Raw genomic sequence first — 72,089 nt, forward strand, 5'->3', positions numbered from 1 at the left:
ATGATGTCATTTCAAAAACTTAACCTTAGGTTAAGATTTGATGTTGACGCCGCCGCCGCCGCCGTCGCCGTCGCCGTCGGAAAAGCGGCGCCTATAGTCTCACTCTGCTATGCAGGCGAGACAAAAATCAGTGACAAAATTAGATTTTCATTTTTGTTCTTACTTGTGGCTATTTAGAAGAAAAAAGGCCCCTGTAAGCCCTGATCCACTTCCTCCAAATTCTTGACTCTAAAACCACTGCTCACATACACAAAATAAGATAGAAAAAACAAGAGAAATTGAAATTGTTCAGTACTCACTCTCGTATTACCACAATAGCGGCCATGGTACTTTACTACATTAGTAAATCAATATACATGTAGAAAAAAAAATTATCATTTTTTTTACAAAATATTGGAATCATTTTCAATCAAGGTTAATTTATATACTAAACTAATATGAAAAATAATAAACGATAAGATAAAATTTCATAAATACATCATACAAGCTTAAAAATAAATCTTTTCATTTCCTCTCTCTCTATTAAATGACATAAATTTCACATAAATCATTGTAGACTATTAATCTATTTTGTTGCAATTGCATGTAAGCACTGGTTAGTTCTAAAGCACCGGTTGATATTTCATACGCTATAATAAGCACCAATTAGTTCCCAATTAACACATAAACTAAATAAAGATAAGACACTTGTTTGATCTACAAAACGTACATAATATATATTAATTCATCAAAATCCCTAACATAGATTGGAATAAATAATTGAGGGGAAAAAATGGGGGTATAAACTTCCAATCAACACCTGAGACCCTTTTTCACAAACTGTCAGAAGTCTAAAATTGCTATATATCAACACAAGTATGTCTTCGGGTAGTCTGAGAAGTAACACTTTGGAAAGTTTCAAGAAATCGGGCCTCTGGTCTCACCGGCCCCGGAAAAACAACACTCAGACCTCTAAGCCTTCCATCGGAAAAGGAATGACTTTGCAAAGTAATAAAAAAAGAAAAATGGAAAGGATAAAGCTTTCGTCATAGGAGTGTCTGGTGAAAGTATAAACAAAAATGAAATCATATCATCAGAGTTGAGAATGGTAAAACTTCATTAAAAGTACTGAAGTGATGATGTCACATAAAACTTTAATCATCATATTCTATACATCTCAGCCAAGCATGCTAAAAAATCAACACAAATTGGGTGGAAAAACCAGTTCATGGGGGCTACCATGGTTTCCATGACATTTGCTCTGGCGACAATTGCTCCGGCGACAATTGCTATGACAGAAAATCTGCACATTAAGCGAAACATAAAACCTAACCTCCATAAGTAAACTAGAGATGCTCGGCGGGTCGCGCGGCCGAGCACATGTATCCCCCGAACACACTGACTCATCTGTCATTGCGATATATAGAGCTCACACAGAAATTTGACAAATAAATACAATTATCATGGCGACAATGACAGTGCCGACATTTTGCCTGTGGGTACCAAATTTGATGACAATAATATGACGTAGCAGCGTGACTCTGCAGAACCTAAAGTATTGTCCAGTATCTCCTGTTAGGGAATACAATTATAGAGTAATCTGGATAAACCCTAATCCAAATCTTTACATTATTCTGAACCAAAAACTATATTACAATCTTTACTCTAATCCTATGCCATCTGAGATATTAAGACCGAAGCAAATGTCGCAGGAGCATGTGTCCTGTCAACCTATTAATATATGACCGCTTTGAATACCTACTTAGCTCCATGAAAATCATTGTAAATTGGTCTGGTTCAAAAGAGTTATGAACCAGATGGTGGTTTCATAAAGCTGTTCGAAAGTTACAAGTGACTTTAAGAACGACTGGTGAATCTTTCTTACGTGCTTAACCATCGCCAATGAATATACCATTTACCACAAGAAAGGATCACCAATCTTTCTTAAAGTTGCTCTTAACTTAAGAACAGCTTTATGAAACACCCACCAGATGGTGGTTTCATAAAGCTGTTCGTAAGTTACAAGTGACTTTATGAACGACTACATGTAGTAATCCTTTCTCCTGGTAAGTGATATCCATCAAACTTTTCATTGTTGTTGATTTAGTGCCTAAAGGCCACCGCACCCCATACGATTGGTCTGCGACCCAATTGTTATAAATTGTAGTAGAATTTGATGTTAATATATTGAGACATGGAATATCTTACTGTATAATGTTCTAAATCATGGTACGAATACTAGGTTCAAATCTATGACTATGCCATCATCCTTATCAGAATAAAATCAAATTTAATATGTAGTCATAAATGACGTCATATTGTTCAATTGGCTATGACTTGAAACTAATTTGGCCTTTACTCCAAAATAAAGTCTTGCAATCATCCAAAATTGTTGTATTAGTATTCTTACAGTTGATTTGAGCCTCAAATGAATAATTTTTTCCAATTACCATACCTTGGGCCGCCATTACCAAATTCATGTCAAATTTGGTGTGTACAAGTTTTTCATCATGCTCTACTGAAATGATATGGTCCATGATGAATTCCCCCCCCAAAAAAAAAAAAAAAAAAAAAAAAAAAGAATAATGACATCATACTTTTTGGTTCTCTCATGTCTTTCCTCAAAGATCGGAATGGTCAGAAATGTCCAATATTCTACAGATTATGTTCAATATACTAAAAAGCAATTGAGTGGGTAAAACATCAAATTTTGTTTTTTCTTACTGGAAATTACCTAATTATCTGTACTTGTTTCCAAAATACAACAATCCATATCAGATAACACAGATAAAATAGCATGAGAGTAACTTCCAAACCCAACTTTGGAGTCAAAGAGGTTGTACACGTAATAAAAGTAGAAAATGAGATGGAATGATTTCTACTTTTTTTCTTACTCACAAATATAATTTTTCTACTTTTACATGTATTATATTAAATTTTGGCTCATAACGCTATGATTTCTATGCATGTACTACATGCACATGCTTCAGAAATCAAAGTCTTGGGATTATTTCAATCAAAAATTACAAAAATGCATTCAACGCTATTAGAAATATTTGTAGTTCAATTATCAGAAAAGGAAATAATTGCATTGAGTTGTCAATAGTTTGTGATGAATTTTGATAGAGCGCTGACTTCAAGGTTTCATATTAAGCTTTTTGTGGTATACCTAATTAATCTATTGCCTATGTTATGTACAAAGGGAGAACGTCTTCCTCAAAAGAAACAAAATTATAAGAATATATATATATTTTTCTAACATTTTTTTTTCTCAAACCTCCATGATTCTTTAAATGAGAGCAATGTAATAATTTTCTACTACCGGTACTATGAATAACTATACTTCAGGACCAAAAACGGTAACAAAAAATTTGACACTGATCACAGGACTTATATTAATAACTGATTGCATTGTTTACAATATACAGTGCGTCCCACAAAAAACGAAACCAAGATCTATCGATGATTTATCATAACTTAATCATACATACAATAGACAAATGACCTACCATTGTAAAGCTTAGAATCTCTTCTTTCATCAGAAATTACTTAGATTATTTTTCATTGACGCATGAGTGAGCAAAATCAATCCGAAGAGGGGATACCAAAACGTCACTTGGTGAGCTGTATCTGGGTTTCAAAAATAAAACCTCATAAAAAAAAAATCAATATCTGCTCTTTAATTTGATACCTCAATTACAGAAAATGGTCCAGATAATAATCAATCATACAAATCAAATTGAATCATTACCTACAGTTGTAAGTTCTCAGAGTATAAACCTTTGTTGATGCTAATTTTCACATTAGCATATAACCTCTGTCCACTTTTGAATATATGAAATTTGTGATTGATGATGAAGCTGTATCAGAAAATGTTGTTTATTGATTTTGTTTAATAGCATCACAATTCCTCTGCACCCTAGCTTTTAAATCTGATTTTTAGTTTTGGTAAATCCCTCCAAAGTGAATTTCACTACAATAATATTTCTTTGTTCCTTGTGATATAAAGCCACTTCTCAGGCATAGAATGATCTTAACAAAACTTGCTCAAATGGCTATTTATTAAAGAAAAAAAAACCATTACCAAGAGACAGGGAAAAGATTACATAGGGGCTAGGGGCAATTTAGTACCCGAAATGCACAAGAGTCCTGGAAATAAAAAAAATTAAAAAAAAGGAACCCTGGAAATTCCCATTCATCACATTTGTTAAAGCTTATCTAATGTTGCAGATATTGGCAGTAATTTGTGAAAAGTAGCCCCCGAAAATGAAAAAAAAATTAAAATATTTTTTTGCCTGCCAAGAGAAGACATGTACTGAATAATTCACGATTCACATTTTCATGAAGAATGGTTGAAAAATAGATTTAGTGGCCACGACATTGTTCACAATGGAATGTTGGATCATACTCACATACATGTATCTAATTCACATTATTGGCGGTCTAGCGTCCTTTGGCAAGGCGTTAATCCACACTTTGCCACTCTCGACCCAGGTGCTAAATGGGTACCCGGTAGGATGCGAAAGATATTGTATGTTTGATTTTGCCAGCGCCATAATGAGGCTGCGATGAATGCAAGGAATGCTCCCCAGGGAGTGGAAATCGTGCACTTTTCGTGCGGGATTGAAATGAATCCAATGACCGGGGTAATAATATGCTGTAACGCGCTTTGAGCCATTCTGGGAAAAGCGCTTTATAAAAATTTGCTATTATTATTATTATTATTATTATTGGCCCTTTCTTGACAGGCTTTAAAGATAAATACGGGGGGGGGGGGCATTTCATAAAGCTGTTCGTAAATAAAGAGTGACTTTAAGAACAACTGGTGATCCTTTCTTGTGGTAAATGATATTCAACATTAAATGTTCATTGGTGATTATTTAGCGCATAAGAAAGTCACTCTTAACTTACAAACAGCTTTATGAAACACCCTCCAGCTGTGGTAACGATCTGAAAATGAGTTCGAACAGAATCCAATGAAATTACCACCAAATTGTTTGTACCGTACACATGTATGTGTAAATAAAAAATATGTGCCACATAGCTCCGGAAGAAAATGGGTAATTGCCGAGAAATTAGCAAAATAAACAGGAAATTCTATTAGATGGCAGGTGTATTTCGAAGCAATATTAACACACTGTCCCACATATGCTTTTCAGTGTTGGTGATCATCAGAATTATCGATTTTGGGCTAAGATTTCATAATTTTACATAGATAAGTTTACATTAATGTACCAGATCTAGATGTATGATAATATTTTGACAATTAACCTTGATTTTATAAGACTTTCTCATGAAATAATTGTTCGCTGCAACTACTGTCTTTTACCTTTAATTTCATAATCACAGATTAATCTGGTTTTCAAATTGACATCTGACGTGTGATTGGGAATTCGGACATAAAACATGTTGAACCTACCCTGTAATGTAATTGTCCCCAGCTTATGTAAGCAGACAACAAAGAGTATTTAGACCTTCACAAACATGTTTCTTTGCCCTGCATCCACATCTGGGGCCCATCTTACAAAGATTTATGATTGATCAGATCAATCACAGCTATGGAAAGCCAGCAAAGTCAACATCCAAAATGCATGTTTGTTCAAAAGATTTTCAAGATATGAATGTTTATCAATGAATCCATTGATTTCTTGACAATTAGGTGTGCTCTCCTTTGTTTACAAAGGACATTTTGCAAATTTCCTGCAAAAAAATTATGGCACCGAAGGATTTCCATAGAGTTATGATTGACTGGATCAATCGTAACTCTTTGTAAGACGGGGCCCAAATGAGTTTTTGTGAGCTTTGTTGCCGAGTTTTGCCATTGCCGTTTCTGAGGAAGCCACCATTGTCATCGAACACAGAGCTAAATGGTGAAAGTTTCATATCATATAATTCTATCAAGAATAAGAATATAAGAATCTTGAGTTGAAATGATTTTCTACACATGATAAAACTCATGTACTCGTACACAACTGCAGTCTGTAGGCCTACCTTTAAAAAATATATAAGAATCTAAAATTCTATAACTTTATCTAACCCTGAGAAATAGAAGTATAACCTAATTTATTAATCTATAATTCATAGCACATATAGTAAAAAATATTATTAGAAAAAAGAATGCTTTTTACATGGCCCACACTCAAAAATATTATTTGGTAACTAAAATAATGTCCAAGATAATACATTTGATTCTCTGTAGTACATTAACACTGTCTAAATCTCAGTCTGTGGACTAACAGGGGACAGGCTTTCAGAAACAGTTTCAATGAATAAGTGGGACCCATAAGTACATCCTACGTGTAAACTGGTGTGGTATTACTAGGGCCTGGGACTTTCGGGTACCAGTGGTAATTTTCGGGCGGGTACCCCGGGTCTCATGAAATATGACTGGTGGGAAAACACCATAGGTGACATCATCCAGCTACTACCGCAAGCCAATTTATAAATTTATGAAAATATGGTAAGCATGTGCAGTGCAAGCCTCCCAGTGCCCCACGCAGTATTCCATCGAAACAAGTCTGCAATACTTTGTCACCTTGTACCAAAATCGACCTAGAATTCCACTTTCCTATATGAATTATGAAAGGTATTCTCGGAGGATCTGTTTTCTCACCAACACCACACAGGTAAGCAAATTTTGATTACTTCTTGCTTTTCTGTCAAAATCTTACGAAGTAGCGTCGATGTTGCATCACGTTCGTGACTGAGTTTGTAGAATCTATCGCAACGTGCACAAAGTCAATCGATTTCCTGGTTTTGGAGCGTCGAATGCGCCAACCAATCACGATCATGCTACCATTCTCGGTTTATGATGAACTGAAAATGGTAACACGAACGTGACTGGCTGGCGCGTCGTATGCTCAAGCTGCAAAAGAAACATGGCGACGATTGAACAATCTCAGTCACATCATCACTTGAGAAACTTGTAGATTTATAGATATTTCGAGGGTAATTTGTGAGATTCAAAATGAGACTTGTGTACTTTTGTGATGAGTTACAATCATGTCTTACACTAAGCAATACAAATAAATACATGGATGTTATACTGGTAAGCAACTTTCGGGTATTGATTTTTCAACCCAGTTACCTGAGGCTTCTGGGCGGGACCCGGGTTTAGTCCCAGCCCTGGGTATTACACATAACCCAACAGTCGGTTGACGCTCAAGAGGCATGAACTAGTGTACGTCTCTTACGCAAGACCATAAATTACACTTAACTTTTTAGTGAAATATTCCCTTGGCCTTAGATTTATGCTTCGCTTCATGCTAATCAACACATCGTCTTGTATCTATTATTAGAGTTGCTACACACACTTATCGTTAGCAGATTACTTCATAAAATCAAGCACTGCTCCATGTACAATACATGTACATGTATAAACACTGGGAATTTATCAACTTCATGGAGAATTGAGTTCATGCCCTAGCATTCATAAATCTTAAAATAAATTAATTACAATTAATTAATTAATTAGATTAGAAGTGGGACACCATAAAATTTACATTCAAGGTGATTTCCAATATATCCTGGAAAAATTTGTTGCTTTGGTAAATAGAACATCCACATTTATCATGTGGATACATGCTGGTATATCATCATTATCAGCGAAGGAAATACATGACCGCGTTTTCCCCTCATCACAGGCTAAATTGCCCCTAAAATAAAGAATATTGACCTTATACCAACTAAAAATGTTCATAATTACTTGTCTTTGATTTGGGGGAATTTCTTTAAGTGCAAACTGTTTCCACTTTCAGAAATATGGTAACTACATTCAAAGGCAATTATTCAAGCAATTCAAGTCCTACTTTTTTCTTTCTTTAATGTTTCTTTTTTTCTGGAAAATAGGATGACTGTGTTGGGATTAAAGATTCAACTGATGGAGTGCATACATAAAAGTAACAATATACACCTGTAGAAACTTGGAATGAATAGAAGAATTCCTGTCACATTTCTCAAAGCCATTAATGGAAAAAGATTAATCTCAATCAAGACAAATCCCTAGATAAAAATCAAAGTAAACATGGGCGAAGAACGCTCAACTTTTCGTATCCCTTTCATGTATCTTACTATGCCTCTTCAACTTTGACTTTTCACGGAACCCCTTTCCGCATGTAGCACACTTGTGAGGTTTGAGCATGGCGTTGGGTATAAGGTGTGTCTTAATGTGACGTTTCAACTTGGACTTTTCACGGAAACCCTTCCCGCATTGCTTGCATGAGTGCGGCTTGGTTCCAGTGTGTATCATTTCGTGCCTATTCAAGTCGTTCTTTCCTGTGAAAGACTTCCCACACTGTGTGCAGGAGTAGGGTTTCTCACCGGTGTGGACACGAGCGTGAATGAACAGATTGGATCTGTCGTTGAATCCCCGGCCACAGATGTCGCAGCGGAACGGCCGCTCACCCGTGTGGACACGCATGTGCCTTAGAAGCTTCGACTTTGCCACGAAAGCCTTCCCACACTCCTCACACTTGTGCCGCTTCTCCGCCTGGATGCCACTATGTACCTCGTAATGGACCATCAACCGCTTCTTGTTCTCAAAGTTCTTTCCGCACTCCTCGCAGGTCCATAATTCAACGTGGTGCATCTGGATGTGGTTGTCCAGGAGATGTTTCTGCTGGTAGCACCTGCCACACTCTGGGCACGTGTGTAGCTCCTGGATCTGATGCTCTACGGCATGATCTTCAAGGTCGGACAAGCAGTCAAAGGCCTTCCTGCAGTGAAGACATCTGAACAAAGCGGCATCCCCACCATCTTCATCCGTCCTAATCGACCCAAGAGTACTTCCCTTACTATCACAGAGTCTTCCACCTTTGGTCTCTCCTGCAGAGTGTGCCATCATATGCTTCTTCAAGGAATGTTTGCTGCTGAAGGGAGTCAGGCACACCGAGCACTCGTAGAGACTTCCATTAAAGTGGCTCCGGAAGTGATGCACAAGGTCCGAGATGCTCTCAAAGGCATCACCACATTCCTCGCAGACGAAGGGCACGATGACGACTCGCCTCGAGGTGAAGTACTGACCAGAGTTCTTAATGAGGTAGTTGAATGAGGGGAGATATTTGCTGCTCTTAGAAACTGCGTTTTCCTCCATCTGGAAATGTGAAAAGAAAGCATCAATGAACAATACATCTGCATTCGTACATGATTTCATTCACTGCAACTCCTACAAAAGATTCACCAGATTATACCAACCTATTCATTATTTGTATCACAGAGAGCTAACACAGGACAACAAACAGTTAACTGTGAAGTTGCCTAACATTTTATCTTCGTGCAAATCAGATTTTGAAATTTTTGTTAATATTTTCAAGAAAAGAAATACAATAGTAAACAACAAAGCTGCCAATCCACAAATTTATCACATGAAGCTGTTTGTATGTTTAGAAAAAAAAATCAAGTATTTCAATTACCCATATTGTGACTTAAATAATTCAACATGTTTAAAGGAAGATAATCATTTGAAGAAAATTAGTCGATAACAGAGAACTCATATGAATTTAGCAATATTATGATACATATGATGTAGGCCTATTGCTTTAGACACTCATTTGAGAATCAATGAGAAAAATTACTATACTATTCATTCCCTTTTAATAAAGCATGTAGAGTTGAAGGCAGATTTGAACTTTTTTAAGGTTAATGCTATGACTCTTTGGCATGATCTTTGGTTCACACATGGGCAAAATTGATTGTGCCAATTTGGGACAACACAGGCAATGCAGGGCATGAAGCGTGTCTATGGTTATCTTTATAATTCTGACTAGTTACATTATATCAATGGCAATCTTATGCATATGTTATTATTATTATTTGTTTGGCGTCACTTGTGCCTGGAGGCGAAAAAGCAAACTGAATCATTGTGAAATGCGGTCTCTCCTCCGGATATACATGTAACTGATTGGGGGGAGTGCAGGTGGACCACTACACCGGGGTTTCCCCCTACTCTTATACAAATTGTGCAGTGGGTTCTTAACATGCGAAGGTGGTGACTCTCCTCTACACAGGGCCTCCATTTAACATCCTATCTGAGGGACGGTGTGTTTTCCACCGTAAAAGTAACAAAGTCTGCATCTATGGAACAGAGGAGAGACGTTTACACACAACACACTGGCTTCAGTCATCTGCCCGGGGTGGACTCTAACCCACCATCTTTGCTTCGACAGGCAGACGCTTTACCGACTGAGCCAACTTCGCTCTACACTTTCGTAAACGACACAGTTTACAAGAAACAAGAAACATTTGGTGAGGTGTTCGGCTGCTTTCTTACCTTTTCTGCACATTTAGATTTCAATGGCTTTGACTTGTTGGCATCATCCTGCGGTTGCCTCTCCGTTTTTAGGTTACCCTTCTGTTCCTCTTTCATCATTGTATTCTTAGACAGACCAAGATCCATCGTGCCAGAAAGAAACATCTACAGAGAAAATGCAATTTTTAAGAATTTGGCAAGGGCCCCGTTGCATATCATGGTAGCTTTGCCGTCCAATGGTAACTACTGTACCATGGTAACAATGATCAGCAGCCAATCATAATCAAGGATTCCATGCAAGCTACCATTGGATGGCAAAGTTATTATAATTTTATGCAACGGGCCTCAGATGTGAAAATGAGATGAGAATGCACTGTTGCCCCCTCCTTTAAAAAAATTGCCTTGTTCATAGATGCTAGATGTGACTAAACTTAAGTGAACAATTAATTTATTATTGTCTAACATTAATTGGAAAGTGAATTTTATAGACAGAATCCTTCAGGAGCTGAATTTAGTTTGCTATTAAAATATGGGAGGCAAAAATCAGATTTTGAAATTGAGTCTTTTGGGGCAGCTACTACAAAACAATAATCGACTTCACTTAACTTAGCAACCATTCAAAACTAGGCATAAGCGATGCTGTGTCTCGCCCACTTGTGAAAATGACAAGAAATATCGCGATTTGCAAGGGCACGCAACAAAATTGTATCAAAAGTTCATTGTGCGCAGCTAAAATAAAATATTTTGTCAACAATTAAGCAATTATTTTGGGGTCTAGAGCGCGATTTAAATCGTCGAAATTGATTGCGGTGCACAATTCCACGCGTAGGATATTTGGAAACTGCATCCGATTTTTGGCAAAAAACTACCCATGGGTGCATTACTGCCGCCGTGTACAGGAAAATTGAAGGCACGGCACATGCAAAATTGCAACAAACTCCCGTGAATTTCAGAGGAAATTTTATAAAAGAAAGTACTTCTACAGTATGTAACTTACCAAATGATGTGAAGTCAATTCCCCCTAATATGATGAATATCCCTCAAATAGCATAATTTAAGCTTTGTTTTTTCTTCTTGTTGACAAAATACGGAGCTTGCATCTATTTCCCAAATTTTTTGTCTAATTAGCTAAAGAGGGCGCACGATTTACCTTCATATCAAAGACACTACAAGGCCAGACTAGGCACAAAAACTATTTTACACGTAAATCGATGCAAAGCGTTACGCGAAGTCAGCAAAGTGTCCAATCTTTTTACTGTAAAGACTTTGGTGGAACGTGTATTGACACGCGAACGGTAGCACTGCGGGCTTCGTTCAAGGTACGTAGAATTTTCTAATTTTTTTTGTTTAATTTGTCATCGCTTTGAATATTTTCCAAAAAGTATTATCGTCAGCAAAATTAATATAAAAGGTACGTTTTTTAAGTTATTGCATTTATTGGTGTCTATATTTTATCAATCATGGGAATTGCGCATACAATGAATCAAGAATCTAATTTTTTTAAATACAGACAAGCTGAGGTTGTGAATTGTATTAGCGCTACCAACGATCTTCCTTTTATTTCCGTAGAAGAGACATGCGAAGCAACTTTCCAGGCCGAGGTAAGCGATTTTCCTTTTTTTTATGTGCTTTTTATATAAAAATATTTGTAAAATTGAAAATGGAGCGCTTTTCACCAGAAAAAGCCCTGATGTGATGAGTAGCAGAATGAGTTTCGGCTAACATTATTTGCGTTATGAAGCAATGACTGTATTTTTGTTTTGGTCCAATTATGCTTAAGTGTCGGATATATTTGGGCACTTTAGTCTTTACTCCAAATCCTCCAATTCTAATTCATTATATTTTGTCATATTTGTTCGCATATCACATTTTTAATCTTTATAGTTGTTCCATAATCATTTTCTACGGTATTTACATTGTTTTATTTTCCAACTGTTAAACATGTCTTTTAATCAGTTGATACTCATACTCACTCACACGTATTGCGAGGTTAGTATTAGTATATAACCTCGCATCATGAACCGCATTTGGCAGTGGATTTCAAACTAGTGCGTGGGTCGCGCGTGCTGGGATCTCACTTCTGGTGTCCACAACACACGACTTCTATGGCTTGATTTTTCTGCGCGCGGCGGCATGTAATGAACCCTTGGGTGGTTGATACTTGGACCTTCTTGGGATTCAAACTTAATGTTGTACTACTACTGAGTACTAGTACTACTCTAGCTAACATTAGTTGTGGTTGCACAGCTTTTTTAGTTTGCTTTGAGTTTGGCCTCAACATGAAACTTTTACTTTTGTATGTTTTAGTGACTTTTACTTTTACTTTTAGTTTTTACTTTTACTTGTCTAAATTAAGTGAATACAAATAAAATGAAATACAAATTTGAATTTTCAGTGGGGGTGCATATAGCCATATGGAACTCTCGCCGAAAAGGAAGCCAACAATGGGGCACAACATGAATATGAAAGAGGAACCCCGGCCCTGTCCATGAGCTTATAATATAGTGTCTTTACTTTAGTGAGGCCGAGTTGAATAAGGCATGAAAAGAACCAACAGCAATCGCATCGTATGGGACTGAATTAACAAATTGTTTTTATTCCGACGTGGCACGAAAGGAAACCGGCACTATAATTACAAAGTAAACTAGCAATGACATTTCTTTAAATTATCTTCATAAGCAAAAAATATAAATTGAATTCATTATTGCAAAACATGTCCTGTCTTACCCAGAGAGTTAGTGGCTTTTTGACGCCATTTCTCCACTTCCGGACTCAAGACGTGTTTTCAAAGAGCGCCCTCAATGTTCGATAGTGCCACGGACCAGCGCCACGGAAAGTTCTGGGAGTCACCGACGAATTGTGTATTGTATTTTCTGTGGGAGTCATTCCGACGAAAAATTATAGACCCCAGGGGCGGATCCAGCCTCCGCCATTATAGGGGGGCCCGATTTTATTTTCACCGATATTTTCCCCGATCTGCTGCTCAAAGTTATTTTTTGTTTGTTTCTTTGAAGGGGTTGTCCCAGTGGCGTAATGAGCCAAAAATTTGAGGGGGCTTGAAATGGCGTATCGCATAAAATTAATAAGAAGTTACGAGCGAGCGAAGCGAGCGAGCGAGCAAAAATTTTGACATTTTTATTACAAAAATCCAAGTTTGTGATAGATTTTAACATAATATTGGGAAAATAATATTATAGTTCAGCCTTTTCCCTTTCCTTTTCTCTTTTTTTTCGTGATCGAAAAAAAAAAAAAAGGTAATTTCTTAGCTTTATTTTTGTAACAACATAAATGTGTAATAATTCAATAAGCACTATTAAAATAGTGTGAGCGCGAAGTGCGAGCTAAACAATTTTGAAATTTCATGTATTTTGTCCCCATTCAGTTGAACATTCTGGGCAATGTTTGTAAACCTGAAGAAGATGCGTATGTAACTAGATAATTACTGCGAGCGCGAAGCGCGAGCAGAAATTTTTATAATGCGTTCTGGCCTCGTCGAAAAGGGACCTGTTAAGGACGATCTGCAGTTAGCCATTAAGACGATACATATTTTTATAATGCGTTCTGGCCTTGTCGAAAAGGGACCTGTTAAGGACGATCTGCAGTTAGCCATTAAGATGATACATATTTCAATGATAAAATAATGCGAGCGCGAAGCGCGAGCTGAAAACATTTTGACGTTCCGGCCTAAAAAATTAACGTTCTATGCATTTTTTGTAATCATGAACGGTATAAGTATATAACCAAACAATTGATGCGAGCGCAAAGAGCGAGCGGAAAAAAATAGATTTCAAACCTAAAAACGGGACACTCTCTTCATGTTTTGTTAATCATGTAAACAAATTGAGTATAACTTGGAATCTTCCTACATTAATAATGCGAGCGCAAAGGGTGAGCAGAACAATTTTGATATTCTGATCTGAAAAAAGGGTCACTTTAAGCTCTGTATTTCAAGCACTTTGTAGGAAAATTATGAGGTGGATATGAATTACAGTTAAAAAAGATCTGATATGTTTCTTCCACAGCACTGTACATACTCCTGCATAATTCTACGAGTACGATGATACACCAACCTGGTGGACTGTACTTTAACGGATGATGATGATGATGATTATTATTATTACTTTGAGTTTTGACATACGACAGGGACGTTCTAAGAAATCATGTCATCATATGAAAATGCTGACTATCTTCCTATTTCTCTTCCTAAGCGGGAGATGAAACTTGTCGATATTCCATTCTGAAAAAAGGGGTAATTTTCTTTATTAAATTAATATCTTATTTATTAATTTAATAAGCCTAATGAGAGCGCGAAATCTGTTAATTTATTATGGCCTGAAAACTGGACATTTGAAGCACTTTTGTAATTATAAAATAAGATGCATGGGTTAATATATTTTCAACAATCAATGCGAGCGCAAATCGCGAGCCGAAATTTTTGATAAACTGTCATGAAATTGGGATTTTTAGTAGTTTGTTATAAAATTAATATTGAGATATAAATATCAAATCACCAATCAAAATGCGAGCGTGCAGCACTAGCTATTACGTTTTGACAATTTGACCTGAATAGGAATATGTAATTTATAGAATACAGGAAAAATAAAAGGTACCTGACAAATCAAATTTTGCGAGCGCGCAGCGCTAGCAGAAAATGTTAATATTCAGAAAATAAATTATAAATTCTTACAGAGCACTTTTTAAAATTCAATCTGTAAATGAAACAAAATAATGAAAGTTCGAATATCCGAGCTGAAATATGTTTTGTATGTATTGAAAATTAAATTTGATATTTAAGCTCCATACTGAGCAAGATATATAAATCACCTTAAAGGCAATGCGAGCGCGAAGCGCGAGCGAAATTTTTATACTGTACAGTGGCATGAAAGATTTTTTAAATTATTTTCCAAGTCTTCCCCTCATCTTATTTTATCCACTCGCCTTCCTCCTTTTATGTTTCCCCTTTTTTTTCTCCTCTCTTTTCCCTTCGTTTTCTCTTTTTTCTTTCTTTCCCCCTTTTTTCGATTTTTTGCTCCGGCAAAAGGGGGGCCCGGGCCGCTCGGGCCCCCCCCCCCCTGGATCCGCCTATGGACCCTATAACATTTTATAGGCCCATGACGTCACAATTACTTTAAAAAAAAACATTGAAAAATGAATTAATGCATGGATAGCCCCTATTATAGACCATATAACATTCTATAGGCCCATGACGTCACAATTACTTAAAAAAAAACATTGAAAAAATGAATTAATGCATGGATAGCCCCTATTATAGACCCTATAACATTCTATAGGCCCATGACGTCACAATTACTTTAAAAAAACAGAACTCTCTTATATTCTTTTGATGGATGTTCGTCTAACTTTTTCACCAATCTTTTTGATAACCAACTATATTCGTCAGGGTGGAACCCCGTCCAGAAATATATTTTGCCCACCCTATATGTAAATATAGGATATCACGAGACCTCCCTTGGAGTAATTCACTGCAGTTTTTTTCTCTCTTTCTTGTCTGGCGATCAAAAGAAAGTTTGATCACCATCATCGAAGATTAGCAAGAAAACGTTCTTTTATTTTTATTTTTTATGATTTTATTATTATTTATTATTCATTCAAATTCTTTATTCTTTATGAACTCTGGCTATCCATCAAAATAAGCTAAAAGCCAAATTAATTTAGCAGGGCCCGCAGCTGGAAGAATAGTTTTCGGAACCAAATGGCTACATACCCTGGGTAAATATACCTTTATTATTATTAATATTCTTTTTATCATCAACATTATTATTGGTATCATTATTATCAATATTATTTTTAAGTGTATTTTGTATTCGGCAATTTATTTCATAATTTTTCGAATAAAGGTACCTCAGAGAAAGGTTTTAGTGCATCAGTAGCTTTATGCACAGAATGCATCCTGAACATTATCACATTCCGTTTGTGGGATTATTTCATATTGAAAAGAAATGAAAAATACCAAAGTCCAATAAAAATATATAAGGAGACCATGCAGACTTTTTTTTTTCATTTATTCTATGTAAAGTTTTGTCCACTTCGATTCACTGCCCTATTTCAAACCTTTTTGTTGGTTCAAAGACAGTAATATTTTCCATCACTTGTTTTATCTTGCCTAATCTCAACACTCACATTTAATTCTGTCCTATCCCGAATGAGAGATGATTCTTGGCTACCTATACACAAAAAAACTCTGAAGTAGTAGTTAATCCTCAACGTATATAAGTAGAATTTATTATTTGTAATTATTTCTCGACGTTTTTCAGTAGATTTAATTTGTCTTCTAATTTACTTGATTTACTTGATTTATTTGGGTTCAATATACATTTACGATAAATTCACGTATTGCTAGCTTGCTTCGATAAAGAAAATCTAACTCCAATTAGGCAAAGATAATTATTACTTATAAAATCATGTTCAATGTTCTTATATTTTTCAATTAACACCTTGTTTAAATAATACCTGAATATTCATTGAGAGCAAGTAAATGTTTTTTTTAATAATTGTCATATCTGTGTTTGACATTGTTTTGGATTATACATTGTTATATAGGATTTGCAAATTGTTATTTTTTTATCAAAGAAAGAGCGACATTAAATGGTCACTCATCAGAAAATTTCAGATTTCTTTTTAGGTTTTCGGAAAATGTTAACATAATTCTCATTGTTATTCTCACTCTCATTAGTTAGGATGAACCGATCGCGTGTAATGTCAGCATCTATCATGTTGTTAGTGACATTGCATAAAGTATTTGGATGAAAGATGTCTACGGTGAAAATGATGCCACTGCAAGTCCACTCCCCCATTCTTTTTTTAGTGATTGTTTTACTTAATTGAATTAAGTTCAGTAAAATGGATACAAAGAAAATAAGCAAATTTTACTTAAAACTGCCAAACTGATAAATACCTGAAAAAAATTAAGGCAATTTTTTTGCTTCAATTTTATTGAGTAATTTCAAATATTTTTTTTTACAATGTATGCTACTTCCCACCCTTGGTCCAGCCAGATATCCTGTTTTATGCACGAATGTGAATATATATTTCAATCCCTCGACCCGATCGGATGCTTCGCTGCAATACCTCAGCCCCCTCCCTTTGAAAATGACTGCTGCCTGCATCAGTTTTTTAAAATACAATCCCAAGAAAGAAAGGACGTGACAAACAATGGTATGAGGAGAATTATTGATTCCGACAGAGATAGCCGATTAGCTCAACAGGATGTCAATACAATGAATATGAAAAATTGCACGTTCCTTCCAAGAAAAAAATGTACAAAATATTGCTTGGTGTGAAAATAAATATGATATGCCCTTTGATCATCAAACACGGATATACGCCCTATATGTTTCAAGTGAACACTTAACCTGTCAGTAGGTAAAGTTCACTGTGCTAGTAATTAGACCGGCTAACTAGGCCGACTGTATACAAAAGCTTCTGAAACTGACCTTGCAATTTGACCACGAAAAAAACCCCACAGATTTCCTTTTTTTCAATTTCTACATTTATTCAGCCTACAAGTTCCCTGGTAAAATGGTAAATCAGGGATTCCCATTTGGTAAAGTGGAAGAATGGTTCATAAAATGATTTCCACACAATAAAAACGCTGTTTAAAATTTTTATACAACGCTGTTTACTATATAAACCTTACAGTAATTGTTTAAACAGTTTAAACAAGTGTTTAAAATCTAAACAACAAAGTTTAATTTTCAATATCTAATCTTCAATAAATTAAACATGAATGTGTTTAACTGTTAAACAACTACTGTAAGGTTCATATTGTAAACAGCGTTGTATAAAATCTTAAACAGCGTTTCTACTGTGCATTATAAAACCGGTAACCTTATTCGAGGCTTTTCGGATAAATTAGTGAATGGTTAACCATATGGACTTACTGGTTAACCAAGGTTTCTGAGGTGAATTTGTAAAATAATTGGCCTAGCCGCCTATAGTACTCATCACATCACATCACATCACATCAGGTACGGAAATGAAGGACTTCTCCTGTATATAGGTTTTCCGATCTTAACTTCTGGTAATTGACGATTATCTAGACAGTTTAAACTTGTGAGACTTTACGTGCGTTGAGAAACGGGTTTTAAATCTTTCCCCCCACCAAAATTTATCCAACAGATGTTACTCGTAGTAATCTCACTGGGCAAATCCGTATCCACGATTACAATGGTAGGCTACATGTATGTGATAAAATGCTTTGAATGTCAAATTTCCCTGGTAAAAAAGGAATAATAATAATGAACACATTGAAAACCAAGTTACAGTGGTAAAATTGTAAATTAAGGTTTCCATGGTAACTTACTAAAGAGGCTCATGAGGCAAAATTTTAGAAGTAAAATGATGACATGGTAGATCAAGCTAAAATTTTAAAATGTTAAACTTGTAGGCTAAATCAATGCAAATATAAGTGGATCTACGCGAAAACGATAGCCTAACTGAAACTTAGTCGGACACGTCTGGCCAAGACCTAATGGTAAATGTGCAACATGTGCAATGGGTGGCGCCTAATAAGCCCCAAATTATGCGGGGGCTAGATATGGCGTACCAGGCAAAATTTTCGACATTTTTATTTCACATATACCAGTTGTGATAGATTTTTACATAATATTTAGACAATGATATCGTATTTCACCCTTCTTCTTCTCCTTTTTCTTCTGGAAACAGTACAGGCCACCGTCTGGTGTATTGTCGTACTGGTGAAGTGCACAGCGTGCGAGTGTATATGTACATTATCCGATAAAAATTTGCTTACAGCGTGCAAGTATAAAAACAAACAGCGTGCAAGTAAAAACAACTTTCTCTCTTTCCTTTTTTCTTTTTTTTTCTTGGTCGTGATTTTTTTTGGGGGGAGACAAGCGCCCCCAATCCCCCATCTACGCCACTGGACAAAATGGTTAGTAGACGAACTGGCTGTAGACGATAAGGCCATTACCAAACAGAAAATAGGCCAAGTGGGAGTAGACCAAGTGGCAATTTTTTAATACCAAAATGTCTGCCTGGCCGCCTCATTCGGGACTACGTGACGATGATGAGAAATCCGGGGAGAAATCAGTTCGTTTTCTATTAACAATTAAAATTTTGTCAAAAATACGTATTTTGATTAGGATTGAGTTCAGAGGTAAAGAAAAAGGATGCTTATATTTTCATCGAGCTTCTCCGTACCTAGTAGCCACCTGAACGGAAATCCCCGAGGAAACTCTATATCATAACGCAGTCATAACGAAAACGTGTGGCTTTCCGTATTTCTAAGATGAGCGGATATGTATCTAGAAAGCACTGCACACTCAACTCAAATTCACATTAAAAAAATATTTAAATTTTACATGATAAGTGAAACTAAATAGAATTAAAATATATGAATCACGGGAAATTGATTTAGGGCCTGCTTGACCGGAGATAGATCGCCCCATCCTGTTTATACTGTACACTCCTTGTATCTTGCAGTCCGTTTTCTCCGATGTCCTCAGCCAAGAAGTGTTGGCTCCACTCTCAGTGGATAAACCCTACAGTACTTCTATGTAGTTTGTTATAAGTTTGGAGTGGAGGGCAAAAGAAAATGACCCTTTTGTTAAGGGCAAGTACAAATTACTCTACATTTTTTTTTCTTATTTCTTTAAGGCTACATCCTCCCCGCCCCGCCCCTTAGTGTCTTTCTGCGCATTTTTGTCATTCTTTGTCATTTCGTTTGCCGCTTAAGGGGCACGTGTACATGTACAGTGAAGAGAATATATAATTTGGTGAATTGCATTCAACAAGCATTTTATGCCTAATCCCGGGGGCAGCGGGACCGTGAGGCAGAGTTGAAGGGGGCACTTACCCCTAAATAAATTCCAACGATGATTAATAAATTGTCCCTTTTTTCTGAAATAAATGCGCCCTATTTTGATTGTGCCCATGATGAATAAAATATCCCTGTAGTCTGTTCACATGTAAGTGTTCTGTCACTTTTTCCATCTCACATGTAGGTTATATTAGGTTATAGGCCTATTATTAGGTATCAAGTGGGTTTTAGCCAAGGGGCATTTCATGACTAAATAGGAAGCCCCCAATTGAAAGTCCTGGGTGGAACTCCGACTTTCCCAGCTAAAATGCCCCACTCACGTGGCCCTATATGCCCTACTGAGCTCAAAGAACAACTTCAGCGTTTCTAATCTCTTCAACAGGGGCGGCGATCCTGGGGGCGGGGGCACAATACCCCCCTAACCCCCCCCCCCCCACAATCACACTTTTAAAGTACCTTTTTACGCAAGAAAAATGCCCTCTCAAGAACGGTGTATACTGTGCCCCTTTCACCTGTCTGAGGAAGATCCGTTTTAATTGTTACTAAGTGTCCTTTCTCGTCTAAGTGCCAATTTTTACCAAAGAATGCCCCTCTCGAACGTGTTCTGTGCCCCCTTTTTTTCCTGAGGAGGACTCGTTTTAGGTGTTGCCAATTGCCCTTTCGTGAATCATTGCCCATTTGTACCAAAGAAAAGTGCCCCTCACGAACGTGTTTTGTGACCGTACCTGAGAAGGACCTGTTTTATGTCGTTAGCAAATGCCCCTTTGCCTTCTTTTAGGTGCCCTTTCTCGTATCAGTGCCCTTTTTTTACCCAAGAAAAGTGCCATTCACGAACGTGTTTTTGGGCTCCTTTCACCTGAGAAGGACCCGTTTTATGTGTTAACGAGTGCCCCCTTTGAAACAAGAAAACAATATTTTCTTTGTTATTGACTTTGTTACTTCTCATGAAGGGAAAAAAAATTGTAAGAATAATCCTAAGTACCTTAAGTTTTATGAGTCATGTGAGTAATTGGAGGGGGCGCTTGGGTGGATCTCCCCCCCCCCCCCCCAATTTTTCACGACCAAGAAAAAAAAAGAGAAAAGGAAAGAGAAAAGAATGAAATGTGATATAATTTTCTGAATAGTGTGTCAAAATATATCACAATTTTCGTTATAAATATGTCAAAACTTGTGCTCGCTCGCTCGCAACTTCTTACAAATTTTACATGATTTAACAAAGCTAGCCCTCTCAAAATATTTGGCTCATTACACCAATTTGTATTAGTCATTTTATCTTTGTTTTAAGTTAGTGCCCTTTTCGAAAGAAAAGGTTCCCTTTTTCCCCTGTGCTCCCCCCCCCCCCCTTTTCAACTTCGCTCCGCCGCCCCAGCTCTTAAAAGAAACAAAATTTACTAGTCATCCTTGCGGTGAAGTTGGAATAACCTCTTCTACTGTCATTATCCAGTTATACCACATTCAAAGAGAGTACACCTGACATGAAATGAAAATTAAAAAAAATACCCGCATTTTGGGGTATGCGGTATTTTAAGAGCATTGTTTCAGATCGAGTTTCGAGAACAGAGAGACTATCAGTTTCAGATACACCCGTATCCTTTTGTATGTTTATCACACTTTCACATTCTCTGTATTACATACAATATAGGAGAAGGTTGAGCTTGCTGAGGGGTGACGAAAATGCTATGCCCCCCCCCCCCCCGGGGGGGGGGAAGTTAAATGTATTAATGTACACACGCGTGGCTAAATTATTTCCAAACACCCTCAATTATAAACGAGTTTTTCTCTGTGGGCAAAATAACCCCCTACACAAGTTTTTCGCGGGCTTTATTTACACATTTAATTTGGCCCCTAAACAAGTTGTCGCCAGAAGCAAAAGTTTGGGGAAAAAAGACATACAATAAATACGTCTGGCTAGTCTTAAAAAAAAAGCTTTGGAAAAAAAACATACCCTGTACGTTTGACCCTGCGATTGACAATTGACCAGTCATTCAAAACTACCTTTTTTTTGAAAATCGGTGTTTTTTATACCCCTAACGAGTGCACGCGCGGCCCGTGTCGAAAACTGAAAAAATACCCCTTTAAACGCATTTTTTTTTGGTCACGCGTGTGTACAGCAATATATTTGACTGCCCCCCCCCCCCGGGACCGTGACGAAATATGTAATGAATAGTATCTGATGTAGAGGTGGGAAAGACAGGAGACTGTTTTCCTCGGGAGGGTGGGGGCGCGTTAGCCGACTAAAGTCTTTGCTTAACTCTTGGAATTGTAAAAGTAGTGAAAAGTCAGATCGAGTGGTCCTTTCCAGGTAGTTCCTCGAAGTTAGCAAAGATGGCGGTTTTTGCATCCTCTTGGTCTAATAGCAGATGGTCTAATTATCAATCCGTCTAACACCATCATGGCCAACCCTACCTTGCCTTCAAATGATAGTGCTAAAAAGTTCAAGGCTGGGTTTCATATCCCGGTCAATCCAAAAATATTGCTACCCCCACCCATTAAACCATGGATGCCGAAATAGTCCCCCCACCCTCGCCGCCTTTGGCCGTGCTTGATTGATTGGGTATGAAATAAAATGGTATGGCAAACTTCAAATACCCTATTAAGCGAGTAATTTCTAATATATGATATGCACATTTTCGTTTCACATTTTAAATTTTAAAATGTATTATCTCCCTCATTTCAAAATGTATTGTGTCGATATATGTATATATATATATATATTCTGCTATTTTATTTAATGATTAAAAAAAGGAAATTTATCAGGTATGAATATATTTCAATCAGATTGTTAGAATGTAAGTATGCATATGTTATTCATTATGTCATTTGCTTATTGTAATGTTATGCTGAGAAAAAAAAATATGGCACTTGTGTATACTTTTGTTATTGGAATGTGGAAATAAATAAATCAAATCAAATATTCAGATGGAAATACTTCACTCTTCGTAATCGAATCTAGCTTGTGATTGAGCATGCGCAGATAAGCTGGCTTCTAAGCACAGTAACCTCCCCTGCGTTGTTCTGTGGAGCAGGACGTAAATTCAGGAGATTGAGATCGACCTATCTTCAATAAAAACGAGAAACGTATGCCCTAATTCATTCATTCGATTTGTTTAAACATTTATCGAACGAATTCTCATCACACCTCTGGTCGTTGGTAGACACATATTCCCTAACACTTGTTGGGTGTTTACAAGGAATTAGTGAGATATATAGACTTTTGATTACTTGGAGGAATAATTCCATGCTATAATGAACTTCAAGAGCGCTATTTGTACCATTGCCTGGATGATGGCGTTTTGCGTGCTTACCAAAGCACAGAGTAAGTACTATCAATTCCCTTTCACTATTTAATATGTCACTATTTATTTATCATCACGTGTATATTCATCTTGTTCTTATCTAGATAAAATTCGTCTCATTTCACTTTTTTTTACATTTTCAATTGATAATTGTTCTTATACTGGGATAAAGTTTTGATATTATGTGGAATGGATATCATTTTAAGAGAAGTCTAAGTATAGGTATTATTTTGTAACATAAACGAAAATGTCCAAACAGAGTTGACTGAACCAAAAATAAATAAATAAATAAATGAAAAGCAGAAGAGTAATAACAAGGAAGGGAGAACATAGAGGGTAGTGTGTGTAGGTCGTTTTACTCCTGTATGTCTTCTTCAATTGAGAAAAATAGGTCTTGACCCCCCCCCCCCACCCCTTATCAAAATCTCCCCTTGCGCTGTCCTGCAAAAATCCTAGTTTAATTAAAATTCGAAAGTCAAAGTCCTCTTTTTAGAACCAAAAGGACCTACTTCTTGGCTTTCAGAAACTGAGCAGACAGTTCCCTGCGGTTGAATTGAATTTCGTATAAAAGTTTATCGATCTGTTTGTCAGTTATACTGTATAGTATCCGAAAATCATTATAGGGGGAAAGGGTAGGCATACAACGCGACAATGATTTCAGTAACTGTATGAAGGACTTAAACTATTTAGTTCTGCTTTAGATGGAGAGGAGATTTTGCGTCTATTCCTTCTCTTGTCTTCTTCTTCATCATCATCTTCTTCTTCCTCTTCTTCTTCTTCTTCTTCTCCTCCTCCTTCTTCTTCTCATTCTACTTCTTCTTTTTCTTTTTCTCCTTTTTCTTCGTCTCCTACTTCTTCTTCTTCTTTTTCTCCTCCTCCTTCTTCTTCTCCTTCTACTCCTTCTTCTTTTTCTTCTTCTTCTTCTCCGTCTTCTTCTTCGTCTTCTCCTCCTTCTTCTCCTCCTCCTTCTTCTTCTTCTTCTTCCTCCTCCTCTCCTTTGTGTAGTAAATTAATAGTAACGGTATAGTTAGGTGTTTCATATAAAGCTCAGTTCGTGAAGTTACGTACCGCCTTTACCATGTTCATAAACGACTAGATATTGCTCTTTTATAGGTGGAAAGTCAATGACATAGGGATTATCACGTAGCACAAGGGCCATCTTATTTCGTTCGTAAAGTCGCTTGTAACTTACGAGCAGTTTTATGAAACATGGTTTAAGTCCAAGATAGGTCAGAGTCAGGATAAGACCTTGGATAAGCATTGGTTTCCGTCTATCTCTCATGCAAGGCCGGGCTACGTTCTTCAGGGAAAGTAAATCAAGGCCTGATCGAAATGGCATGGCAAATAGCATATTATTTCTTAAAGACTTTGCGCTAAGCTGTTGATCATTAACTCGGAAGCACAAAAATATGAAAAAAAGAGAACTGGGAAAATTTCCAGATAGATACAGAGGAATACAGTTTAAAAGAAGCTCAAAAGTTTAATAATATCATAGGCCTAATTTTGACGAAAATTAGTATTTTCATAATTTAGTAAAGCAGGTACCGTAGTAATTGATATTTTCGTAGTTTTTCATTTGAATTTTGCTTTTTCTCAAAGCTATCTATGTCCTACCCCTTATAATTTTACAAGAACTGGGAACAAAATAATTTAGAAAACATGAAAAAGGGGGAGTAATTTAAAACCAAAAAAATGGGGAAAAAAAAGAAAGAAAGACGAGTTCTTTAAAAGAAGTTCCGTTGAATAGTAGGCCTAGCCCTGCCACTTTGCCCCACCCCCTTGTTCAAATATCCTAGTATTACCCTATAGTGGTTGATATTGTTTCTTTGTCATTTGTATGATATTAAGTTTAATGTAAAGGCTTTCTGTGTCACAATTGCGCGTTTGCCATGCATGGTCAGCCTACGGTGTTCAATACATGGAGGCCGAGCCTGGTCAGGGACTCAACTAATTAGGAAATAGCAATTAACTATCGATTCGGACGTGACAATGTTTGGTGCTATATCTTTGGCCATCTGGTCAGATGGATAGTTTTGGCATTTGTCCTAATTAGTGGTAGGCCCTGGTGATGACAAAATGCAGAGGTACACTGTAAAAAATGAAGTGCTAATTTAGCACTTACAGTGCTTATATAGTGACTGCACTACGAGTGCTGATTTTCTAGTTCAAATTTAAACTAGAAAATCAGCACTCGTAGTGCAGTCACTATACAAGCACTTTAAGTGCTAAATTAGCACTTCATTTTGTACAGTGTAGAAAATCAGCACTCGTACTGCAGTCACTATACAAGCACTGTAAGTGCTAAATTAGCACTTCATTTTTACAGTGTATATAGAATGTAGACGTGTCGACGTGTCGTAACCTATAGTGATCATGTTAGATTGTGGAATGTCTGGGTCGTATGGTTCAGTGGTTAGGGCATTGGACTCATAATCGCAAGGTTGTGAGTTCGAATCCCCACTCTGCCATTGTCTCTACTTTGATAAAAAGGAGTAATATCTGTCTTCTCAGCCACTATGACTGATTAACATAGACGTGAAATGTTTCCTAGCCAATTGGTTATATACCAGCTTGGCGATTACCAGCAAAATGCTGTCCTGCCGAGTTCCTACGGGAGTTCCCATAAACAGAAACAGAAATCAAATAACCAACATCTGTAGATCTGTAAGGTATCAGCTCCGCAACATTGGGTTCATCAGAAAATATTTGCCAAAATCTGCTACTGAAAAATTAGTTCATGCACTGATTTCTTCACGAATTGATTTCGGGAATGCCTTGCTTTACAATTTACCCAACACACAGTTATCTAAAGTCCAAAAGCTCCAGAGTGCTGCATCTGCCTTGTCTCATCAGTGAAGAAGAAAAAAATCAAATTAGACGTATTGAACAGGACCATTCCTGTCATGTAAGAAGAACCATAAGAAGGAACCGCCCTAACGGTAAAAAAATAATAATATTGGGTAAAATTTAAACCAGCACGAGGGGTAATTATTATCTGTCCAACCAATTTAAGGCAGTATTTTATCTTATGCGGGAAGCATATTGTCCAGTAAGGTTAAAAATAAGCATCAATTACTTTAGAGGGGGCAAAATTTTCATCACACTGGATGAATGAAAATGCCCCAAAGAAATGCCCAATGTTGGTTGGACACATAATTACCCTCATGGAGCATTTTACCCAGTATTTTTTTATAGTTAAGCGGGGTGGCTTCGTTAGAGTGAAAACCCTATTCTCCTTTTTTCCTTTTTTTTTGCTCATAAGTTTTTTTTTTTCCAAAGCATCACTCCTTTTTAAACATCGTCACAGGGCCCTGCATTTGGGCTGACTATTTCAGAGTTTTGTTATTTGAAATACAAGGGGTTTTCTTTTACGATTAACACATTGGCCCGTATTCCGAAGTCGGGTTTAACTTAAACTCAGGTGTAAAGTTGTGGTTTAAGTATGGCGAGCCAATTGTTACATAAATCACTAACAGTAGAGATATCATACTTCAGCTCATTTGGCTCTCAAATCATTCATAATAGTCTAAGAAGTATAAATAGATGATTGTCTTCACCATCGATGTATCAGGAAAGAGCACAGTAAACATAAGACACATACAACTTAATAAAAATTTTGATACTTTTGGCTTTCCATACTTACACCACAACTATAAACCTGAGTTTAACTTAAACCCGACTTCAGAATACAGGCCAAAGAGTCCTACGATAATGTACCACTGTTAAACGTGCTGCTGGTGACTAATAACAGATCCGGATTCGCTCGTTGCACGTTAGATAAAATTTACACAATTGCTCATTGAGTTTTCATATTCTGGTGAAAAAAAATTAAATCATTACCTGGTATATACTATGCATATATTTACAGATCAAACAGATAGGAACATATTCATTTCTCAGAGTTTGTGGGAGAATCCAGATAGCCCTTATTTACCTATGTCCAGTGGGGTAAAACCCTTGCCAGAAGTTTGATTACTTTAAGTCTATGGGCAGAGTTCAAGTTCAAGTTAAATTTATTCAGAAACCAGACACATTAGTACAAATCAATTAATAAACAGATGACACAAAAAGATAAATGATATATATGAGAGGTTTTCGAGGACCCATAAAAAGCAGAGCTTGCGAGTGGGGCCCTACAATAAATGAGATGTACACAAAGAAGGAACATACTGTACATAATAAGAATTAACTACAGATATGTAAAAAAAAAAAAAGATATATAAGCAAAAACAAATATGCAACACATACACACCCTCACACCCACAAACACACGCACATACACGACTAGGCTGGCCAGCTACGTGATAACTCATAGTTTTATAGAACAACACTTTTGAAACTAGATTTTACCCAGATTACCAAAGAGATATCTTTTACATTGTACTTTAAACCGATAAAGAGTTGTACAGATCCGGGACTTGCCGGAAATGGGAGGGGGGTAACAAAATATGGTTTAAAAAAAGTGTTATCACCCGATTTTTAGAAAATATTTTGGCAAGCATTTTTTTTAAGCTCACACATCTAAGGGGAGCACTTGTACAGTTTGGCAAGCACCCCCCCCCCCCAAAAAAAAAAAACGGCCGAGAAGGGTCAAGGCTTGCAAGGCCTCCTTGCTGGTTCCACGTCTGTTATGATTATTATTAGTATTATTACAATCATTCAATCATTACTAATCTTACTATTCTTGTTATTCTAATTATTACTGTCATTATTATTGTTATCATTAACAGTAGTAGTAGTAGTGGTATTGGTAGTAGTAGTAGTAATAGTAGTAGTAGTGGCAGTGGTAGTAGTAGTAGTAATAGTAGTGGTAGTAGTAGTAGTAGGAGTAGTATAGTAGTAGTAGTAGAAGTAGTAGTAGTAGTAGTAGTAGTAGTAGTAGTAGTAGTAGTAGTAGTATAGTAGTAGTAGTAGTAGTAGTAGTAGTAGTAGTAGTTGTAGTAGTAGTAGTAGTAGTAGTAGTAGTAGTAGTAGTAGTAGTAGTATGGTTGCTTCTTCTACTACTACACTACACTGCAACAAAATAGTGGATAATATTTTAACCAGCGCGAGGGTAATTATATGTCCAATTAATTTAGGGCAGTATTTTACCCAATGCGGGAAGCATATTGTCCAGGAAGGTTAAACATAAGCAGCAATCATATACTTTAGAATGGGCAAAATTTTCATCACACTGGATGAATAAAAATGCCCCAAAGAAATGCCCAATGTTGGTTGGACACATAATTACCCTCATGGGGCATTTTTACCCAATATTTTTTACTACTACTACTACTACTACTATTATAATAATTATCATCGTCATCATTATCATCATTATAATGTTTAGCTACATTACTTTTATCATCGCTTTAAGGTTTTTTTTTTTTTTATTATACTCACGTTTTTTTTCTTGATTTCCTCTTACTTTCAGACCCGAATTGTATACGTAATGCACTAGAGACAACGGCGGCAAATGCTAACAGTTTTATAAATTCACCAGGTAAGATATTACAGATGACAAACATTATGAAATTCATTGTAATATATATGTTTTTTTATTTCGAGGACTCCCATGGGCCGCGGAAACGGGGCACTTTTTCCAAAACCGTGCACAAAAACGTAAAAATGACCATCTGATGATGATTTTTTTGCATGGTCAGCCCCCACACTTTCGGCTCAGCCCCCGCACTTTCAAAACCGTTCCGTGGCCCCTGGATATAACAAATGTTCTTTTGATATTTTTTAAAAATAGAATTACATTGTTCTTTTGGCATTACTTTGAATTCTACCTTTTTATATATATAAATAGCACCTTTAATAGGCCTGCTTGTTACTAATTTTAATATTGTACTTAACTCTTTGAAAATAAATTTTAAAAAACCCGTGATTTGTTCATAATGCTTATATCATGTTCAATGACAAGATTCTTTTCATTTCTACTTTAACATGTGGGAAAACCCTTGATGTATTTTATGAAGTATGTAATAGAAGTTGACTAAAGATCATTATCGGATTGCATTACTTCCTCTCACATAAATAACCTAAATTTTTTGGTGTTGCACAGTATCTGGTTTTACTAATGACCAAGGGGTAACCAGTGCACATTAATCGCGGTAATACAGGATATTAAAACAATACATCACTTATAAGGGATTATTCTAGGCGACACTGCATTGTTAAAGACATTGTTGGCTTATTTTACTTCCGTCTAGGAAACAATTATATTTCCCAGTGCCTAGAATTTAAAAGAAATTGTAACTAGTTATAATATTTGCACCAATCTAGCTTCTTTTGTCTTTTTGCTAGTGATTACCTATACCATGTATACGCACCCAGGGCGGCCGTCACATGGCAAAACGATGTATCTGAAAATTTTGACTTTTTTCAGGATTCGACATATGGGAGGGTTTTTCAAGGAGCTCTTTTCGTTTATCTTACTCTCATAATTACAGGTATTTTAATTTTCAAGATAGCTTGGGCTATCTGCAGTACGTTTTACAAATTTGCCAACTTGTTTTATGGTAAAAGCATGTATCTTACAGACAGGGGCGTCGATCCATTTTTCAGATTGGGGGGGCAAAATCATGAATCAACTTTCCAAAGGCGCTCGATCACACAAAACAAACAAACACACACACACACACATATGCCTATATATATATATATATATACACACACACGCACATATCTCACCAACAAATTAATGCGAGCGCGAGATGAAATTTCTTTATATTCTGACCTGAAAGCTTGATATTCTAAGCATTTTTGGTACCAATGATTAAGATTGGTATCTTAAAAAAAAAATAGATGCGAGCGCGAAGCGCGAGCTGAAAATGTTGATATTTTGATCTGAAAAAATGAGTTTTATGGACGTTTTTTATAAAGAACAAGATATATATCCAACAAAAGATTATTGCAAATCACAGTGGGAGTTCTTTTGAGGTTTAGAACTGAAAACGGGACATTCTATTCACCTATTTAATCATGAAAAGTATGGGTTTTTGTAACAGAAATGATGCGAGCGCGAAGCACGAGCTGAAAATTTTTGATATTCTAATCTGAAAAGCGGACATTTTGAGCACGATTTTAGATGAAGAACGAGTTGTGTATCTCAATCTCGCTTGCTGATTTCTGTGTAACATTACAATCTTATTTTATTTTTTGCACATGCGGAATTATTGGGGGGGGGGCAAAACGACATGTTTGCCCCCCCCCCAATATTTTCATTGGTGGGGCGATCGCCCCCCCCCCCTGCCCCCCCCCCCCCCCCCATGATCGACGCCTCTGCTTACAGATACACTCCTAAAATGCCACAGTAGAGTGCAATGTTTTTCGGTTTTCTGCCATCAAGTGAGGGAGCGCACCCAGCTTCGTGAAATATGGCAAAATGATGTATATGCAACATACATCTTTTTACCTTAATCGGTGAGCCGCGAACATCAGAGACTAGTTGATGTCAAAAAAATGTATCTGCAACATATAAATTGTGTGCCATTATATACAGACACTAGTTTATGGCAAAATAGTATATGTGCAACATACATCTTTTCCCACAAATTGTGCCCCTAAAAGTCACAGACTAGTTTATGGTACTAAAACTGTGTATGTGCCAATTACACCCTTTTACCAATTGTCATGTCTTTAGTTTTAAAGGCTTGTTTCATGGCTATATTGATTTGACCATAAACACAAAATTATGTATCTGCAGATACATCATTTTGCCATATGATTCGACCATAGGAACTAATCGATGTATCTGCAGATACACCTTTTTGCCATGATATCGCCGTAGGAACTGTATGATGTATCTGCAGATACATCATGTTGCCATTATCGTATGACTAATATGGACAGTTGGATATTTTGGCTAAAAGCTGTATCTACATAAAAAACAGTTATGCTGATCGAGTGAAAACACAAGTTAAATGTCATAAAAACTATTAAGGAAGATGATTTCAATCACATTCTAATAAATCTAACTAAATTCAAGACTGGGAAATTTTATTTTGAAGAAGGACAAAAGCCCTAACTTCAAAGTAATTTGTCTATACGAATGTGCATTTTGCAGATACATCGTTTTGCCATGTAACGGCAAGGGGGTACTTACATTGACGAGTGGATACCATGCGCGACCAAAAAAACATGTAAAAAGGATGTCTTTTCAAAAGATAGGGCACTTTACGTGCGTAACGTGATAAGGGTGTCAAAAACACAAAAATAATGAAAAAGGGGTATATATTTCGCTAGGAAAGCTACTTGTTTTGGGTCAAATTTGCGGGGATGATAAAACAAAATTCAAATGTTTTATAAAGGATGTCCTTTTTGCCCCAACACTATATGAGATAATCGTCGACGCGTAGACGACCGCAGTGGTTGAGACAAATTTTCAATTTCTTGCATTTTGTGATATATCTAAAAATAGTGGATGTACAATACAATTCGACTCATCCAACAATGAATAAGTTTTTAATGTAATTTCATATAATCGATTAAGATAGCGAAAATCGGTAGTTTAAACCCCAGACTTTGGATTTTCGAACCCTGTTTGCCATCGTCAACAAGGACCGTAGCAGACAACATATGCTCTACTGAGCATGCTCAGAACCGTGGTTTAAAATAAAACCATGGTTTTATTTTAAACCATGGACTAAAGAAACAATCGTTGGTGAAACAGAGAGGGGGTTTAAACCGTGGACTAAAAAACCCAGGAGGGGGTTTAAACCCTCTCGGGTTTAAACCTCCTTTGTGAATTCGGGCCTACGTGTTTAGAGTCCGATGTGCGCGAGGTGTGGAAGGTGGGGCCATATTAAACCAAATTGTGTGTAAAGGTAAAACGGACGGCCGACGGACCCGTGACATAACAATAAAATATCATTTCAGGGAATACTTGCCAAGAGTATCGTTTTGTTTCCAATATTTGTTAAGGGTAGGGTTTCAGACGCCAATACTTATTAAGGGGTGCATTTTCAGAATATGGAAAATACGTGTTTAGGGTGCTTTTCGAGACCCCATAGTCGCGCATGGAATCCACTCGTCAATGGAAGTGCCCCCCCCCCCCGGGATACGCACCCGTTTCCCTACACACACTTTTACAATCATACTTGATTAGCACGACGCAAGAGACTCCATAATATCTATCTTTCTATTATTGGTACTTTTAAACGTATCCCCGTAACAAATAGCCTAGCAATGATATTGATCGTGGGGCAAATTAATCATTAATCACTGCTGTCTTATAACCTAGCCCTACAATCATATTGTTACATAATTTGTTCTTTACTCATTGTAAATATGTTACTTTCGTGGTATACCACTATGTAAAGGGAACCCGTTAACAAGCTGTGCTTCACTTGGGTCCCAAACCTATCATTCTGAGTTCTATGATGATGTGCGTTGTACCACTGTTTGTGTTTGATTTGGTTTGAATAAAATACTATACTAAACTATACAAACTAATCTATGTAAAAAATCGTATAAATAGGCTTAAATATCAACCCTTAAGTTTTATGTTAACGGGACCCTATTCATTTTTCTTACGGCGGTTCCTAATGCATTTAAAATAGCTAAAATTGTTCAAATTTTCAAAAAGGGTGACCGTAAAGACATTGTTAATTATAGATTTCTGTTTTACCCATATTCTCAAAGATACTAGAAAAAATTGTTTTTGAACGTTTGTACAGCTTTTTGAATCATAACAATATATTAATCTCACAACAATTTGGTTTTCGTAAAAAATATTCAACGTATATGCCAATATTTCACATGTATAATCGTATAAGGCACGAAATATATAAGGGTAATCTCACCATTGGTATATTTTTGGATCTCTCGAAAGCATTTGACACCGTTGACCATGACATACTTCTTAAAAAAATGAAACATTATGGAATAAGAGGTCTCGCTCTTGATTGGTTTGATAATTATTTATCGAATCGCATGCAGTATGTTGTGGTCAGCGGTGTCAAGTCAACTTTCAGTCAAGTATCACACGGCATTCCGCAAGGATCCGTCCTCGGCCCCTTGCTTTCCCTTTTGTATATCAATGACCTTGTAAATTGTTCCTCAATTCTTAATTTCATACTCTTTGCTGATGATACCAGTATAACACTTTCTCAAAAAAATAGTATTCCTCTCACTAACACCATAAATAGTGAACTTCGTAAAGCTGTTGTCTGGCTTCAATGCAATAAACTGTCCCTGAACCTTGAAAAAACTAAATTTGTACTATTTAAAACACAAACTAAAAAATTGGTACTGACATTCCTCCAGTTATTATGGATGGCAAGATTACTTCCCATGTATCAAATATCAATTTTTTAGGTATCAAGATAAATTAATTTCTATCCTGGAAACCTCATATTGATGATTGATGCACTCGTTTATCAAAAAGTACTGGTGTCCTCCGCAAACTAAAGTTTATTTTACCCAGACGTGTATTAATTTCACTTTATAATACTTTGGTTTTACCCCATCTCACTTATTGCTGTATACGATGGGGGAATGGATTCAAAACACATTTACATAGATTACTTCTTATTAAAAAAAGGTTAATCAGAACAGTTTGTAATGCACATTTCAATAGTCACACAAACAAGTTATTTCTTGATTGTAAAATATTGAAAATTTGTGACTTGGCTCTTATGTATAGTTATATATTTATGTACAATTATCATTCAAATCTCTTGCCAAATATTTTTAATAATCTCTTCAACACAAATGCCTCTTTCCATTCATACTTTACGCGTCATTCAGCAGATCTTCACCAATATCTTCCAAAAACTAAAATTACCCAAAATTCTCTACGTTGTAGAGGAATCAAGCTGTGGAATGGTTTAAACAAAGATATTAAACAAAGTAAAACCCTAAATAAGTTTAAAAAACTTTTGAAAGTTGAATTTTTCTCTCAGTATAAAAACTCCTGCCAATAGCACACTGTAGGTCACTATGATTTATAATTATTACTTCTAATTTGCTTGTTTTTTTGTTTGTTTATTTCCCCAATATTAGCCCATTGTTTATTTTTTCTCTCTTTAATAAAAATTGTATTTCAATGTTATTTGTTGTTCACTCATTATGTATATCTTATATTCATATGTATTTAATTGTATCATGGTGGTGCCCCACCCACAAGTTTTTTAAATGAAAACTTCCAGGGGCTCACAATCCCATGTTTTTATCTAATTTGTATATACCTGTATTTTTATGATTGATTGATTGAAATAAATTTTGAATTGAATTGAAAAAAAAAACCAAGGGTTTATTGTACATACTTTGAACTGCATCGTATACATCAGAGGCAGTTGTTCCATTTGAAAGGTGAAATGAAATCAAAATAGGATTAATTTTTTTCTCTCTCTCTCTTTCACTTTAGAAAAGTCACCCCACCCATGTTTACGAGATTGCACTGGCTCAAAACCAATGCAATGTGAATACACGTTTGTAGTAGAGTGGTATCATACTATGTCTAAGGCATGCTATGACTGCCCGTGCAACCTGACTGATTGTCAGAGGGAACAATGCGTAGCAGCAGACGGTGTCCCAAGGCCCATTATAGTGGCTAACAGATCCCTACCAGGACCTCCGATTGAGGTAGGCAATCTTCTTTTTTAACCAATCTCCTCAAAATAGTCATATACACACACACATACACACACACACACTCACCCACTCACACACACACACACACACACATATATATATATATATATATATATATATATATTTATATATATAAAAAACAAAAGAAGAGGGCCCTTTGCATAACGTGTATTACAGCGCGTCATGTTCTATGTACACTTGTAAATAATTCAGCATCAACGCAAGACGTAGCTTCCATGTATCTCTTTATTACAAGCTTTCGGCCAATGGGGCCTTCATCAGGCCTATAATGCATTGAAACAAACAGAACAAACCATACAAATAAGGTCGAAATAACAAAGTGAATGTGTAACAAAGGGTACAGAACAGAAGGGTTACACTAAGATAACAAAAATAACAGAAATTAACAACAGAGGGGGTTGAGTACAGAACAGAAGGATTATAGTAAGATAACAAAAAATAACAACAGAGGGGGTAATGACTTGAACGAGATGGTGGAATACAATAGAAACGATTGGGAAACTTAAGTGTGTGAAAGGACAAGGTATTTACCGGCATTGAAATTAACTTGGGATTCTGTTCATCAGGAGGAGTAGTGAGTCTTGTGCAGGTAATACTGTGAAAAAATGAGGATAATGTTTCAAGTAAAATGATAACTCGTTTCAATATTGTATCAATATAGTTATGTACCCAAATACAAGATACAATATTGAAACGAGTTATCATTTTACTTGAAACATTATCCTCATTTTTTCACAGTATTACCTGCACAAGACTCACTACTCCTCCTGATGAACAGAATCCCAAGTTAATTTCAATGCCGGTAAATACCTTGTCCTTTCACACACTTAAGTTTCCCAATCGTTTCTATTGTATTCCACCATCTCGTTCAAGTCATTACCCCCTCTGTTGTTATTTTTTGTTATCTTACTATAATCCTTCTGTTCTGTACTCAACCCCCTCTGTTGTTAATTTCTGTTATTTTTGTTATCTTAGTGTAACCCTTCTGTTCTGTACCCTTTGTTACACATTCACTTTGTTATTTCGACCTTATTTGTATGGTTTGTTCTGTTTGTTTCAATGCATTATAGGCCTGATGAAGGCCCCATTGGCCGAAAGCTTGTAATAAAGAGATACATGGAAGCTACGTCTTGCGTTGATGCTGAATTATTTACAAGTGTATATTTATATATATATATATATATATATACAAATATAAACGGGTCGTGTGGTCCAGTGGTTAGAGCAATGGACTCATAATCGCAAGGTTGTAAGTTTGAATCCCTACTCTGCCATTGATAAAAGGCCCGAGAGTAATATATGTCGTCTATAACGCCAGCCACTATGACTGATTAACCTAGACGTAAAATGTTTCCGAGGTAATTGGTTATATACCAGCTTGGCGTTTACCAGCAAAACGCTGTCCTGTCGAGCTCCAATGGGAGAAACCATATATATATATATATATATATATATTTATATATATATATATATATATATATATATATATATAATCACAAAAGGTTTAGTAAATGCCGTAGAAATAAAATCGCAGATTTTAAAAGGAGCATAGCTCTCAAAAAATGAAAGGTAAAGTCACACTCTTCGTCAGTACCCATGATGTGACAAAAAAAGAGAATTCAAAATCCGTTTCTGAAACAGTCGTGAAAAACACGTCTATTATATACATATATATATATATGTGTGTGAGGGGGTGGTGTGTGCGGGTGTGTGATGGTGTGTGTGCGTGTATACATGTAAATATATTATTTTACTATTTCAGGTTTGTGATGGCGATGAGGTCATCGTTAACACGGTCAATCATATGGATAATGGGGAGTCAATAACCCTTCACTGGCATGGTCTGTATCAGAAGTCTACCCAGTACATGGACGGTGTTTTCAAGATCAGTCAGTGTCCTATACTACCCGGAAACAAATTCAGGTTCGGAATAGTAGAAAGAGAAGTTGTAGAAGAAGTAGTAGTAGTAGTAGTAGTAGTAGTAGTAGTAGTAGTAGTAGTAGTAGTAGTAGTAGTGGTAGTAGTAGTGGTAGTAGTAGTAGTAGTAGTGGTAGTAGTAGTAGAAGTAGTAGTAGTAGTAGTAGTAGTAGTAGTAGTAGTAGTAGTAGTAGTAGTAGAAGTAGTAGTAGTAGTAGTGGTAGTAGTAGTAGTAAGATCAGCTAAGAAGAAGAAATAGTAGCAGTAGGCATGATAGTAGCAGAAGTAGTAGTAGTAGTAGTATAGAAGTAGAAGTAGAAATAGAAACAGTAATAATACTATTATTAGTGTATTGGTGGATGGTGTATTAAAGATCGGTCAATGTCACATACTACCCGGAAACAAATTCAGGCTCGGAGGAGTCGAGAGAGGAGTTGTAGAAGGAGAAGTAGTAGTAGCCAGGGGTAGTAGTAGAAGTAGCAGTAGCAACAGTAATAGTTGTAGTAGCAGTAGTAGTAGTATAGCAGCAGCAGCAGTAGTAGTAGTAGCAGTAGTAGTAGTAGTAGTAGTATAGTAGACGTAGCAGCAGCAGCATACAGCAGTAGTAGTTGTAGGCCTAGTAGTAGTAGAAGTAGTAGTAGTCGTAGTAGTAATCGTAGTAGAAGTAGTAGTAGTAGTAGTATTAGTAGTAGTAGTAGTAGTACTAGTAGTACTAGTAGTAGTAGTAGTAGTAGTAGTAGTAGTAGTAGTAGTAGTAGTAGTAGTAAAGTAGATAGACTGTAAATAAAGGTGAGTCAAACATGTTGGATATATCTTATATCCTGAAGCTACAAACTATACACAAATATCTTTACACTTATTTTTTTTATTCCATATTATAGGTATAATTTCACTGCTGACCACCCTGGGACCCACTTCTGGCACGCTCACACCGGCATGCATAGGGCAGACGGACTTTTCGGCCCACTTATTATCAGGCAATCGAAGCAGGTCAGTTGCAATGTCAGTCATGACTGACCCGTAACGAAAGTCTGGTCAAACGATTTGTTATAAAAATTATCACTTTCACATCTTATCACTATGTTTTGTCGTTTATTGTTGGTCAATTCGAAAGTTGGCTGGCCAGCTACTCATAAACTACTTTAAAAGCGTCGACCTCAATTCACCCTGTGATGCTGTGGAAAAAATATATGTAAAGAACTAGAAAGAATGGATTGCAACAACCTATTTGGGGCTACCCGTAGATGGATCTGTCTCGTCTATTCTAAGAGATTTTGAATAATGTCCGTTTGCAGAAGAGAATTGATCATAATCAAATTCAAAATCTTCATCCTTTCTTAGAGACACATAAAACAGACACCGGTTCATCTAAAATCTGATATTTCAAAGATTGATGGACATATTATGTACTTCATCTTTGACATGAACTTCCCTTGCAATTTTGCTGTGTTCTATTTTTATTATCATTCCTCAAAATATTACTAGTACTTTGACTAAGTACTGATGATACTTGACTGTTTAAGGACCTGACAATAATTTTATCGTTTTAGTAAAAGAAATTTTTAATACCTTCTGAATATAGGTCTAAATTAAAACCATTTCCTGGCAAGCCTACGTCCATGTAAGGAAGAACTGTGTCACAAACTATGTTCACACGGCGTTCACATGTTGGACATTGTCAAGGTGTGATCCCCACTTATAAATGGTCAAATTGAAAATTGCGAAGATAATTTCACACTTTCGAAACGTCAACCGTGTGGGTGTTCACACCGTGGACTATGCGAACATGTGATTCCCACCAAGATGCTAATATTTAACAGTGTGAACATGCTTTTATATCGTGCCCCACACTATGATCACACTTTTCAGAGTATGTTAGAGTGTACGCAATTAATTTCCAATGTCAACCTTTGTTTGTTTGTTTGTTTTTATTTCCGAATCAGATAAAAAAATATACAATATACAAGAGAGATACATACAATAACGGAGGATCACCCAATTCAGCTGTATTTTCAAAATACTGCTGTTCTTCCTTGGGGTCCTACATTTACCATACAAAGTAATATACACCATAAAAATACTTAAACAAAAAAAAAAACATTTCAGAGTAAAATACATTGACAGAAAAAAAAAAAAAATTACTAAGACAAAAAGAAAAAAGAAATACAAATGCTCAATCTAAATAATCATATAATAGAGTATGAAAGGAACTTAAAGTTGGTGCATTACGAATTTCATTGGGCAATTGATTATAAATTGATATGCCCCTATAGAAAAATGTCTTTTTACAATTGTTAGAATTTGGTTTGGGTAAATTAAGGTTTTGGTTCGAACGAAGCGAATAATTTAAAGTTCTTCTAGAAATGTTATCAGACATATAGTTTGGAAAAAGATTGTGCAATATCATTGTACATATATGCTTTTTATAGCGGCATTCAAGAAATTCCCAATTCAAAGTCTCATGAATATGTTGATTGGAGACAAAAGAGTAGGGATTTATTTTCATAATTATACGGCCAGCTCTATTCTGGAGTTTTTGAAGGGCTGACAGAGAACCTTGTGGAGCGGAATACCAAATGACGTTAGCGTAATCAAAATGTGGTAAAATGGCGGATTTGTATATCAAATTTAAGCTTGATTCGTTAACAACATGTCTTAACCGTCCAAGAAAACTAACCAGTTTACTGATTTTCTGACACATGTTATGTATATGAATATCCCATTTCAATTCAGCGTCAATGTGAATCCGAGATATTTCGTAGTATTAACTTTTTGGATTTGGTATTGTTTATTTTTACATCTAGTGCATTACACTTGGACAACATATATCTCGTACCAAAGAGCATACTGACAGTCTTCGTATAGTTAACCAATAACTTGTTTTGAGACATCCACTTATCTAAAACTTGCATATCTGTGTTTAAAGTGGATTCCACAACTTTAACATCTTTGTCGGAATAATATATAACCGTATCATCTGCATAAAGATGAACACGACATGATTGAAAAACGTTAGGTAAGTCATTAATGAAAATACAAAATAGCAAGGGGCCAAGAAGTGAGCCCTGAGGCACGCCATGGGTTAAATATTGTTCTGAAAACTTTACCTTTAATTTTACAGGACGATCCGCATAATCTTCTGTACGACCATGACTTACCCGAACACACAGTCTTCCTAACTGATTGGACGCACCAAGCTATATCGGCGGCCTATCTCAGCGACCATTTCAGGGGTGTTGATGAAGGCCCAGTGTCCATACTGATCAACGGCATGGGTGCGTCTGCAGTGTATGGTCCGACATCGTCGACCACGCCGAGGGTGATCTACGAAGTCCAACAGGTATAAGTTTGACAGGGGCACGGCATTAAGCGATTGCGGAATTTGTGGACAAATTTCCCTTTTAATGAATAGGGTGGAATGTATTTAAGATGACTTACTTAACCCCAACTTTGGCCCTTTGGCTGCAGTTGATAAAAAAATCTCACTTACGGGATAGCCGTCCCTCCATGTTCAACGAGTTGTTTGAATGCCTGCAGCTTCCTTTTAAGTTTCATATGAATATTGATGATCTTAAAGATCATATAAGGAATACTGCTCTAATTGTCGATTTTGTCATTAAAGAAAAAAAAAATTCACCGGATGTCTTAGAGAACATTTGATTACTAAGCATTACTTTGCTATTTTCTTTTGCATAGAGTGCCGAACCTCCTTTTCAAACGTGGCACATTTAAAAGTTACTTATCAAGTACCTTTTAACTTTTAAGTCTTAAGTGTAAGGTACCCTTTTCATTCTTTATCCAACAGGGTAAACGATACCGCTTCCGGGTGATCAGTAGTGCCATCGCCAATATTCCTATGAAGGTATCAGTTGATGGTCATAACATCACTCTCATCTCGACCGATGGAGATGACTTTGAGCCTTTGGAGGTTGACGCTTTCTTCCTCTTCGGCGGGGAAAGGTAATGGACAAAACTAGTTTGATGGTATCATCGTATCCTTTTATGAAACTGAGAGGAATAATTCTCGTCCGAAGTGTCAGATATGCGTGATTGACTGACGGGCATTATGTAAAACCATAGAATTCTCAAAGTGAATTGAACAGAAAATTAATTTCAGGATAGACTTATGAAATGTGTATCCTGCGACACGGAATGAGATGTGTTCCTTAAATTAGAATACTTAAGGGCTGCTGAACAGAATGTCAGCAGGTCAGGGCGCGGGAGCAAATTATGAAAGGTTTATTGATTCTCACTGACTATAATTTGCTCTCAGCCAGTTAGATCGAATGATTGCGTTAGCTTATCAGAGTAATCAGTAAAATTCACTTTATTTGATTGAATGCACCACTTCGTGTTGTCCATTATCTACTTTCAGAATGTGCTCCTGGTGGCAGTTGAATGTGATGAAAATAGTTTGCATTTCTGCCCCACCAGATTTACATATTGTCAGATAAAACAACTTTTCTTGCTGTGGGTAAGTCATTCTAAACGTATGGAGTACGACAAATGATAGACTGGTTAAATTCGGGTCAAATCTCTTCTAAGTTCCGGAAGTTGACAATCATCTCCTTCAACCATACAGGTACGACTTCATCCTGGACGCATCTCAAAATGTCAGCAATTACTGGCTCAAGGTCCAAGGTTACAAGCAAGGAACGGGTCTACGTGAGATGGCAATCATCAGGTACCGAGGTGCACCGGAAGAAGTACCGACCGCTGACCCTTTGGTTGACAGAGAAGGAAACGTCTACCAAGACTTGGGCAGAAATTATAACGAACCTGAGGCGGTGCATACTGTCAATGAATTGAGATCTCTGCGTAAGTCAACTCCTTGGGAGTGTTTCATGGAAGGTCTTGTCGGATGCTTTGTCCGAAAAATCCTGTTAAAGTGATTGGTTAACATTGGTTTGACTTTTAAAAAATCTGAGCTAGAAGGTCACACTTGTCACCTGTGTCTGTGATATGTTACAAAAATGAAGCCCAGAAAAAATTGCGTTCGAAAATAATTATTTAGTGCTTCAAAAATTTAAATATAAAGTTACAGAAAACACCATCTTAATTTCATCCCATACACTTATGTGTACTATTTAGGCGTCTATAAGACACCTATTTACAAAATCGGGGTTTGCCTTGTAGTTTTAGCTTTTCATTCCCAATAATGGTTGTTTTCAGGGTTTATTAGTTCTAATACATGCACTTGTACACATGTTTCATCTTGGTTTGAGAATTTTTTAAATCGGCTGCTCACAAAGTTAAACAATACCTTTAATCCGACAGTTACCATATAGGAACAATCCTTCTCAGCTAATACAAATCAAGAAAGATCTGACAACTTGCCAGATAAAAAATGTTGATGAAATCCTGCCCTGTGGTGTGTATCATGAAACAAATAGTCAATGGTATTCATTTACAATTGTTATAAGCTACTAAAATCCGGGTACCTGATTGGTTCTGAGCAAATCAGTCAGTGAAAATCACTGATTTATTGAAATTTCCTCTGTGAATTGTTCACCAATCGAAAGAGTCCATCGCTCAAATGCATTATTAGCTAAAAAAAATTACAGTGCAGAACCATGTATCCATCAACTGCTGGCTCTGTGTAAAAGAAGCAGACATCAAGAGCTGTGTTGGTCTCGAGATGGAAGTTTCAAACAAAACCCAGAGTATGTCCGATTTCAATACATTGCAAAGGATACCACGAGCCTATACCTTACGCACTGATAGTTAGTAAATAGTTGGATATTGTAGTATTAAAGCAAGGTATACATCTGAAGTTGTATAGGACAGTATAATAAAGCAACAAGGAACAGACAACCCAATACAATATCCAATAATAATGCATGATAATCAAAGTTGGTGATAGAATGTGGGCATCGATGAAAGGGGACTATATGTCTATAGCTAAACTAGACCTCCAAACTGCTAAAAGAACATGTGTACTTCACGAAGCTTCGGTCTACAAACAAGGATTGTAAATCTAATGATATAAGATTTACATACTCATATGCAATCATCATCTTTTTTTTTCTTTCGCAGACGCCCATACACAATCATCAAATAATAACATGCGAAGGGTCTACCTGCCCTTTGACCTAAATGCGGTAAGATTATGTTGCTATCTTTTTGCCCCCAACATAACCCCCTCTCTCTCTCTCGTTCTCTTACCTCATCTTCTTTTCTATATCAGGTAAATTTGTTGCTAGTATTAAAAATAAGCATAAAATCCATAGTCAATGATCAATTAATCATTGGGCTTACTCTATAAGATCGGATCGTAAGTAATAACAATGGTAGACAAAATCTATGAAGCTCTTTATATAGAAGTTTCAAAGAGCTGTTAGCAAATAAAATGAAAGAAATTAGAATACACAAGATATCTAGGGAAAAGAACAAGAAAGAATACGAACTTGAAAATAGTATTATGTCAATTAATTGGACATACAAATTTATAGAGATAATCGGAAAATATGAAAGTTTAATACAAGGGGCCGATATGTGATAAAATTAAAAATGAATTTTGATAATTAAGAAAGTATGAAATGTTTTATTTGTTTTGTACGCAGTTTTTAACTTCAGATGATCTCTCTGTGTCTGACTTTTTATTTCCTCTATTTCAATCCATTGATTTTTAGGGGTCTAAGGGATAAGAAAAGGAAGAAGTTCCAAAAAGAAGAGCTATTTTGAGGCTTTCATAATCTGTTTATTTTTGTTATATATATACATTTTGACTGGTTTCAGTTTTCACTCTTCTTTACGGGATACGCTCCAAATGGTGGGCTGTAACGGAGGTGGTATGTTTCACGAAGAAGATCATTACGGTATGTGTCTTGTTTAAGGCCGGCCTCTGTATGTAATAAACTGTTTTCCGATTTTCTGCAACTTTTGGTGGCAGCGGTGGGATAAAAACCCACGGAATTGAACTGCCCCCCCCCCCCGGTAATCCATGCCCATTTTGGTCACCCTCCTTCCCTAGCATCTCATCTTCTTAATTAGCTATCCTCCACACTATGAACAAACTCCTTTCTTCAACTTGTGGGTGCGCAACTTCTGATGGACCATATCCTCATCTCTAGGACGCCGGGCCATACACTCCTAAAATTTTTTGAACCTTTCTTTGTCTTGTAAATGGATCCTTTTAAGGTTCTTCAGAGGGAATCAGAAAAGGGTTCTAACAGTCCTGTAGAGGTTCTAGGAACCATTTAAGTTTCTTTATATATAACGTTTGGGGTTCTTGATGTTGAGAGGAATCCAACCAATTTTGCGTATGGTTCTTTAATTTTATACAATATATGGGGTTCTTAGCACTATCGATAACCCCATGGGTTGTATATAAAACATTTAAGGTTTCATTGTAGAACTGCAAGAAGTTCTAAAGGAGTGCATAGAACCCTTTTCTGCCTTTCTGAAGAAACTTGTAAAAAGTGTTTTGTCCAAAGGACTGTTTAGACCCCTTTTCTGATTCTTTGTTGAACTTTAAAAGGTTCCAATTGCGGGATAAAGAAAGGCTCCAGTCAGCACCTTTTTTCATGAATGTAAACTTATGGCGCATTGGCGGCTCGGATCCCGAATTAAGCCCTTGTCAACATAGATGAGGAGATGAGAAACGTTCTAAGTGCCATCTTTCTATCTCCTACTTTTACCCTTCAGGTCAATAACCCGATGTTTAACCACCCAGACCTGTATCCTATTGGTCCAAGCGGACCGGGCTGGGGCGACTTCCACGTACCTCAAATAAACAGCCGGACATTCAAATTCACCGACTTCCCTCTCCTATCTCAATTCGACGATCAACTCGCTGCAGCCGGGGCCTATGATGACGTTTTGTGTGAAGTGGAACAAGCCGGCTTTGAATCATGTGATACTGAGTTCTGCGCATGTACACAGTACATAGATGTTGATTTAGGACAGGTAACACAATTCTACAAAACATAATACGTTTGGGGAACCTACTTGTCCTTAAGAGACGCATTTCTATGTAAAGATAATATGAGATCACTTTTTGAGAGTGCTAATGCAAGATTTTAGTTCATCAGTAGAACAGCAGTAGAACCTTCTGGATAAGGTTTTAGTAAATCTAAACTGAATAAGGGTTGGAAGGTGGTACGGAGGAGGTCACGACCAGAAAATACCTGCCGGAAGAATAGTAGCCCAACAGAGTATAGGAGCCGCCAATAGTGTAAGAAGGATGGGGTTTAGGATGAAGAATGCACTTGGACACATCCAATCCCATTTAAGAACCCCGGAGTCAAAGCTTCGGATTTGCTGATGGGAATAAGGGAATAATAATTATCTCATTTATATCTTGTTCTAGACGTTAGAGCTCGTTCTCATCGATGAGGGATTATCTCCGTATAAGGTGGAACATCCGTTCCATCTTCATGGTCACCCTTTCCGCATCCTCGCTCAGGGTACTTCAGTCAACGGAACAACAAAGGAGGATGTCATTCAGCTAGACAAAAGTAAGAATTACGCTTAAGACAGGGGAGGATCCAGGGGTAATATTCTGGAACATTGTCATAACTTTTGTTATAAATAATTTTGTCATTTCTCCTTGAAATTTGACACTGCTATGATTGTCACAAATCGGTATTCTGAACATCGTCTTTTCCCTGTCATATATCAGTTCCCACCAACGAATGTAAAGGGCAGCAACACACGTGTTTTGCTGCCCTCTACGTTCGTTAGTTCCCACCCATCTTTTCGGAAGCAAACCAATCAAATCATCGTTAGTTCCCAGTGGGAGCCCTTCTAACCAATAGGAAGGCATCGTGGCAGGTAGGGCGTATCCCCAATACAGTTGCTGGCATCGCGTAACTACGTGTATATTGAATTATTGATGTGCTTAATTACAAAGGGAGACAGGGAGTTGTGAAGGATTTTAGAGGAGAAATTAGAAGAAAAAGAAGGAAAACAGAGGAAAACAGGAGGAATTAATATATAGGGCCTAACTAAATGTAGCATGAACAAATAATGTTGAAAATTGCCATGGATGATGAGTGAAACTAATGCCACAATCTAATCGAAATAATATCATTATATGCTTGACATTCAGTCGGCAGGTTATCGGGATATTTGGAACCAAAAGATATAAGATAAAAGAGGGGGAGCATATTTCCCAGAAGAAAAATTTGACATGCAATAAAAAAAGACTTCACTTTCAAGATGGGGGGGGGGGGCACACTTGTGTTTTAAATGCATTTGTACATTACAGATTTTGATTGTGCCTCTCAAGGGGGGGGGGGCAGGGGCCGGCTGTGAACCCCTGCCCCCTGGATCCGTCTTTGGCTAAAGCTAGATTGCATTCATTATAGAGACGATTATATGCAAAAAGTTTGGTGTTGAAACAACACTGATCTTTTAGCATCATCCACCGATCGGTGTTTTAACAGAGGTGCAGTAACATTAACAGCTTTTAAAATACACCATGGAACACCAAATAATAATAGTCAATTTTTATATAGCGCTTTTCCCAGTATGGCTCAAAGCGCGTTACAGCATATTATTAAATAGTACGGTGGCGATATAAGTACACGCATTTACTGTCCTGTTAGATTTTCCCGCCACGGGCTGTAAGAAGAAGTTATAGGCCTATGCGCCGGCGCGGCATGAAAAACATATAAATCAAGGAATCATACGGTATGTATAGACATCGAAAATTATTATACAACAACTAGTACGTACTACTACTACTACTCTCTAGCGTACCTAAGGGGGGGGGGGGGGGGGCAGGAGGGACAGACTGCCCCCCCTGACGAGTCACAACCCATGCAGGGGACGTACCCCTGCCCCCCTGACGAGTCACAACTGATAATTTGTAATGTAGAAATGCAATGAAAACAGACGTATGCTCCCTCTTTTGAACTTGAAGACCATTTTTTTTTTTTTGCTTGCCAATTTTTTTTCTGGTACGAAATCCTGTATTTGTGGTTGAAGACCTTTTTTTTTTGTCAAATTTTTTCGCGGACGTAATAACCCTTAAAAAAATCCCCCCCCCCCTCTGGAAAATCCTAGGTACGCCGCTGCTACTACTACTACTACTACTACTACAGTATCTACTACTACTACCAATGATAATAATGATAATAACAATAATAGTGAAAATAAATAATAATAATAAGGAAAAATCAATCGTCGTCATCCCAATCGAGACATTTCTTGTCATTACATTTGACGAATGATCGCCCTTTCCTTCATCTTTATTAATATTTGTTTCATTATAGATGGTGGAATTGTTCGAAACTACGACCACGCCCCTGGAAAGGACACCGTGGTCATACCAAGCGGTGGATACACCGTCATCGACTTCGTTGCCGACAATCCTGGCTGGTGGATCCTTCATTGCCATATGGAGTATCATTTCGAGGTATATAGGGATTTTAACGATGATGATGATAATAGTAATATTAATAATTGTTTGTTTGTTTGTTTGATCATTTATTTTCCACAATCATATAAAAACAGTTCATTACAATACAAATTAAATACATGCAATAATATACATTCATAAAAGTAAAATACATATAAACAGTTAATACAGAATGCCTTTCAATAAAAACAAGAAAGGGTAATACATGCTAAATCATTTGAAAATGAAAAAAAGGGAAACTAAAATAAGGCCATGTGGCCCTGTAAAATAAGTTCCCTTATATCTATATCTTATACAATAAAATATATTATGTGTTTACTGAAAGACATGTTTACAAAAAAAGAAACAAAAATGAAATGTGTCAGAGGAACATCGACAAAAAAAAATATGGCAATACATGCACTACTTGGGGTACATGTACATGTCAGTATTTTGATAAAAAGAATGTTTTCAAATGTTTTTTAAATGAGTTTTGGTTATTACAAAGAGAAATATAATTTGGTAATGAATTCCAAATGATTGGTATACTACATCGAGGACATTTTTCTTCATACATAAATAAATAAAACTTTCCAACGATGAAAATTATATCGATTTCTTGTATTGTAATTGTGAACATTAAGATTTGCAGAGAACATAGTGGAAATGTTATATGGAAGTAGATTGTGAAAATACAAGTAACCCAACACTGCTGTTTGATACTGATATAAATCAGTTATATTCAAAGTTTTGAGTTTTATAAAGAGAGGAGCAGAATGGGCAAGGTAATGGCTGTTGGTGCAAATTCGCAAAGCTTTTTTTTTGTAATCTAAATAAGGTGTTTATTTTTAACTAATAAACAATAATAACAACAGTATTAATTACAATGTATTAATATTGTTTACCTCGACAGCCAATCACAGCTCGCCGTTTAGTTATCATTGTCTCCCTCGGTTCTATCATATACTAGTATTGTTTCGCTCCATCGTTCTATACTCCGACGAGTGCATTACATGTCGAAAAGCTTCAATATGGCCGTTTTAAAGGCTATTTTACCAGTGTTTACAATAATAATATAGGCCCTATTTTTTTTTACACAGGGAGGCCGCATTAGCTCTTATGAACTGCTTTCCCAGCTGGCAATGCATAAGATGGTGTCATTTCAACGTCGAGCGTCTGATAAGAAGACGGATGTTCCCATTTTTGTCTCGCCTGCATAGCATAGCGAGAATATATAGGCGCCGCTTTTCCGACGGCGGCGGTGACGGCGTCAACATCAAATCTTAACCTAAGGTTAAGTTTTTAAAATGACATCATACCTTAGAAAGTATATGGTTCATGAAACTTGGATATAAGGGTAATCGAGTATTACTGAACATCCTGCCCGAGTTTCAGGTCACATGACCAAGGTCAAAGGTCATTTAGGGTCAATGAAATGTGAGAATGTTGGGGGTACTAGTTTCATTGCTATCATAACTTTTAATTTAACGGAGCTAGTTCATAAAACTTTGACATATTACAGTAATCAAGTATCATTAAACATCCTGTGCAAATTTCAGGTCACATGACAAAGGTCAAAGGTCATTAAGGGTCAATGAACTGTGGCCATATTGGGGGTTTATGTTGAATTTTTACCACCGTAACTTTGAAATTTTATGGATCTAGTTCATAAAACTTAGACGCTAGAGCAATTAAGTATCCCTAAACATACTATGCCATTTTCAGGTCACATGACCAAGGTCAAAGGTCATTTAGGGTAAACGAACTTTGATAATGTTGGAGGTATTTGTTGAATTGTCATCATAATTTTAAAAGTTTATGGATCTAGTTCATGAAACTTGGACATAAGAGTAACTATGTATCCTTGAATTTCCTGTGTGCATTTCAGGTCACATGACCAAGATCAAAGGTAAATGAACTTTGGCCGTGTTTGGGGTATTTGTTGAATTGGCATCAAAACTTAGAAAGTTTATGGATCTACAGATGTAATTCATGAAACATAGACATCAGGGTTATCAAGTATGGTTTGCGCACGTCTTAGGTCACATGATTATATGGTCATAGACATCTATTAGGTAAAGTTGGGTCAATGGACAGTGTTTCTTTATCATATGAGTGGGGTTTTTTGTGAATAATTATTCAATAGCTGTTTTCAAAGTTAGCACTGCTGCTATCTTGTATCGCGTAATGCAGGCCAGACTGCCAGAGGCATTCCACTTGTTAACATTTAGGTCACTTTTAATTATTGAGAAGCATGGGATGATAATGAAACAACTTCAGCGTTGATCATATCGAAACATTATTGCATGCACTAGGTGCATGTCGGGCTTCGCAGCTCATATTTTTTTTTACAAATCTTTACAAAGCGAATTCCTTTTTTTTTACTGCCAGGATGGAATGGGGATCTTAATTCGCGTCGGGAACCAATCCGACCTTCCTCCTGTTCCAGAAGGATTCCCGATGTGTGGTGACTACCCTCCAACACAGTATCCTTCCATCGAGTCAGACCCTGTACCTAGTCAAGTCAGTATGACCATGACCGTTACCGAAGTCATCCTCGTTGCCGTAATCGCTAGTCTTGTACTCCTCATCATCGTTCTCATCGTCGTCATCGTGGTCCGTGAGCGTTCAAGGAACGATGGTAAAGGACGCCCTCAGGCGATACCAATAAATGAACGATGATGAACTGACCGTATAATTGCTTATTTTTGCATTTGAAGTATTAGAAAAATGAGTATTACTGAATGAGAACTAAGGTACGGTGTATGAGGTTCCAATCATTGCTGACGTCGTCGTCATTGTAATCAAGTGTAATTTCATTACCGTCATAACTATTTTTACTCTATACAAGAACAATATATATGTGTGTATGGATGTTTAAACAGAAATATGGCGCAATAAACAGTGGAAAATATACATAGACAGATATATAGATAATTAGATAGATAGATAGATAGATAGATAAATATATAGATATATATAATGTAGATAGTTCTTAAATGGATTGTAGGGCATTACCAAATATCTAAAGTCGATGTATTTATGTAGCCTAGGAATGTTGGTGGCACCAAGGCCAGGCAGGGGAAGGACCACCTATGATTTTTTGTTTAGTATTGAAACATTTGAGGTGTAAAAATAAGAAAGATGGACGAATACTATAAAAAGAAGGGGTCTCGACTATCGATCGGTTAATGTCCTCTTTCAGACTTTCACCGTTCCCGTCCCGTTTATTGATACCCGAGGGACCCAGAAGGAAAAACCAGTATTTTTTTTTTACTGGTTTCCAGTATATTTTTACTGGTTTCCAGTATATTTTTACTGGGCCAGGTGATTTTTAACTGGACCAGTAAAAATCAACTGGAAACCAGTTCCATGCAGTTCAGGCAATTAAAGTAGTAATACCAGTTAAATTGTTTTTCATCAAACTGGTGTATGCTGGACCAGTTTCAAAATTCCAGTTAAAAATCAACTGGAGTTAAAAATTAACTGGAGACCAGTAATTCAAGACCAATTTAATTTTTAACTGGTCCAGTATAATTTTAACTGGACCAGTACGACCAGTTAGACCAGTAAACCGGTGTTCCAATTTCCAGAGTTACCAGTTCTACTGGTCGAACTGGTCCAATTGAATTGGTTCTTCCTTCTGGGGAGTTTTCACAACCACTACACAGATGCTGTCTAGAACGCTGAGAATCTATTGTCAAAAGCCTTTCATGACAAAGCAGCGTTTGTTGAAAATCGGTGAATCAAAACAGCAGTGTCGGACTCTAAACAAACGGCATGGTTAAAACATAAAGTAGATGGGTTTCAGTTTGGCTGCTCTCCCTTCACATTTTGTTGTTGTTTTGTTTTTGTGTGTTTTATACATAAAATCCTTATTCAGATTGTTGTACACTTTCTAAGTATAAACGTAGAGACTTAATTTTTTTGTATTGTGTTACAAAATAATTTATGGATATTTAAGTATATATATTTTATATATCAATTTTATTATCTGCTGAGAACTTAAAAAGTCTTTATGTTTGGATTTTTTTTTCATCACACAATACCGCATTATTATCCAGTAAATACAAGTGAAAATAACTGTTTTTGGTTTGTATTATGGGTTATGGTAATCTTTGTTCAAAAAATGTATATTACAATGTATAATATTTCTTTTTTATATTGCTGTATATATGTACTTCATGTTATTTTGTATATTTCATGTATTACCCTTGTATGTATGAAAAATGTGATATTATCTGAATAAAGGCTAAAAAACATTAAAACCAAAAAAACATTTGCATTTTTTTTGGCAGCTCTGATTCTTGGGACGATCTGCTGTCCTGGTTCACGAATTTTCGACAGAGATCTCCAAGCCGTTTATTGTAATTTGACAGGCATTTTCAACATAGGCGGCGGAAGTGGGGGCGGGGGGATCTGTCCCCCTAAATTTGAGGTGGGGGGACAATCCCCCCTAAATTTTTAGTTGATAACCTTTTTTTTTTTTTTTGCTTGTCAAATTTTTTTGTTATGGTCCCCCCTAAAATTTTGGTTGATAACCTTTTTTTTTAATTTTTTTTTTGAATTTTTGGTGGTCCCCCCTAAATTTTTTGCCTTCCGCCGCCCTGGCCGCCACTTACGGGGGCCTGCCGGCCTGGACATAATGATTTTCAATAGATTTACTATGATGTAGAATGCATCCCCGTTGCAATTCCAAAAATTCGTAAATATTTTGGAATAAAAGAGATTAAATTATGGGTTATATTTGTAGCCTATTTTTTTTTCATATGATAAGATCGTAAGTATTGCTTTCATCGAGGTCACCCAGTTATGTTGTCACGTTTTGTTTTTACATGTAAATGTTTTCTTCAAGAAAATGAATAGAATTTGAAAAAACAATACATTAAACAATGAAGAAAAAAGGTTTGTTATGTTGTCTTTATCCCCTTCTTTCATTCATTGCTATGCATGCAAAATAAACGGACCTGTATTGAAATTTGTATGATGTAAAGTTATATTCACGAAATTAAAGTCGTGTAAGACCATCTATCTAAGAATATTTCATACAAAAATCGTGTCTTAGTTTCAGAGTTTATTTTAGTGAAGTTATTCACATGCATATCTAATCTCCAATTTGATTTTTTACTGTATTTTCACAGATTTAATAGCTGCATTGAAATTAAAGGGATGCTCCGGGCTGAGAACAATATGATTTAAACAGATAAAGAAAAATCAGACAAACAAAACACTGAAAATTTGATCAAAATCGGACTAGGAATAACAAAGTTATTGCATTTTATAAATTTGCATTATTCCGGTGAAACAGTTCAAGGCATGTCTTCATAAATATTCAATGAGTAACTTGGTGATGTCATATCCCCACTTGTTCTTTTGTATTTTATTATAAGATAAATTAGTTTCATTCAAATTGTTTTCTTCCAAGAACTGAAAAAATTGGATTGACAACTGATTGTGTGCATTAGATATTCATTGCTGCAACTTATTTCATTATAAAGGGGACACATTATTCACACAATAACATAAGAAAAAAGAAAGTGGGGATGTGACATCATCAGCCGCTAAAATATTAATGATGATGTGCATATAACTATTTTCACAAAATATTGCTAAACTTTAAAATTCATTAACTTCGTTATATGTTATCCAATTTCGATGAAATTTTCAGCATTTTGCTCTGTGAATTTTACTTTTTATTCAGATATAAATATTTTCAGCCCTGAGTACCCCTTTAAAAAACAAACAAACTAAATATTCTCCTCACCAAGTTGCAAGACCCCTCCGATTCTCCATACAAACCCACCCTCCAACTTAATCGTCTTTGTTCTATTTCTCTCTGCGTCTCTTATTAAAGTACCGAAGTGTGACGTCAGTTGCCATGGTGTCATGGCGGGCTGGTTCTAAACAAAGTCGCAGCAAACGAGCGTCTGTGCACTTTGCAAATGACTTTGGCTCGTCTGAAAAGTAGGTTGCAAGCGATCAAATTCCGATAGAAGCCATTTTCTCCTCTGAGAAACACGCTTTCATTCGGCGGGATCATTTGTTTAGAACCAGGCGCCACGACACCATGGCAACTGACGTCATCGAATCGGTACTATATTATGTTCATTCTCTTTCCTCCACCCCCCCCCCCCCTCTCCCTCTCTCTCTCTCAGGGGGTGTTTTTTTTTCTATGGAGACATGATAAATAAACCAAGGCAATGGCACCTTTTTTGTTTCATATGTATATATATTTATTTCCAAATATAATTTTTCGGACAATACATTTCAGTTGTGTACCATTTGTGCCAAGTAAAAACAAAATGGAAAGTGAATACATTGTACAAAGATATACATGTAGATTTATATCATACCGATCGGTCTATCACTTAAGACTTGTAAAAACTCCTTCATTATACATCTAATAAGAACACTCCAAAAAAAAAAGGGGAAATCATTGACCACATTGGACAAAAGCCATGTTTCTTTCAAAACTCCACTCGAGATAAATAATTATATTATATTGGATGGCTCAGACCCTCAGAACGAAATATTCCAAGAGTTCGGGAAAATATTCCACGAATCGCAGGTGAGTGGAATATTGGCCTTAACGAGTGGAATATTTCTGGTATTTCATGAAATAAAGCCATCCATTATAATCATCATCATCTATCCCACCCACTCCCCCCCCAAAAAAAAAAAAAAAACAGGAAGAAATTTGATCACATTATGCCTGTTTATGCCATTATCACTTTATAAAGTGATAATGGCATAATTTACAGGATAAATTTTGGTCGTTGACGTGCGTGCGACTTGCGTGTAGTTCATTATGACGTCATCGAGCGTAGTTGTGCTCTTGCTGAGCATCGCATTGCTTTCATTGGTTGTTGTACGCATTGTATAATTCAGGCATCGCGCACGCGCCCTAAACTGTTGAAGTTAATAAAATGTGTACAGGATTCCGGTTCCTTTCAGGGATACGCTCTGATACTGCACGGGCAATTGATGCAGAGCAAAATATGCGTTTTTAATGCATTGCTAGAACACTCTATATAGATGATAATTGCTAAAATCTAATGGTAAAGACACTTCCAACCAATCATATTAATGAAACAAATTCTACCAACTAGTATTAAAATAAAAGCAATTAAGTGACATGCCGTTTGACAATAACCATGTTTGCATATCATCATTTTTTTTTAATTCTTATTGAATTCCACATAAATAAGTAAAGAAATGGATACCAAAGTTTTACAAAGCGAATCTCATCTCTGAAATAAGGGAGTTTGCTTTGGAATATTTAACCATACCATTTGTGGCAAATGTATTTTCACATCACAAAACTTTACTATGTTTCATTTCCATGCAATATTGAAACAGTGTTTTCACAGAATCTGTTTCATTCATTTTTCTTCCTTATCAGAGTACAGTATATTGAATGAATTCACATCAAAGCAACACTCAAGTCACACTTAAATCACAGGTTTCTCATGCATGTAAGTCACACTATATCATACTTTAGTAACACTTACTGTGTAACTGAGATTGTGCACTGACAATAATAAACAAGTGCAGATAGCAAGTCAAAGAACACGACATTGTTAATTCACACAATACATAATTTTACATCGCCTCAATACATTTTTTTGCAAACAGTATACATCATCCCGGATCCATTGGCCCATATTCTGAAGTCGGGTTTATCTTAGACCACGGCCTAACTCTGTGCTAAAATTATGGAAAGCCAAAAGTGTCAAAATTTATATTAAGTTGTATGTTTCTTATGTTTACTGTGCTCTTTCCTGATTCATCGATGGTGAAGACAATAATCTATTTATACTTCCTAGACTATTATGCATGATTTTGAGAGCCAAATGAGCTGAAATATGATATCTCTTCCGTCAGTGATTTATGTAACAGTTGGCTATCCATACTTAAACCACAACTTTAAACCAGAGTTTAAGTTAAACCCGACTTCAGAATACGGGCCACTGTATATTTAAAAACACATTTTTTTCAGAGATTTGTTGTTGAATATAGTTGATTTTAGTTTAAAACCTTAACTTATTAATATTACCTGACAAAGGAATCTTTTTAATATATAGACAGATGAATCCATCAGAACTGACATAATGTAATGCATATTAAACAACAGGGTGCTACATAACTTTTTTAGAAGCACTTGCCCGGTCAATATCATATCATATCGACCCTAATTTTGGTCATTCTACTGTGAGAATTTTGCTTGCCCAATACGGGCAAGTAGTTTTGGTCTTTACTTCAAGACACTTGCCCGACTCTAACTTTTACTTGCCCCGGGCAAGTGCTTATGTAGCACCCTGCATAACAATTTTTAACAAAAGGAAACCACCAATACAGAAAGCCCTCTTCCTGATCACAATTTTAACGAAAAATTTAATTACAATATTCACTTAAACCTGCTAATCTAACTTCATGTCAATCAAATTTTGCATCAAATTCTGTTTAAGCATATACATAACCTAATTAAAATCAAATGTTAAATAATGGCAAATTCTTATTCAAATTTTGCTTTGAGAGAGGGGACTTGGCTGTCTATACATTAGATTTATATTTCAGTTAAAAATACATATGGCAGTTCATTGTATGAACACAATTACTGGCACAGATAACGATGGGGAGAGCATAGCACTGGGTCTTATTGAGCCTTCATTACTCATGGAAAGAACAGCGTGTCCACAGTGTGCTCAATAGGTGTCCAGTGTGTTCACAGTGTGCTGAATAAGTGTTCAGTGAGCTAACCAGGTATCCATAGCATGCTTACAGTGTGTTCAAAATGTGTGTCCTGTGTACAGTGTGTTCAGAATGTGTATCCAGTGTGTTCACAGTGTACTCAGTGTGTTCACAGTGTGGGCTCGCAGTTGGCCCATAGTGTGTTCAGTGTGTCTGCAGTGCACTCGCATTGTGGTCACAGTGTGCACAGTGTGTTCACAGTGTGCTCAATAGGTGTCCACAGTGTGTTCACAGTGTGCTGAATAAGTGTTCAGTGTGCTCACCAGGTATCCATAGCATGCTTACAGTGTGTTCAGTGTCCAGACTGTGTCCTGTGTACAGTGTGTTCAGAATGTGTATCCAGTGTGTTCACTGTGTACTCAGTGTTTACAGTGTCTTCAGTGTGTTCAATAGGTGTCCACAGTGTGCTCACCAGGTATCCATAGCATGCTTACAGTGTGTTCAGAATGTGTGTCCTGTATATTCATGGTATACTCAGTGTTTACAGTGGGGGTTCACAGTTGGCGCAAAGTGCATTCACAGGGTGTCTGCACTGTGCTCACATTGTGTCAGCAATGTGCTTAGTGTGTTCACAGTGTGCTCACCAGGTATCCATAGCATGCTTACAGTGTGTTCAGTGTCCAGAATGTGTGTCCTGTGTGTTCATGGTGTACTCACAGTATTTACAGTGTGTTCAGTGTTCAGAATGTGTATCCAGTGTGTTCACAGTGTACTCAGTGTGTTCAGAGTGTGGGGTCGCAGTTGGCCCATAGTGTGCTCACAGTGTCCACATTGTGCTCATACTGTGTCAGCAATGTGCTCAGTGTGTCCGCAGTGTGTTCACAAGTGTGATTACATAGTTGACTGTGTGATGATGAGATTCAACCGATTGAAAATAACTTCACACTGTGGGGACAGTGAGTGTCCACATTGTAAGATTTCAAAGTATGTTCTCAGATGTGAATTCCACTGTTTCAAATGCTCAAATTTTCCAGTGTGATGTTCCACACCGTGAGGAGTGTGAACACACTGGGATACAGTGTTCTTTCCAGTAGATAAATCATAACAAAAATAACCCTTTAAAAACATAAAAGTTGTCTCTAAGAACTAAATATTAACTGTTGTACATTGGCATAAACTAGTACAATCATAGAGTTAAATCAATAAAAAAAAGGTTTCCTGACTTCTTTCAGAATTAAAAGAACATATAAATTTCTCTCAAGCTGCTGGTTTATTTCACTAGTAAATCAAAGAAAAAAAGTACTGAGTATAGTTTCTCATTCACGGCTTGTTTTGTGTTTGTGTGTAATCTGTATAGATCACATCACATAAAAATGGCAGTTTCATAATTCATAAACACATATAAAATGTTTTATTTCATTGTGCTATTTAAAGTTAGACATTCTTAGGATTCAAAGCAGTGCTATTCGGAGGGTTTTGTGGCAAGCTCGACTTGCCCCATCTTCATTGCGACGATTATCAATGTAATTTGCATGCAGCCGTCTATCATTAGCCAGTTACATAGCACATACACACATGCACACGTGCTGACCCAATTATCTGTTGACATCATTTCACACAGAAAAAGGAGGCGGAGCCAACCTCCCATGATCTTCAAACAGCAGACGAAGCATATGATACCCGAGAATTGTCAGATTTTGGGCATTCGGAACATGGTATCTGAGCACCCTCTTGAACCAGGAAAGCATACCTTCTAAGTGGTGGCACATGGGCTGAGGGGGGCAAATCCCCCTCATACCCATTTAAACCCCCAAATTTGTTTTAACCTATCCGTCCCTTTGCTTCGAATAAAGCTGGTGGAACCACTTGTCCTTAAAAAATGTTAATATCGCAACTATATCATATGCTCTACCGGGTAATTAGTCATTTAAAACTGGCAAAATGAAGAATTAGGCAGAGGGATAGTATCCCAAAAGTCTTGGCAGATGGCAGAAGAAAGGATATATACTACCAAGCCAAACATGGTCATAAACGTAAATACATTAAGATGAAAATTAATCCTGTTTTCATTGCTATTTGATTTAATAAATCAGTACAAGGGATGATCCAAAATACCCAACCGACATAATGTCAAGCATTGACAAATGTTGAGATGTTGAGTGTGCATGCATGTTTATCTGCACTGTACAATTATCCACATATGGAATCACTTACATGTAAGGCAACAATAGGCAGCACTTGATTGGCTTTTCCAATGCAATCCAAAAATAAACATAAACGAGTAAGGCATTAATACGAGGAACAGGGCAATGACAAATTTCAATACAACCACTTTTTTCCCATAATACACAACAAAACAAAACCGATACATACACGTACAAAGTATTAAAACCGTATGCACTACAATTTTGACTCACAGAAGGCTTTAAAGGAGAATGAAACCCTTGAAACCAGCTGAATCCATATCAAAGAGAAAAATCAAAGAAACATATTGTTGAAAGTTTGAGGAAGATTGAATGAATAATAAGAAAGTTATGAGCATTTGAATATTGAGATCACTAATGCCATGTAGATCTTCCCATTGGCAATGCGACCAAGATCTGTGATGTCACACACGTACAACTCCCTCATTACTTTAGTACTTATTTCACTTATATTCTCACTTTTATAGAGTCTATCACAAGGTGAGGTGTTCTCTTTATATGAGAGGACAAGTACAGAGGTTTCACAACATTATATCATTGATGAATCGTGTGTCATATGATTAGAATGAGCAAAAAGAGATGTTTTGGGGTATATTTTCAGTGTCCAAAAGGGGAGAGTTGTTCATCTGTGACATCATAGATCTTGGTCGCATTGCCAATGGGAGGATCTCCATAGCATTAGTGATCTCGACATTCAAATGCTCATAACTCTTCTATTGCTAGTCCTATTTTACTCAAACTTTTGTTGATCTTATTCTTTGATTTTTCTGCTTTCACAAAAGCTAACTTGCTCCAAGGGTTTCATTCTCCTTTAAAGACTGTAGTCGATCATCCATCTGTCAAGCAATCAACCGCAGGTCGAAGCGTGTTTTTAATTTTTTCACAGTGGAATATGCAAAATGTGCTAATTCCATCTTCTCATGGTTATATTCGGGCCCAGTTACTGAGAAAGCAAAGCACTTATACAGCACTTGTTTAGTCTTGCCACATGAAACATATTGCTTACATTTTGCCTAACAGCATCAGAATCAACCAGCAAAGGTGGCTGAAGCCTCTGCCTGGGTTCTATGTTAAAATTGGGAGGGAGGGGGGGGGGGTCATCAGTGATACACTCAAATAAATAGTTCTCCCTCCATTTTGCTGTATTTGGTGCACCTGCTTCCTTCAGTACACGTAGTGATGCTTGGAATAACCATCAGCTAATTTGAGGCATGAACTAGCCCTGTTGAGTTACAAGCATTTTCCCGATCGGTAAGGTGTGAATATCCATACAGAAGATCGAAGACCAACAACATTTTGATACCTTCAACACGGAAAGCAATACCGGATTCCTTTTCATGCCGTTGTGCCTGCTGAATAAAGCCCTCCTTTAATAAACTACATGCAGACTTATCAGGCATCCCCACCTCATAATCTTGCACAGTGTGAACACAACACAAGACCAATCCACCTCTATGTACAAAATATACACTCACAAATAAAAATACCCACAAAAATTACCTTATCAACACAGAGATATACGTTATGTATATTACACTAAAGCACAGAGGCGAGATTATACATATCATATATATATATTATATATATTTTTTTTTTTTCGGCATCACCAATTTTTCCAAAGGGTAGATAGACCTTGATTTAAGCTACGCCTACCATTGTTCTCTTCATTCATTTCTTTACAATATTGAAAATAAAAAGAGTTGCCAAAGCTGTTGTACATGTATAACTTCACACACACATATATATATATATATATATATATATATTACCTGAATGAGACATTTCAGAGACAAGATATACTGTAAATGCCTATTTTTTCGGTCTAATTGATTACCTCGATGCAAATAGGTGACTAGTAGTCATAACATTCATACACCCCTCTTTCACAAAATTAGTCATTTTTCTATTACACAGCTTCAGTCAATAATATACATATTCCCCTGCTCATCAAACCCGAATGCAATATTAAATAAATATTTAATTTGTTATATGACATGATGAAAAAATCAAGTATTTCAGGTTAACTTAGAAAAACTCAAATAAGCAGTGAACTAGAAATAGACAAATTTTGACTGATCGAGTCTCCTTCGAATCCATGATTTATATTAATTGTCTTTGAAAATAGAGCAAATGTTTTAAAAAGAAAGAAAATGTAATATGCCATTCTTAACTCGAGTTTTGTCAAATTGTTAGCTTTGCCTGTCTTAATTTCCTCTCATCCCATCAGTGATTATCTTTATTTCATTTCCTCTATCTTTCATTGATAATGCTAAAATATAATTCTTTCAGGTTAAAACTACATCTGTCCTTTGTATTATGTTGCATTGCATACTTCATTACTACAACTTTCACATCACCTTTGGCAATTCCATGTGCATGCATACAAGAGTGCATGAAAGTAACTCAATGGCCCGAATTCTGAGGTCTGCCTGTACCTGGGCCATCATGGTCTAACTATTAATCATGGCAAGCCAGAAGTTCCCAAATTACATTTGCATCTTATGTATCATAACTTTACTTGGCACTTTCCTGGGTTAATGATGAGATCTATTTCGGTAATTATTCTCAGTTGGTTCTGAGTGATTCGGGCAGCGTGTCAAATGAGCCGATAAACTGGACCTGTGTGGTTACATAAAAACTCTTTTACAAAAAGCCTATCCATAGTTCAACCGCAACTTCAGACCAGAGTTTGAATTAAACTGATCGCAGAATATCATGCTAATGTCTTTAATGCCTTGAATATGGATATTGGGGTACACACCCCTGTACACATAATAAATCCCTGACAAACATGAACCCTTACACATGAATACATCATTATGCATCAAAATACCATGTTTAAAGAATAAAATCATTGGCAGAAATTCTTGACGGTGATTCATTTCAAGACCGTGTTTGCGTGACATCATCATCTGATCACCATCAATGACATGAATATGATAATTTTTTTTTAAATATGCATATTCCCGCTTTTAGAAAGCACTAAATCAGAACGTCTCTATCGAAGCTTTTTACACATATACATGTATATATATATATATATCGGCTTGTCATTGTTCAAAACTTACCTACACCCGACAATGGAAATTCAATTGGAGGTGTGGAAAATCTGTTTATCTGACGGTCAATCATATTGGGGTCGCCCTAGCCACTCTGTGGTCTAGTGGTTAAAGCAACTGCGTTCAAAACTGGAGGAACGGGTTCAATTCCCGGCAGAGACATTTTTTCGGCATCACCAACTTTTCCAAAGGGCAAATAGCTCTGTAGAACCTTGATTTAAGCTACGCCTACCTTTGTTCTCTTCCTTCATTTCTTTCACAACATATTTAAATACAAGAGTTGCCAAAGCTGTTGTAGATGTATAATTTCTCACATATAATATATATATACATATATATATATACCCCTACCCTGGCTGTTAAATCCTGGCTTGTCTGCACATAATGTACGCACATTCTCCACTCAGTGGGAAGCATTCCAACCAGAGTTTATTAACTCATTTGCTAGGCATACTACATCGGCTTCTGCGCTCGCATATTACATAGATCTTAAATTGATGAAATCATCATCAGTGCTACGTACAAGAATGTTTGACCCCCAAAATGTACAGTAATGTAGACGTTGCAATGTGAACTACCAGAGACCAATGAAGTAACACAAGTTTTCATTCATCTTACCTATTTTAAAGACATTACAGTCTGCAACAGAGTATCAAAAAAAATACTGACCAACAATGATGAAACAAATTACATCATTCTTCACATAAAATCATTAATAAATGGTAACAAAGTCAAGAGAAAATGCACTGTGGATCTCATCAGACTTCGCCATATTGAATTTCTTACGCACCGCAGAGTAGCGCAGTCAATACTGGATTTTAACTGTGCTTGAATTATCATTACTCAAATCGCTGAGAAAACAAAATCTAATTCATAAGCATGAAAATACACACATTGAGCAAACATACACTTGGATACTGAGTTGTTGGTCTTGCTAAACATCATTGATAAAATCATTTCCAACACAATGATTTCCCACATACACTGTACATTTTACATGATGCATTCTGGCAAAGAACTGTGCATAAAAATACTGAGACATAACAAATTCAGAGACAAGAACATATTAAATACAAATATAAACACTAATACAGCAAAAGACATGGCATTAGTGTTAGACACCGAATAACATCCACTAAAGAAACAATTTCCCACACAGGTGTATAAAATTCATACATATAAGTACATGAAAATACATAAAATACAGAATATAATCAGTTCCTTTCGCATACTCTAAAATAGAAACCTCAATAGCAAAAATAGCATAGCATGTGTAATTAAATTTTGCAGCATTTCACAAACATTGAGATGTTACATCTAGAGTATTATTTGTTACTGATCCTGGTTGTCACTTCAGGCCAAATTACTACATGTATAAGAAAAAATAAGAAAGAAATTAATTAATTTCTGTGGAACTGCAAAGGCCCAGATCCCGGATGGGGCCAAATAAAAATATTCCAGCCTAGTTAGGGTTAATGATCAAGTCCACCTATTAAAAATTTTAAGAGAAAAATCAAATATGATACTTGAATAAGTCTCCGTTCCAAGATTGTCAAAATAGGTTGACTACTGCTTCACTGTGAAAGATTATAATTATGGAAACTTAAAACAAGGGAATTATTTATCTCATACATGTGTATGAAAAATATAAAACACAAGGTTTCAAAATATAATTTTTAGAAGGGTACATGGGGATGTAATTTCCAAGAACTTCTTGTTTTTACATTATTTTTTAAAGGGGAATCCAGCCTTGGCCATAAAATGTTGTGTTGGGAAGGAGAAAAATAAATTAAACAGAATGGTGAAAGTTTGAAAGAAATCGGACAAGCAATAAGAAAGTTATAGCTGCTTTAAAATTGAGATCACTAATAGTATGTAGATTTCAAATTGGCAACTGGGTAAGTAAATTATGACAAGGGGCAAGGACAACTTTCCCATAGGCCATGTACTTTATTATCAGGGATTTGGGGTTTTCTCCTAAGGACCCATTCCCCTGGGGCAGTAATCTAAATATAACCCAGGTAGTATATTGTTTTATGTCCTCATGAAAGAAAAATATAATTTTAATTAAAACTTTTGGGAAAATTGACATTTTAGCCATAATATGTATTGGAGTACATAGAAGAGTAGTCCTTGCCTTACATCACTATGACATCCCATATGCGGCCAATTTGAAGTCTCCATGGGTATAGTGATTACCAATATTTACAACTTTTAAAAATTCATAACTTTCTTGTTGTTTGTCCAATATTGTTCAAACTTTCACCTATCAACTTGTCTGATATTTCTCTTTCTTATAAAAACAAGTTTTTATTTGGGTTGGATTCCCCTTTAATGAAATTTTCAGTATTTTGCTTGTTTGATTTTTCTCTTACTACAAGGATCATTTTATTCTCAACCTGAAGTGTCCCCTTTAACACATGTGAAGCAATACATGGGGAAGGGGCATCTCTCTCCTGAACAAAACAGAATTAATATCTCACTTCCTGTATCACTTTCTTCACATGGAACTATCAGCACAAGTTTCCTTATACCCCTTTCATAAACCCAATAAAACCCAATTATGCGGCTAATAGCAGCATAATTTGGTCGTAAAATCAGAGGAGGACAAGAGTTATCCGCATTATTCTGATGCTGCTATTATCCGCATAATAGCGGCATCGGGACAAGATTTTGAGTTTATGAACGTATTTCCAAATAATGCGGATAATTGCCATGGTGCGGTCACAAGGTCACCCTTTTCCAACACAACCGCATCGGAGGGGGCGTGTCCAGTTGTCATGACGATTATCCGCCTTTTTCAGGACGGGTGCTCGTAAAAATAATGCGGATTATTTTCGGAGTTTGTGAACGCAATTTTTATTGAATTATCCGCATTACTCTTAGGCGGCTAATTGGAAAATAGGTTTTATTGGGTTTATGAAAGGGGTATTATTTAGCTAAATCATGTAAGTCATATAGGAAACTTACCAAAAATAATCTGCAAGAAATATTTACACTTCATTATAATGTATATATAAAAGCGACTCCAAGGAGTGCATGCAGCATAAACGTAACAATCCTGTTGTAATGATGAATGATAATTAAAACCTAATAAATCCCCAGTTACCATTTTCAAACTATACACTAACTACACATTCAAATAATTCAATTTCATTTTATTTCAGAGATTAAACACGAAAAACAACATTGGTTTGACCAAACTGGTAATAAAAACTCTGACTTTGCACTTCCCCTCTCGATTTATTTTCTCCATAATTCTATGATAAAATGTTACAATTGTGATAATGATGGATTGTACTTATTTAATTAGTCGTATTTCAGTTTAGAATTGTCAAAATTTTAAAGACCGAATAATAACACTTCTGCTTATTCACTGCTTCATACAGGGTGTATGTTGCACATTAAAATTTAATAAATGCATTACAAATAGATTTTTTTGATCAAATGCCAGCTTGCCCCAAAATAATTATGCACTTCCTCCACTCAGTGAAGAGCATTCTAGCAAGAGCTACAAAGCTCAAACTAATGTACAACCTTGCATCCTACCGGGTTTTTAGTTAACACCCTGGTTAAGGAGAAGCAAATGTACAATGATGTCTTGCCCAGTAACATGCACAGGTAATCAAGTACAGGATCAAATTCAAATCCTTCTCCTGAATTTCAAAGCTGTCGAGGCACGGTTTAGCTCCAGGATATGTGATCTCTGTCGAGGAGCAACGCTGTCTACATCCTGGATTTGCGCTCATCTGATACTGGTGTCACTCTTCATGAAACCCATGGCACACCCAAGGAGACCGTGCCTTTCCATCTAATGTCCCATGCCTTTGGAACTCCCTCCCCTCTTCGCCCCGTGAAATTGACAGCATTGAGATATCCAAATCATGTCTCAAAACTAACTCATTTCAGCAGATGTGTAGTGATTAACTTAATTGGATGTGCCTGTGCTTGTTATAATAATAATAATAATATAGGTATATTTACCCAGGGTAGCCACTTCAATTTCGAAAACTGTTCTACCAGCGGGCCCTGCAATTATTATTACCCCAGCTTTAGCTGAGCTGCCTAGGCGCTCAAGCATTCAAGGAATTTCTTCCTACCGGGTACCCATTTACCCGGTAAAGAGTGCAGCACAATGTGGATGAGTTTCTTGCTGAAGGAAATTACGCCATGGCTGGGATTCGAACCCACGACCCTCTGTTTCAAAGTCAGACGACTGATCCACTGGGCCACACCGCTCAACACTTGTTAATGTTTTGAACAAAATATAGAGCAACAGAAATGGTGTGGATCATCATCATCATCATTGTCATAGTCACCATACTTCTCCTCATGCAGCAGTATACAAATAGCGAATAGGCATGAGTGCGATGGTGCGAGATTTTGCATGAGGTGAAAGAAAGATGCTCTATTCAACTCGGCTAACGCCTCGTTGAATAGAGCATCTCTTTCTTTCACCGAATGCGAAATCACGCACCATAGCACGAATGAGAATACTTGCTATTTGTGTTGTACAACGCCTCGGAATTTAGCGAAAATATGAAGAAAAAAAAACAAGTTTATCCCTGTAGTAATCTATGAAAAGGGAGCAAAAATACTGGTAGCGAAAAGCAAAATCCCACAAGCGCACATGACCTTGGGCAGCATTGCGCATTTAGCCAGCAGGCTTATACGCGTATTGCACCTTCATTTTTACTGAGCGCAATGAATTAAATCGTATTGTGACGTCACCTCCTAAAGCCGTGCAACGGTACATTTTGGTCGGTACGTCTTTTGTGCAACGGTACGAATGTTTGACATTCAGCCTCCCATTTGCTCGTGTACAACAAGCCAAGTAGGCGTTGTACAATGGGATTTGAAATCCCTCGCCTCTGCCTCACAGGGAAAGTTCAATGCCATTGAACCAAAAAGGCTTTCACTGAACTAAACACTGCTAGATAAGGTGATCTCTGATCCAACTGAACTAAACACTGCTAGATAAGGTGATCTCTGATCCAACTGAACTAAACACTGCTAGATAAGGTGATCTCTGATCCAACTGAACTAAACACTGCTAGATAAGGTGATCTCTGATCCAACTGAACTAAACACTGCTAGATAAGGTGATCTCTGATCCAACTGAACTAAACACTGCTAGATAAGGTGATCTCTGATCCAACGAGCAGAAACTATCAACTTTTCAAGGAGTAAAGACATGAAAAACGTGAATAAATAACAATCTTTACCATTGCCAATAAAAACAGATAGATATTATCACAAGGGTATAAACAATATAAGAATCAAAATGTAATCAAATTTCACACTATGTTGAATGGCTTTAAAAAATTACAAAATCATGTAATTTTATATTCTATTGAGGTATGTCACATATACAAGTATAACAGCAGAGGTAAAGAAAATTATGAATGTGGTGTGGTCCTCCCTGAATCTTCATTTTCCCAACTACAAATATAGTTGATTTGACAGTCCCATAGTTGTAGTACACCAACCTAGAAAAGTTCTTTCCGATTAAAGTTTTTATTCTTGATTCATGTTCCTATGGGTCCTCAAACAAATTCAGCTTGGTTGCCCAAACCTCAACTTTGGGCAATTTTGCTAATTTGCATAAATCCAAAATGGCCGCCAGATGCCATCTAGAAAACCTAACTTTTGAACCACCTGCCACAGAATGATGAGGAATACTTCTTTTTAGGGTGTGTAGAATCCATTTCTTTTCTCACTTTTGCAATATAAGGACATCTCCAGGTCAGATCCAAAAAGGAGGAACATGAATAAAAAAAAACTTCCTTGAAAAGAACATTTCTAGGTTTGGAAAATGTCTAATTGACTATTACACGTTTATTATTGTGTGTTTTTATAGAGAATTTTACGTCATTTGGATATAAAATCACTCTCTCTCTCTCTGTCGTTGCCTCCTACTCCGCCATCATATTTAACGAAGAATACATCACTTCTTCACTCGCTGAGCTGAGAGGATTGTTGCATAACACCGGTCGTATTCGGCGAAAGTGCTAGTGAAAGGAGTACATTACTTGCATATCGCGGGAAGTTATTCAAAAGCGCGGGCTGTTGAAACTCCAAGATCCGAAAGTGCGCATGCTCGGAATATCGGGCTTGTTGCCTCGCTCGAGCAGGAATCGCTCTTCTTGCGATGGTGGAGACGGAGTTTCTTGAATCTCGAGATTAATCGCGAAGTGGGCCGATCGGGCTAAAATCTCGAGATTGAGCAAACTCGGGATGGTGCAGCACCGCCTCCAGAGTAGAATGAATTTTATGATCAGCAGATGCTATGTAATGCCACTGGGAATTGCCTTATGGTAAATTCATTATCTCACTTTTCCCTGGCCTGACAGTTGCCAGAGGCCAAGCAGGCTTGACAGAAGAAATTCTCGCTGGGACACCAAGTTTGCTTTCCCCCAAATACTTCTCTTTTCACAGGCATCACCAATGCTTTTCTCAAAGTCCGGGATCAGCAAATAAAAATTCACTCCCTTGTTGCCGCCCATTTCACTTTAAAGGGATGAATCAACTTTGTTGACAGATTAATAATTTGCTTCAGATGGAGTGACAGATATACCTTAATTTTTCCTAAAGTATCATCACTGTTGATACCTCAGCTTTTAGACGGAATGGAGTGATTAACTCAAAGGCAACAAACTATTTGTAGATTGATAATGCAGGATTGAGTCTCTCACAGAGGAGTTCTTCCAGGAAAAGATGAAAGTATGCTCCAACTTGGCTAGACGGTGAGGGGAATAGGCAATTGCCGTTGAAGAAATCTTCAAGAATGCCCCAACTGTACCAGATAGTCCTCGAGATGGACAATTTCAACAAGAACATACAAAGCATCATCAATAGGGATCTGTTCAATGGAGTTCTTGGGTCCCCTTGTGGGTGGAAGGATCCAACTTATAATTGAAGAATGCTTCAAGGATGCTCCAATGCCACTGGATAGTCCACGAGGAGGACTATTTCAACACAACGGCATCTTCAACAGGGATCTGACTTTGTGGGAGGAGGGATCCAGTGTGTCATTGAAGAACGCTTCAAGAATGCTTCAACACCGCCACAGAGTCCTGAGGTGGACAATTTCAAATCTTCAAGGATTTAACCTGCTCCTGCCGAGTCAGAATATCTTCAGAGCAGACCATTTGAGCAAACATCATTTATAATTGGTTGGACAGAGCTCCAGATTGTCTTCCTTTAGTCACTGAAGAAATCAATCCATCCGCATCGGAAAGTCTTTGTAGCATACCATTTGAACAGGAATGTACAAGACTTCATCCACAGGGATCTCCCGTTTATTTTATAGTTTCCTATTAGTTGCTGAGAAGTTCTTCAAGAAGGGGATTAGGTCCGTTTGCCCCGAGGCAGAATGTCTTTAGATAAGACCATTCCGACAAAACATCATCTTCCAATGGGTGGAATGAGTTCTTGGTTCACCTGATAGTCTCCAGTTAGTCACTAAAGAGTTCCTCAAGGAGGGGATTAAGTCTGCTCCCGCTGAGTTGGATGGTCATCAGGTCGTCCATGTAGGCTTCGGTGGCATTACGTACCTCTGTAAGGAGCATGATGATCTGTCAGAATAATGAAAAAATAATTATCAAATCTTTACAGCTCTACAACACCGTAACAGCTCTCCATTTGTACATTTCATAATAGATGCACGTAACTTGAAGCACTGATTGTGATGTCACTCCTTCATGTTAATCCTGAGAAATTTGTCAAGATCTGTGGACTTAACCCTATCTTAACTGCGCTATTTCAGACCGACATATACGGGGGAGGGGGGGGGGTTCAATTTGACACCACACTCAGATCTCGGCCGTTGATTGCACGATCGTTGCGAAAATTTGCAGGTGCGTAGAGCCGGATGTAAACAACAAGACTGTATAAGAAAATTTTCAAAAAATTAACTGCTTTATTTTATTGATTAATTATGTAAATAAGCGTATAAAATTTGCCCTAACTTTTTTGTTGTTGTAGGTTTTTGCCTTCAACTCACTTTATATAGCTAGTAGAATGCTAATTTTGGGTGAACATATTTATGAATTTTTACATTTCTAACAAATATCTACAAAAAAATTGCTGAAAAATAATAAATTTCTTATATAAATGTTATTGATTTTTTAATTCTTATGTATTTGTATGTTTTTTCAAACCTTTGTTTTTATTGTTTTTTTTCGATGAACTTTGCCGGGGACCCTTTCGTGATCATAAATAACAAAATTAAATCCATCTAAACCAACAAAAGTACAAATAATCATACATTTATAATTATTGGTTGAAAAACACAACTTGCATTGACTTTGTACACGTAATCACGTTTTTTAAGCGGTTCCGGGACCGACATGCTCTTACAAAATATTGCGTAATTTTGGAACCTCGTACCCAGGCACTGCAAATTTGGTCTCAAAAGATGCGAAAGACTTTGAAAGAAAAAAGTCAGCGAGCGGCGCAGTTAAAAATTTTGCGTGCGTCGCAGTGAAATTTGTCGAGGGGCAAAATAATTACAAACCTCATTTCAATATTAGTTTTCCTGGATCACACTAGTATATTGATAATGTTAAGCCAAACATAAAACCTACATTTAACCTCCATAACTAAATAAACCCTAATTCTTATCTTTACATTATTCTGAACCAAAAACTCTATTGCAATCTTAAGTCTAACCCTATGCCCTCTGAGACATTAAGAGCGGAGCAAATGTTGTGTCACCATAAAGGGACCACCAATGACTTTATAATTGTCAGTTCCAATACTGGTGGGTGCTTTATAAAGCAGCATGTAAGTAAAGAGCGACTTTAAGAACGAGTGGTGATCCTTTCTTGTGGTGAATGGTATCCACTAAAAAATGTTCATTGGCGATGGTTTAGCACTTGAGAAAGGATTAACTGTCATTCTTAAAGTCACTTTTAACTTATACGAACAGCTTTATGAAACGAGAATAGAAATATTTTGAAAATTCAATTTGCCCAATTGATTTTGGGCCCTGTAGCTCTGTAGCCCTGTGCAGCGCCAATCGACGAGGCTCTACCCCTTAAATATTGAACGCCAAACAGGGTAGCAGTAACTCCCATTTTTTACGTCTTTTGGTCTGATGCGCCCGGGGTTTGAACTCCCGACCTCTGGTTGTGAGAAGGACGCTCTACCAACTGAACCAAATCAGCCAAAAGAAGTTCTGAATCATGTTCCGGTGACTATTGCTAACCTTTGCAAAATGTCCCAACTTCTTTGGATGGTTGATCTGTACACAGGTCTGCAAAGCGTCGACCAACGGCTGCTGAAGCTCCTCAACCTTTATGGCTTCATCCAGGTCACGACGATCTTCAGGGATAAAAACAGATTGAGATTCACTAATTCTTATCATTCACTATCTCTAATTAAAAATAAAGAATCTGTTGACCAGGGGCCCGTCTTACAAAGAGTTGCGATTGATCTGATCAATCTCAACTACGGACGGCCAGCAACGTCAACATCTAAAATGCATGAATGTTCAAAATGATTTCTAGATATGACGTAAATTACATGAATTCATTGCTTTCTTGACAATTTGGTGTGTTTGCCTTTGTTTACAATGGACATTTTGAAAATTTTATGTAGAAAAAATTATAACACTGAAGGATTTCCATAAAGTTACGATTGATTGGACCAATCGTTACGATTGCTTGGACCAATCGTAACTCTTTGTATTAAAGACGGGGCCCAGGTCTTGACGATCTTCAAGGATGAAGTATTGTAAAAGCCTCCATTATATTTATAAACTATCTGTTGATGGGTCTTTCCATGAAGTTGAAGCACAAATTGTGAAATTTCAGCAAATTTACGAGACTTATTACACTCTGCATTTATTGTTCATAGGTTGTACATTCCTACATACATCTTTTTAATACTGGAAATTTGGGGCAATTTAGACTGATTTTTAAAATGAAATTTAGGGGTATCATGCAGTTACAGGGGCAAATGTTGATTTGAATAAATAGAGAACATTGAACATTTTGTCAAAATCGGATTCAAAATATTAAAGAAAGCTATGACATTTTAAATATTCGCTTATTTTTCACAAAACAGTGACAGTATGCAAATCAAATGAAACAGTCAATGATGTCATAATACTCAATATCTATTTTGTTTTCTATTGTTTAGATTCCAATATTCATATATTTACAGATTTGACAATAAGGACCAACTTTACTAAACCATATAGTATCAAGCAAAGCTAATTGCACATGTGAAGGGAAGAATTGATCGTTGCTTCACTCAACAATGAGGTGAAAATTTGAATATTTCATATCATAAAATACAAAAGAAATGGTGAGTGGATGATGTCATCAGTCTCCTCATTTGCACACCGACCAGGATAACTGTTTTGTGGAATGAAGCGAAACTTTAAAATGTCCTAAGTTTCTAATTTTACATCCAATTTTGATAACATTTTTAGTGCTTGTTGGGGTGGACTTGTCCTTTAACATTTGTTCCTAAAAGTCAAATTACTGCAATTAGGTTTGAGCAAAACTTGATACAATATGCAAATTTACTTGTTACGTCAGGGAGCTAAATACCTCAGATTTCCTTTACATAGTTATACTTCTAAAAGAAAATTTAAAATTGTCAATATGCTACTCGGTGTCCACCAAGTGTGACACAAGGTTCCCAATGCTACAATGTTCATGGACACCGTGACAATTTTGAAATTTAATTTTGAAACTATGCATAGGAAATCTGAGGTTTTTAGTTACCTGACTTAACAAGTAAATGTACATATTTTTACAAATATTGGCATAATTTGACTTCTAGGACCAAATGCAAATATCCCGATGCTACCAGACACCATGTCCATTAAACAGCGTTAAAAACTGTTTTGCTGAATAACTTGGTGAAAATTTAAGGTAAATGACCCCCAAAAGGCGCAAAATTCCCAGTAAAATTCATGATCATTATACAAATAT

The 72,089-nt window shown here is 36.7% G+C and overlaps 3 protein-coding genes across 3 annotated transcripts in view; 1 reads left to right on the forward strand and 2 right to left on the reverse strand.

The window, feature by feature from the left end:
• Positions 1-7,816: 7,816 nt before the first annotated feature.
• Positions 7,817-13,040, reverse strand: LOC135155197 (zinc finger protein OZF-like). The gene is made up of 3 exons (XM_064104071.1): positions 12,953-13,040; positions 10,247-10,390; positions 7,817-9,070 (listed from the first exon to the last, which is right to left on the reverse strand). Exons 2-3 carry the CDS (start codon positions 10,388-10,390, stop codon positions 8,018-8,020), a joined length of 1,197 nt encoding a protein of 398 aa, XP_063960141.1. The 5' UTR covers positions 12,953-13,040; the 3' UTR covers positions 7,817-8,017.
• Positions 13,041-22,999: 9,959 nt separating this feature from the next.
• On the forward strand, positions 23,000-51,450 carry LOC129266949 (uncharacterized). Its single transcript, XM_064104072.1, has 13 exons — positions 23,000-23,343; positions 28,737-28,805; positions 34,677-34,894; positions 36,687-36,847; positions 37,723-37,831; positions 39,963-40,181; positions 40,647-40,801; positions 41,424-41,659; positions 42,878-42,942; positions 44,489-44,749; positions 45,153-45,300; positions 47,062-47,204; positions 49,578-51,450. The coding sequence occupies exons 1-13, from the start codon at positions 23,274-23,276 to the stop codon at positions 49,866-49,868; spliced, it is 2,145 nt and encodes a 714-aa protein (XP_063960142.1). The 5' UTR covers positions 23,000-23,273; the 3' UTR covers positions 49,869-51,450.
• Positions 51,451-66,830: 15,380 nt separating this feature from the next.
• LOC135155310 (retinoic acid receptor gamma-like) overlaps positions 66,831-72,089 on the reverse strand; it is a 14,403-nt gene continuing 9,144 nt past the window's right edge. The window contains exons 5-6 of the mRNA XM_064104264.1: positions 70,352-70,467; positions 66,831-68,717 (exon numbers count right to left, since the gene is read on the reverse strand). Coding sequence (XP_063960334.1) covers positions 68,598-68,717; positions 70,352-70,467 — 236 coding nt within the window. The 3' untranslated portion in view covers positions 66,831-68,597. The remainder of the gene's footprint in view (positions 68,718-70,351; positions 70,468-72,089) is intronic.

The sequence above is a fragment of the Lytechinus pictus genome, chromosome 8, assembly GCF_037042905.1.
Source record: "Lytechinus pictus isolate F3 Inbred chromosome 8, Lp3.0, whole genome shotgun sequence".
Taxonomy (NCBI): domain Eukaryota; kingdom Metazoa; phylum Echinodermata; class Echinoidea; order Temnopleuroida; family Toxopneustidae; genus Lytechinus; species Lytechinus pictus.

Bases quoted from the DNA above. Each gene is read 5' to 3' on its own strand.
- LOC135155197 (XM_064104071.1), bottom strand. From the start codon at position 10,390: ATGTTTCTTTCTGGCACGATGGATCTTGGTCTGTCTAAGAATACAATG. The intron at 9,071-10,246 runs GTAAGAAAGCAG...TCACATTTCCAG, and splicing joins AATCTAAATGTGCAGAAAAG to ATGGAGGAAAACGCAGTTTC.
- LOC129266949 (XM_064104072.1), top strand. From the start codon at position 23,274: ATGAACTTCAAGAGCGCTATTTGTACCATTGCCTGGATGATGGCGTTT. The intron at 40,182-40,646 runs GTATAAGTTTGA...TTTATCCAACAG, and splicing joins TGATCTACGAAGTCCAACAG to GGTAAACGATACCGCTTCCG. The intron at 45,301-47,061 runs GTAAGAATTACG...GTTTCATTATAG, and splicing joins TGTCATTCAGCTAGACAAAA to ATGGTGGAATTGTTCGAAAC.